At 38.2% G+C, this 60,948-nt stretch overlaps 3 protein-coding genes, 1 long non-coding RNA gene and 3 pseudogenes across 4 annotated transcripts; 5 read left to right on the plus strand and 2 right to left on the minus strand.

Annotated features, from left to right (window-relative positions):
• Window positions 1–3,202: 3,202 nt before the first annotated feature.
• On the plus strand, window positions 3,203–4,532 carry LOC135096865 (cytochrome c oxidase subunit 1-like; annotated as a pseudogene).
• A 60-nt stretch (window positions 4,533–4,592) lies between these two features.
• Window positions 4,593–6,085, plus strand: LOC135096866 (cytochrome c oxidase subunit 1-like; annotated as a pseudogene).
• A 1,710-nt stretch (window positions 6,086–7,795) lies between these two features.
• On the plus strand, window positions 7,796–8,585 carry LOC135096897 (cytochrome c oxidase subunit 3-like; annotated as a pseudogene).
• An 18,008-nt stretch (window positions 8,586–26,593) lies between these two features.
• Window positions 26,594–31,460, minus strand: LOC135096874 (von Willebrand factor A domain-containing protein 5A-like). Its single transcript, XM_063998640.1, has 3 exons — window positions 30,623–31,460; window positions 27,995–28,208; window positions 26,594–27,627 (listed from the first exon to the last, which is right to left on the minus strand). Exons 2-3 carry the CDS (start codon window positions 28,089–28,091, stop codon window positions 27,497–27,499), a joined length of 228 nt encoding a protein of 75 aa, XP_063854710.1. The 5' UTR covers window positions 28,092–28,208; window positions 30,623–31,460; the 3' UTR covers window positions 26,594–27,496.
• Window positions 31,461–41,018: 9,558 nt separating this feature from the next.
• LOC135096899 (uncharacterized) lies at window positions 41,019–43,590 on the plus strand. Its single transcript, XM_063998687.1, has 2 exons — window positions 41,019–41,741; window positions 42,677–43,590. The coding sequence occupies exons 1-2, from the start codon at window positions 41,208–41,210 to the stop codon at window positions 43,442–43,444; spliced, it is 1,302 nt and encodes a 433-aa protein (XP_063854757.1). The 5' UTR covers window positions 41,019–41,207; the 3' UTR covers window positions 43,445–43,590.
• LOC135096900 (uncharacterized) lies at window positions 42,025–44,358 on the minus strand. Its single transcript, XM_063998688.1, has 2 exons — window positions 43,664–44,358; window positions 42,025–42,492 (listed from the first exon to the last, which is right to left on the minus strand). The coding sequence occupies exons 1-2, from the start codon at window positions 44,267–44,269 to the stop codon at window positions 42,097–42,099; spliced, it is 1,002 nt and encodes a 333-aa protein (XP_063854758.1). The 5' UTR covers window positions 44,270–44,358; the 3' UTR covers window positions 42,025–42,096.
• Window positions 44,359–53,425: 9,067 nt separating this feature from the next.
• Window positions 53,426–58,884, plus strand: LOC135096861 (uncharacterized). Its single transcript, XR_010265123.1, has 6 exons — window positions 53,426–53,552; window positions 54,142–54,248; window positions 54,762–54,980; window positions 55,557–55,622; window positions 56,053–56,274; window positions 57,857–58,884. It is a non-coding gene; the product is annotated as an uncharacterized LOC135096861 (long non-coding RNA).
• Window positions 58,885–60,948: the final 2,064 nt, after the last annotated feature.

Below are 60,948 nucleotides of genomic sequence, written 5' to 3' on the forward strand. Positions count from 1 at the left end.
ACCCATCTGCTCTTCTAAACCTCATTTTCTTTTCCTCACTCAAACTCAAGTGTCTGAGGCAACTGACAGTAGCCCCTTTTCTGTTCCCTCCTACTTTATCCTCATTTTCGATCCAAAGCCGGATGTTGCGTTTATGTGCGCAATGACTTAACTTGCTCTCGTGCCCACGCTCTTGAATCTTCCGAGTTTTCCACCATCCGGCTACAACTACAGAGTCACTCTCAAACTGAATTTATCTGTGCTGTATACCTCTAACCTAACTTCTCTGACTATAAGAAATTCTTTGACTACTTAACTTCCAAAGTGGAGCACATTCTGACCCTCTTCCCTTTTGCAGAGATCTCCATTCTTGGAGACTTCAATATTCACCACCAGCTTTGGCTTTCCTCCCTCTTCACTGACTATCCTGGTGAACTAGCCTTCAACTTTGCTATCCTCCATGACCTAGAGCAACTGGTGCAACACCCTACTCGTATTCCTGACCATCTTGGAGATACGCCCAACATTCTTGACCTTTTCCTGACCTCTAATCCTTCTGCTTATGCTGTCACCCTCTCTTCTCCGTTGGGCTCCTCCAATCACAATCTCATATCTGTATCTTGTCCTATCGCTCCAATCCCTCCTCAGGATACCCCTAAGCGAAGGTGCCTCTGGCGTTTTGCCTCTGCTAGTTGGAGGACCTGAGGAGGTATTTTGCTGATTTTCCTTGGAATGACTACTGCTTCTGTGTCAGAGACCCGTCTTTGTGTGCTGAGCGCATAACAGAGGTGATAGTGTCTGGCATGGAGGCGTACATTCCTCACTCTTTTTCTCGACCTAAACCTTCCAAACCTTGGTTTAACACAGTCTGTTCTCGTGTTATACATGATAGAGAGGTGGCCCACCAAAGGTATTTAGACCTTCCATCACCAGAATCTCATGCACTTTATATTTCTGCCCGGAACCAAACCAAGTCTGTTCTCCAACTAGCCAAAAACTCCTTCATTAACAGAATATGTCAAAACCTTTCAAGATTTAACTCCCCTCATGACATCTGGCATCTATCCAAAAATATCTCCAATAACTATGCTTCTTCTTCTTTCCCTTCTTTATTTCAACCAGATGGCACCACTGCTATCACATCTATTTCTAAAGCTGAACTCTTTGCTCAAACCTTTGCTAAAAACTCTACCTTGGACGATTCAAGGCTTGTTCCTCCCTCTCCTCCACCCTCTGACTACTTCATGCCACCTATTAAAATTCTTCGCAATGATGTTTTCCATGCCCCTGCTGGCCTAAACCCTCAGAAGGCTTATGGACCTGAGACCGCGGAGATTACTTTTTATTAGAGTGAGAAGAAGATAAATATTATATACGAATCTTTAATTATATCAGTTTTCTTAACTAATATATTTTTTAATAAATAAATTTAATTAAAATAAATGCATATATATATATATATATATATATATATATATATATATATATATATATATATATATATATATATATATATATATATATATATATATATCCCTAAACACTCAGAGAAATACACATTCTATTCATATAAACTTGAAATGTCACTTTAATATTTTGTCCTCTTATATTAATTAGTCTTTCCTATGTATCACTTTCTTTCATTTATTTTTTCTTTCATTTTCTTATTTGTACTACTTTATTTCTAAAGTACTTTTTATTTGATTTTTTTAAATATCTTTTTTATATTAATATAGTGCCTGACTTAAAAGGGTAGCTTTGATAGAGCTAATAATGCATTTCTTATACCTATATTATTTATAGCGAATTTACACTGCTTCTTTAAAGATCAAAACTTTATGTGCGCTATACACCAACAAATAATATTTTCAAAGATAAGCTAACTAAGCTAATGGGCTCATACCCCGTAAATGAAAGCTTCAACCTTTCTCTTTTTAATGACATTTCCAGTTTCCTACCTATTATTTTTCTGTACTTTACTAACAGGTATCTTTTATCATCTATTTCTTCTCCTTCTTGGTTTGGGGCTTGACTCGGGCTAGAACTAAATCTTTTATCATTTATTTCTCTCATTGCAACTAAATTATGCCCGTATCTAACTGAAGCTGCAATTAAATATTTTCTAATTCAAGCTCTAGCATCTACTATCTTAATTCTCTCTCTCTCTCTCTCTCTCTCTCTCTCTCTCTCTCTCTCTCTCTCTCTCTCTCTCTCTCTCTCTCTCTCTCTCTCTCTCTCTCTATATATATATATATATATATATACTCGAATGACTTTTCTTATTCTTTATTTAGTATATCTTTACTTTTAAAATTATGAGCAGGTCCGTTACATTTTTGGCTTCAGCTCCGTTACATTTTTGGCTTCCGCAAGTTATTGACCTCAAGCTTTTATTCTCTTAACAATCCAAAAAATAACTCCTTTGTTTTTAATTCCCTATTTAACCTACTCTTCAAACTTAGTAACCTTAATTACTTTAGCAGCACATAATTCTTCTTTAATTGGAGCCTTAGGTGGCTTAAATGTTACAAAACTACGTAAACTTATCGCCTTCTCTTCAGTTAACCATATATCTTAATACTTATTGTTATATCAATCAGTGATATAATATGACTCATTTACTTAATCTTCTACTCCTTTATTTCAGGCTCTGTGATTATTTTACTCTTTATTACTCAGTCTTCATCAATTTCCGTTATAATAATTGAAAACAAAAGGAAGATTGCCCTAAAACTTCTTTTTTTTTACCAATAAATTTCTTATCTTTAGGTCTTCCACCCTTTTCAGGATTTACACCTAAATGAATTATAATTCAACTACTCTCTTCTAAAATAATAATTTTCTCTCTTTTAATTCTTCTTTTTCTTAAGTCTTATTACTCTTTATTTCTATCTACGTCTCTTTGTTCCAATATTGCCATTATCATTTCCTTCATTTACCACTTCCCTTAAAATTAAACCACTGGTAACATTTTCTCTTATCTTAATCATTGTTACTTTCATTAATATGTTTGGAATATGTTTTCCTATTCCATATTTAACCTAGAATTTTAAGTTATATTAAACTAAAGGCCTTCAAAGCCAAAAAAAAAAAAAAAAAATCTTTTGAAATCCTAAATTCCAGTGTTTCCACACATCTTTAGATTTGCAATCTAATATTATTTATATTTTTCTATAGAACCTAATAAGAAAGTTTTTACCTTGTTTTTAGATTTGCAATGTAACGCCTGCACTTCTCAGCCATCTTATTATGCAACGATGATTCTTTTCTACAAATCATAAAGACATTAGTACGCTATTTCATTTTTGGAGCATGGTCTGGTATAGTAGGAACCTCGTTAACTATAATTATTCGAGCCGAATCAGGTCAGCCAGGCACATTTATCGGCAACGATCAAATTTACAGTGTTGTAGTTACCGCCCATGCCTTTGTTATAACCTTCTTCATAGTTATACCAATTATAACTGTAGGATTTGGTAATTGACTAGTCCCTCTTATATAAGGAGCCCCTGATATAGCGTTCCCTCGTATAAGTAACATAAGATTCTGACTTTTGCCTCCTTCTTTAACTCTTCTTCTAATAAGAGGTATAGTGGAAAGAGGAGCTGGTACAGGTTGAACTGTTTAGCCTCCTCTAGCAGCAGCTATTGCCCATGCAGGAGCATCAGTTGATCTTGGTATTTTTTCTCTTCACCTTGCTGGTGTGTCCTCAATTCTTGGAGCAGTTAGTTTTATAACAACTGTAATTAACATACGATCCTTTGGAATAAGAATAAATCAAATACCTTTGTTTGTATGAACTGTTTTTATTACTGCCATTCTCTTACTTTCATCCTTACCTGTATCAGCAGGAGCAATCACTATGATTTTAACTAACCGAAATCTTAATACATCTTTCTTTGACCCCGCTGGAGGTGGTGATCCTGTTTTATATCAATATCTATTTTGATTTTTTGGTCACCCTGAAGTTTATATTCTCATTTTACCAGCCTTTGGAGTAATTTCCCATATTGTAAGACAAGAAATCGGGAAAAAAGAATCATTCGGTGCATTATTATTATTATTATTATTAAACATAACGGAGAAGGCAGAGTGGGACGAGCGCAAGCGCTATAAGTTGCCAGATGACAACCCCCACCCACCTTGACCGTAGAAAGAAGAAAGGAAAAGCAATTAGCACAATAGTAGGATGAAATCAGAGCAGGAGGAGAAAATAGGTTAAACAATTATAAAGAACGCCTCAACGAACTGAGAATTATTAAAACTCACAAAAAAATTCAACAAAAAAATCAACAATTCTGACTTATTTAATATATGTCAGACAACACGAGTAAATGTAGTATAACTACTTAAAACTTGATGGTATAAAATCACAGGTATAGTTACATAATTTATCACCGGTATAGCTGCAAAAGCAACCAGAGTTTAATTGACTAGACTCTTCAAGATTTTGTTCGAAGCAGACTTGAATTTTTGCACATCACTCGCAGTGCATGTGCCCTCGTCAAGCATGTTCCAAAGTCTTACAGCACAAGGAACAAAGCTTCGCTGAAACTGACTGGTGTGACACCTAACCTGCTGTAAGCAGCGCGCATGTGAATTTGACGCAAGTCGAGTGTTTCTGGTGGGCACAAATGCATTTGGGATGGAGGCATTCAGCGGGTGAAACTGGTTGGCATGGATCTTATATAGCATGCAGACACTGCTGACATTGCGTCGGTGACCAAGATCCCAAGCTGCTTCGCCACCAAAGAGGAACCTAGCGGAGGAGACAACTCTGTCAATGAGACGGAGGTGGGACACAGCTGCGGAAGACCACACAGGAGCACAATACTCCAGCAGTGGAAGAATAAAACACCGGAAGCAGCTGGCAGAGATAGACTGGTCACCAAAAATCCGGTAAGCCTTCCTCACAACGCCAAGCTTTTGCGAGGCAGAACTGACAAGACGCCTGATGTGCCGTTCAAAAGACAGTTTTGAGTCGAATCTGACACCCAAAATATCAAGCTCATCACATACTGTCAGAGGCGCGCCATCAACAAGCAGAGGGCCGTGAAGGGGATTTAGCGTGCGAGAGCGTGAAATACACAAGCATTTTGATTTTGATGCATTCAGTTTCATGTTCCAGGTGCGACACCAGTCAGATATACGTCTGAGATCCTCATTCAGGGATGTACTAACATCAAGACGTGAATTCGGTGACTCAACAGTAGCAACAAGTGTCACATCATCTGCATATCCGTAAATAGGATTACTAGTGATTTGTAGTAGATCGGAAGTGTAGACATTAGGTATGATCTGTGCTATAATGGCTACTGGAATTTCAAGATTTATCCTCTGAGCTCACCATATATTTACAGAAAGTATAGTCGTTGATACACGAGCTTACTTCACATCAGCCACAAAAATTTCTGCTGTTCCTACAGGTATTAAAATTTTCAGATGACTTAGAACCCTACTTGCAACACAAATTAACTATAGTCCCTCGATATTGTGAGCTTTAGGCTTTATTTCTTTATTTACTGTTGGAGGTTTAACAGGTGTTGTCCTGGCAAATTCATCAATTGATATTATTGTTCATGATACTTATTACGTTGTAGCTCATTTTCATTATGTTTTATCTATAGGGGCTGTACTCGGTATTTGTGCAGGTATTGCACATTGATTCCACCTTTTTAAAGGCTTATCACTTAACCCTAAATTAATAGGAATCCACTTTACTGTCATATTCATCGGTGTAAATATCACTTTCTTCCCTCAACATTTCATAGCACTTAACGGAATACCTCCACGTTACTCTGATTACCCGCCGATATTTCATGGAAGAAACCTATGGAACAAACAATATTTCATGTTGCCTACGCAACAATATCCTATGGAAGAAACAATATTTCATGTTTCCTACGCAACATGAAATATTGTTTCTTCCAAAGGATCTATAGTATATCTTGTTGCTCTATTAATTTTTATAATTATCATTTGAGAAGCTTTAATTTCTAATCGTCCTGTTCTATTCTCCCCTTTCCTGCCTCTTCAGTTGAATGAAACCACTCACACCCACCCGCTGATCACTCATATAGAAATTCCACTTACTGCTAACTTCTAAAATGGCAGAAAGATGTATAGGATTTAAGCTCCTACTAAGAAGATTTATTTATCTTCTTTTAGAAAATACATTTATTAATGTCAACATGAAGTTTTCTAGGCCTTCAAGACGAAGCTTTCCCTTTAATGGAACAATTCATCTTTATCCATGATCACATTATAGTTGTTCTTATTATAATCATTACCTTTGTGGGATATATATTAGCATCAGTTCTCAGAAACTCTCTTTTTAATCTATTTATATTAGAACATCAAACTATTGAATTATTTTGATTTTCATTGCTCTCCCTTCTCTGCGACTTTTATACCTTCTTGATGAAGTTAATAATCCTTCCATTTCTCTTAAAACTGTCGGTCATCAAGGATATTGAAGTTATGAATACTCTGACTTTCTTAATGTAGAATTTCATTCTTATATAACTCCTACTAATGAACTAGACTTTTCTGGATTTCGTCTCTTACATGCAGATAATCGAACTGTTCTTCAAATAAATACACAAATTCGTATTGTAATCACCGCAGCGGATGTCATTCACTCTTGAACTGTCCCAGCTTTAGGTGTAAAAGCAGACGCTATTCCTGGTTGACTTAATCAAACTAGATTCATAATATCTCGTCCAGGATTATTTTATAGTCAATGATCAGAACTTTGTGGTGCTAATCATAGATTTGTACCTATTGTGATTGAAAGTGTAAACACGATTTTTTCTAAATTGAATTTCTTCATATTCTGACTCACCCGATGACTGAAAGTAAGTGTAGGTCTTTTAAACCTATTATAGTATTGCGCCTACTTCTGGTGACAAGAAATTACTTAAATTTTAATATCAATTTATCATGTTAAAGTTATCTCCTAAGATATTTCTTAATGCCTAAAATAGCTCCTTTGCTTCGACTTTATCTTTATTTCTCTTTTTCTGTTATCATTAATTATTTTCATATCCTTAAATTATTTTTTTTCTGTACCTTTTGAAAAAAAAAAAAATTCTAAGATCACTGAGCCTTATCTAATCCTACAATCTTCTTGAAAATTATAGCTAATTTATTCTCAATTTTTTAACCTTCTTCAAGAATCTTAAACTTTTCATTAAACTGAATTTCCACTTTTGTAGGGCTCCTATTTATTCCTTACCTTAACTGAGCTTCTCCTTCACGATGATCTCTATGCTGAAGTGAAATTATTTGTACTTTACACAAAGAATCTAAAGCCCTTTTAACTTCATATTCTTTAGGTTCAACTATATTTTTCGTTGCTTTGTTTTCTTTAGTTCTTTATAACATTTTTAAGGTTTATTGCCTTACATTTTTACAAGATCTAGACACACAGCAATAACCTTAGCACTTTCATTGCCCTCATGAGTAACTTTAATACTTAGAGGCTGAATTAACCACACTCAACATATATTCGCTCATCTAGTTCCTCAAGGAACTCCTGTCCTTGTACCATTTATAGTTTTAATTAAAACTATCAGAAACATTACTTTACCCGGGACTTTAGCTGTACGATTAGCAGCTAATATAATTGCAGGCCATCTTCTTTTAACCTTATTAGCTAATACTGGACCATCTATAACATCCTCATTTCTTTTATCTATTCTTATTTATTTTTTTTTTCTCAGATTTTACTATTAACCTTAGAATGAGCTGTTGCAATTATTCAGTCCCAAATTTTTGCTGTCTTACGAACTCTTTACACCAGAGAAATTAACTAATGACATCATCTCACGGTTTTTACCATTTAGAAGATATAAGACCACGGCCTTTAACTGGTTCTATTAGGGCAATAATATTAAATACAGGTTTAATGAAATGATTTCACCAGTATAACAATTTTTTTTCTTTTTTTTTTGTTATTAAGACTTGTTGCTATTCTCCTTACCATATATCAAAGATGACGTGATATTACTGGAGAGGGTACATTCCAAGGACTCCATACCTCTGTAGTAGTAAAAGGCTTACGATGGGGAATAACTATATTTATTGCCTCAGAAGTATTCTTCTTTTTTTTTTCATTTTCCTGAGCTTTTTTTTTTCATAGTAGATTAGCCCCAACGATTGAAATTGGGATAAACTGACCACCTTACGGTATTCAACCTTTCAACCCATTTCAAATTTCCTTATTAAACACTACTATTCTTTTGTCTTGAGGAACTACCGTAACTTGAGCTCATCATGCTATTATAGAATCTAGTCATAGGCAAGCCATTCAAAGACTAGGCCTTACAATTGTTTTAGGATACTCTTCTTCAAGCTTTCAAGTATTTTTGAGGCTCCTTTCACTATTGTTGACTCCGCGTTTGGCTCTACTTTTTTTTTTTTTTGTAGCTACAGGCTTCATGGTCTTCATGGAATTATTGGAACCTCATTTCTACTTTTTTTATTTTTTTGTGTCAATATTTTGTCACTTTTCATGTAATCGTCATGTTGGATTCGAAGCAGCCGCATCATACTGACACTTTGTTGAGATAGTTTGATTATTCCCTTACGTCTTTATTTACTGATGAGGAGGCTATTTTTTTTTAATATATAAAGTATATCCAATCAGAAAGTCTAGAATGCCTAGAAAAATAATTCTTGCAATACTTTATTTTGTATTTTTACTAACTTTAATTATTTGTTATATTTTTATAACCTTAGTATCCCAAATAAAAAAAAAATATCAACCGAAAAAAAAAATTCTCCTTATGAATGTGGATTTAATCCTAAAGGTTCAGCTTCGATTTTTTTTCTAATTGCTGTAATTTTTTTTTTTTTTTTTTTTAGAGATTACATTACTTTTAGCTTCAGCATCAATTTTTTTTTAACATTACTGAAGTATTTTCTTGATTGTTTACTAGAGCTCTCTTCTTATTTTTCTCTTAGGCCTTTACTACGAGTGAGTACAGGGAACTTTAGAAGGATCTGATTAATACTTTAAGACCACAGTCAAATTGTATGACATATGAGTTGCATTCATAAAGTGTTTTAGTAAACTGGTTTTATTAAATTTTATCTATTAGAAAGCGAAATTATCACATTTAGTTTCGACCTAAACTTTGGCCTTTAAGCCTCTAATAATTATGATTCAAACCAAAACAAAGGTACGTTACTGTTAAAAACAAGATTGAAGTAATTCTTCTAATCAATATGGAACATTATGACAAAAAGAAAAACTTCTAACTTTTTTTAAGCCGTTGAATTCCGTTGATGTTCCTATATTTATAGTGTAAGTAACACGTTACATTTTATTATAAAGCTGAAATATTTTTCTAAAAATACCATATTATTTTATTATTTTTTTTTTTTTTTACCTTAAACTCAAAGTAAATATTACATCATAAGCGCCACAAGCTAACAATTTGAATATACTTACAAGACTTTCCGTCTACCTTTGCAGCTTCAAAGCGATATTCTTTTAAATTATATAAATTTAAATAAAAAAAAACTGTAAAAATAATAATTACAATTACAGATACTTTTATAAACACTTTAATTGTTTAACTGTAAAGAATTAAAAATATAGAAAAATATATGAAAATAAATACTATAAACCTTGTCCCCCATAAAACTCAAATCAACCTTTATCGGCTACTTTTCCTAAACCTGACCCTGTCTTCAATCTGTTTTCCCTTAATTTTAAAGTACTCAGTAAAGATACAAGCCATATTGATCCTATTATTACAACTGAATTATAGTTATTTTCTCTTTTTAATGTGTAATTTACTCTAGTTAGATTTAGTATATAACCTACTAAACCTCCTAAAATCCTTACTGCTAATACTATTATTTTCATTATTGTCCTTAAACAAATGATCTAATATTCTGGAAACAATCTTCATCTTAATGGGGATCCTCCTAACATAGCTCCTAATCCTAAAATTCTTACTGAGTTAGTTATTAAAAAATCCTCATCCGAAAGATTAGTGATACATCTCAAATTATATTCTCCTGAAAGAGAATAAAGAATTAAACGCAAAGTGTACATTACTGTCAATCCTGATGCCATCACATATAAGAACAATGCAATAAAACTGACTCATCTTATAAAAGCAACTTCTAAAATTGTATCCTTTGAATAAAATCCTGTTATAAAAGGGAATTCGCATTGAGCTAAGTTGGCTACAGTTATGCATGATACTGTCAGAGGCATAAGTTTAACTAAATTTCCTGTAAGTCGAATATCCTGATAACCAGCCACTCTATGAATTACAACACTAGCACATATAAAAAAGTAAAGCTTTAAACAAAGCAAGACTCAGTAAATGGAAAAAAGCCAGATCCGTATAACCTAAAGATAAAGTTCTTAATATAACTCCTACTTGACTTAATGTTGATAAAGCAATAATTTTTTTGAGATCATACTCAGAATTTGCTCCTAGTCCCGCTATAAATATTGTCAAACATGAAGTAATCAACAATACTCTTTGAACGACAGATCCCTCTGAAGCAGCTCTAAATGGAATTATTAAATAAACCTCAGCAGTCACTAGTGTTGAAGAATGAACTAAAGCTGAGACAGGTGTTGGAGCCGCTACAGCAGCCGCCAGTCACGCACAAAAAGGAATTTGAGCCCTTTTATTTATTGCTGAAATAAATAAGAATAAATAAATAAAACAAAAAAAAATAATAATAATAATGATGATAATAATAATAATAATAATAATAATAATAATAATAATAATAATAATAATAATAATAATAATAATAATCTCTCGTCTATATAATACCTTTAAAACAAAAAATTTCACCCTCCTAATCTTCTCATTAATCTAGTTCTCAATAAAATTGCTACATCACCTACACGGTTTGAAGGAATAGTTAATATTCCTGCGTTTGCAGACTTTTCATTCTGATAATAAATTACTAAGGCATGAGTCACTAATCCCAATCTATCTCAACCCAATAAAAGTCTGATTGAATTAGGTCTTAATACTATAAACCTTATAGAAAGAATGAAAGCCAAAACAAGATATACGAGTATAAATCGATTAAAAGTCTTATCATCGGCTATACAACTCCCTCTATAAAAAATAACTCTGCCAGAAATTACAAACACAAATCTCATAAATAATAAAGAGATCCAATCTAAAACCAAAGTAAATACAATCACCCTTCTTATTAACCTAAAAGTTCTCTTTCAGTTACATCTATAATACCTCTTTCAGTTTTTGCCAGTGCTAAAGTCCCACAAATAGCTGAACAAAACCACTATTCTAATTTCATGTAGAGAAATTTTCCAAATCACTCTTTTAATTATTTAAAAAAAATTAAGTTATTAATAAAGCTCTATTTATAATTATTACATTTAAAGGAAATCAATATAAAAAAAATTTTCAGATACTCTCTAACTTTTCCTGAACAACATGAATATAAAGTTATAAAAAAAAAACCCCATGCTGTCTCAATCTATATATGTATAAAGTGTAACTTGCACAAAAAAAAAAAAAAAAGAGAGAGATAGTAGTCTAAGTCCTACAATAGAAATCTTTCTTCAGCTCAAAACTGTTAAGATTAATATAATCTCTGGTGCTACATTTAAGGAAGGTGGTCTGGCCATATTCCTTGCTCTTAGTAAAAATCATCATAGTCCTATTCTAGGTATAAATGCTAATAATTCTTTATTGACTATCAGTCTTCGTCTTCCAGTACGTTCATAAACTATATTAGCTAAGCAAAGTAAACCAGAGGAACATAAACCATGTCCAACTATCAATATTACACTTCCAGGTAATCCCCATCAACTAAAAATTACAATCCCACATAACACTAACCTTATGTGTACAACAGAAGAATAAGCAATTGAACACTTTATGTCTACTTGTCGTATACGCATTAAACTAATATAATCTCCTCCTACAATTCCTAAACTGACTCAAAGTCAACAAAATTCTTTATTTACTTCTTGAAACATTACAAATACTCGAATTAAACCATAACCTCCTAATTTTAGTAAAACTCCTGCTAAAATTATAGAACCTGCAACAGGTGCTTCAACGTGAGCCTCTGGCAACCATAAATGGAATATAAAGATAGGTCATTTAACCAAAAATGCCAAAACAGTTCTTACATACCAAAATCTATATAAATAATCTACTCCTTCTATAGGAACCCTTAAGCTTATAGTTAATCTCCCTGTCATTAAATAATAAACAAAGACACCAATAAAGATAAAGAAAATGCTAAAGTATAGAAAAAAGTATATAGATTCCTGCCTGTACACGCTCAGGTTGATACCCTCAACCTAGAATCAAAATTAATGTTGGAATTAAAGAAACCTCAAATCTAATATAAAATATTAAATAATCTACAGAAGGAAAAGTTAATATTAAAAAAGATAATAACATAATATTTCTAATAATAAATCTTTCACTAAAATTCCCTAAATTCTTGATTTTCTGACTAGAAATTACAATTAAAGAAACAATTTAAATCTTTTATAGAATTAAAGTATATCTAATATAATCTAATCCCAATCTAAATCCTATATTAAAAAAGAAAAAAATATGATAACTTATACTAATTAAAAATCTAAAAAAAATAAATAAATAAATCCACCTGAACTGTCTTTCATTCATTATTAAACTTTATCAATATAATTAAAGGAATTATAAATTTTATCATTCCAATAAATAAAATATCTTAAAAACATAATTTCCATGGCTTCGTACTACTAAAATCAATATAGTTAAACCTAAAGACCCCTCACACGCAGCCAACGTGAAAAAAAAATAAAGAAAAATAAATTTATCTCTCCACTAAAGTCAACTGCGTTCTTATAAGCCAAAAAAAATCCAAGCATTGTAAACTCAAGACTTAACAAAGAATTTAATATATGCTTATTGCACGTAATGAACCCTCAAACCCCACAAAAAATTATAACTATAGGAACAAAAATCATTATACTTCTAAAACTTACCATTAGTAATAGCTTAACTTAAAACCTTGGTCTTGTAAACCAATAATGAAATTTTTTTTTCTTAAAACTTCAAAGAAAAAGAGAAGATTTCTTTATCTTTAATTCCCAAAACTAATATTTTATTTAAACTTTTCTTTGATATGACCTTTCTTTTTATTCCCTTCATTTTAGTTTTATCTGTATCATTTACACGGTTAATTCATCCTTTACCTATAGGTTTAACCTTGTTAATTCAAACCATCCAATTTCTCTTTCAGCCGGATTAACAACATACACTTACTGATTCTCATATATTCTCTTTATAATTTTCTTAGGAGGTATACTTGTATTATTCATTAATATTACATCTTTAGCTTCTAATGAGTCATCCTCATTCTCATCCTCTTATTCCACCTTCCTTATTTCCATCCTTCTTCTCTTAATTTTTTTTCCACTTACTCTTTTCTGAGATCCCTTGCTAAACGAAGCTGTAACCAACTCTCCTTTATCATCTCTCAATTTAGAATCATGAAATGTTTTTATTATTAGATGAATCTGTAGTTCTAATTTGATAAATTTCACCATTTATCATCCTTTATCTACTCTTAACTTTAATTGTAGTGGTAAAAATTACTAATAAATTTAAAGGACTCTTACGACTCTCTCCTTAGTGACAACACCTCTCTGAAAATGTCACCTTTTATTTAAAATTGTCAACAACTTTCTAGCTGATATACACCTACCTTCAAATATTTCAACTTTTTGAAACTATGGATCATTGCTAGGATTGTGTCTTGTCATCCAAATTGCTGCCGGTTTATTCGTAGCTATACATTACACTGCTCACTTTGATCCAGCATTCTCTAGAGTAGCCCATGTCTGCTGAGACGTACACTGTGGCTGACTTCTCCGAACTATACATGCCAATGGAGCATCATTTTTCTGTATCTGTCTGTATATTCATATTGGACCAGGTATTTATTATGGATCCTATATAATCTTCCATGCTTGAATAGTTGCAGTAGTGATTTTGTTTATAGTTATAGCAACAGCTTTTTTTAGGTTATGTTCTCCCTTGACGGCAGATGTCATTCTGGGGAGCTACTGTTATTAATCATCTTTTTTTTTTTTTTTCAGCTATTCCCTACATTGGTACAGATTTAGAACAATAAATCTGAGGAGGATTTTCAGTAGATAATGCCACACTAACTCGATTTTTCACCTTTCATTTCGTCCTTCCTTTCATTATTGCCGCTATAACTATTATTCATATTTTTTTTCTCCATCACTCAGGTGCTAATAACCCCCTAGGTGTATCAAGACAGTTAGAAAGTACCTTTTCATCCTTATTTTACATTTAAAGACATTGTTGGATTCATTGTTATATTTACACTTTTACTTATTCTGTCCCTTCTTAATCCTTATTTGTTAGATCATGATAACTTTATTAGAGCTAATCCTCTATTTACTCCTGCCCATATTCAACCACAATGATATTTCTTGTTCGCATGTGCACTCCGATCTATTCCAAATAAGCTTGGAGGGGTAATCGCTCTAGCTGCCTCAGTAGCAATCATTATAATTTTACCTTTCACTCATACATCAAATTTTCGCAGATTAACTTTTTATCCTTTAAATTAATTTATATTTAGAATTTTGGTTTCAGTATTGATTCTACTTACTTGAATTGGACCTCGACCCGTTCAAGAACCTTATGTTCTTACAGGCAAAATTTTAACTCTCATTTTTTTTCTTTTATTATCAATCCCCTCCTACTCATAAGATGACATAATTTATTAAAATGATCGTCTAGTTTATTTAAAACAGACTTTGAAAGTAGCAGAAAAGAAAAAATATTCTTAACGATTGTGTTAACATATTATTTTAATTATATTTATAAATTAGATACAAAACAAAGATTTTACCCCAATAAAAAACAATAAATAACTGATAGAAACTGGAAGAAATCTTTTTCAAGCTAAATACATCAATTTATCGTATCGAAGCCGAAGTAAACTTCCTCGAACTCACACAAAAATGAATGCCAAAAATATAGACTTTAAATGAAATATTTTCCTGCAAGGTCTTCCTAAAAACACAATAACGAAAAGAACTCTTATAAAAAGAATTTTTTGAATATTCTGCTATAAAAATTAAAGCAAATCCCCCTCTCCTATATTCCGTGTTGAACCTCGAAACTGACCCTGATTCTCCTTCTGTAAAATCAAAAGGTGTCCGGTTAGTTTCCACTAAACAAGAAGCAAACCAAATTAACCTCAAAGGTAACGATAAAAATATGAAGCAAATATAACATTGATATTTAACAAATAACTCTTCACAAAAGCCACTCCTGCCAAAACACAAATGATTAAAACTAAGTAAATTACAATCTCCACTAATAACACAAAACAATTACATTCAGTTGTTTTACTATTTATAACATGTATTCTATTTAACTAGATCCTAAATCCAGCACATATTATCTGGCTAAATAGTATTTCAATTATACAAAAAATTTTAATTACTTAATCCTTTCGTACTACTTTTTTTTTTCTAAATTCCAGAAGATAGAAACCGACCTGACTCTCGCCGGTCTGAACTCAAATCATGTAAAAAATTAAAGGTCGCACAGACCTTCTTTTATAGCTGCTGCACTATAAACACATTTTGATTCAACATCAAGGTCGCAAACTTATTTTTTGATAAGGACTCACAAAAATAAAAATAAATAAATAAATAAAAATAAATAAATAAATAAATAAATAAATAAATAAATAAATAAATAAATAAATAAATAAATAAAATTACGCTGTTATCCCTAAAGTAACTTGATGTTGTAATCCTTAATATAAGGATCACTTACAAACTCTAATCACATATAATTGTCCAATTACAATAGCAGTTATTTTCATTTATACCCTTAGCGCCCCAACCAAATAAACCTTTTAAGTCTGTTTTTATTATTTTTAATTCATCAAACTTATTAAGTTTATAAAGCTTTATAGGGTCTTATCGCCTCTCTAGAAAATCTAAGCCTTTTCACTTAGAAGTTAAATTCAATTTTGATAAAAGAGACAGACTTTTCTTTGTCCAACCATTCATACAAGTTTCCAATTAACAAACTGATGATAATGCTACCTTTGCACGGTCAACACACCGCGGCTATTGAACATTTCATGTCAGTGAGCAGGCTGCACCAGTGCCCTTCCTACATAAAAAAAAAAAAAAAAAAAAACTCAGAAAGACATGTTTTTGATAAGCAGGCAAGAAATAATCTTTGTCGAATTCCTTTTTTATTCCATTATTTTATTATAATTAATTATCTTTATTTAATTTTTCTCAAATCATTCTACATATTCATTCCACTAATACACTCATTATTTCTTAAAAATTTACGTTAGATTCAATATTCTAGTACTTTATCAAAGACATAAATAAATTATTTTATTTCTCCTAAATCTAAATTAGAACACTTTAATTTCATAGCTACTTTTAAGCCTAAAAAAACATTATTTAAATTTTTTTGTCCTATTGATTAATTTTATTAGTGCTAAGAAGCTCGTCCCTCCTAGTCTTAAATATATAATAAACCTTTTGAACGCAACAGAAACGTTATACTAACTTTAGGTGTGCTTTGATTCTCGTATCCAGGCTCACTTTCCAGTAAGCCTGCTGTGTTACGACTTGTCTCATCTTAATAATGAAAGCGACGGGCGATATGTACATGCTTTACACCTTACATCTAGCAAGCATGTTAAACTTACTTTACAATCAAATCCTCCTTCTAATTAACCTTTAAATTCATTTTCCCTACTAAATAAAATTTATCGTAACCCATTTTAACTTAAGCATTAGCTGCACCTTGATCTAATATATTCAACATTATTGCTGATTTATTCAGTAATTAATTCTATAAAAATTACCTAATTGTATCATCAGTCTGATGATAATTTGAATATAAATTGTTTTATTTATTTGTTTATTTATAAATTAGTTCGTGTATCTGTGTACTTATGTAGACGAGGATTAAGCTCTGTACAAGGTGCGCAAGCCGCACGTCTTTGTGACGTGGTAGTGGGGAGTGGGGAGGTGAGGTGAGGTGGCAGCAGGGTGATAAGGTGGCGACGAACGGTCAGCCAGGGTTAGTTGCTGTCCGTCCCTACCTGAAGTGTGTTGTGATGGATCACTGGATGTAATATTTATTCAAGACTTGGGATTATTGTATTATGCTGGTATGTATGGCTATGTTTGGTTATAATAGTACTGTGTGGTGGTTTATCAGCTGGTGTTCACGTAAAACATTTATGATGTTCATCGACAAAATGTTTGTATTAGTGATGATCTTTTATGATGACAGTGTTAATGTGATTGTGCGGTCGGCTATTAAGATTGATAGTTACTCAGGGAATATTTCATATATTACAGTTTATGAATCCAACTACTCGTTCGGAAAGTTCATGGAGGCAATCCATATGCGGCTGGAGCTACCGTTGTGAGTTATAATTCTAATGATTATTATAAGTGAAAATCAATGTGGTTGATTGGTTATGTGATTGATTTTTAATTGTACTTAGCATATGGTGAATTCTATATACATCCATTCTCAATTTTCATATTGATCTACTTATTAATGATGCTTGGGTACTTAAGATGAAAAAAAAAAACTGAGATGTGTTTATTGTAATGATTTTGACAGGTCCAAACGCTTGTAATAAAGAAGTTATGGCAGTGTTCAAGCTGTGTTAATGGATGCCTCTATACACTAATAATGCTGGTATACATACTAATGTACAAACTTAATTAATATTCTTCGTGGTGTATCCATTCAAAAACAGGTTCCTCTGACAACACTACATCACCGATAAATTCTTCACATTTTAAGAACATAACTATTAATACTTTGGTTACAAAATTACTTTTTGGCATAATAGTGTGTCTAATCCTTGTTTAAACACAATTTCTTATTGCCTCAACTTTAATTTTATGACATAATTTTCCTGTAAAAAATAATCTGATTTCACTTCTTTATTTTTCAGGCCCACCTTAAAATTATATATATATATATATATATATATATATATATATATATATATATATATATATATATATATATATATATATATATATATATATATATATATATATATATATATATATATATATAACAATAAACCAATATATTCTCATTCAACCTTAGAGTATAACTGCAACTGCTACCACAATATTAATTAGGCTTTAACTCACTGCTAAATCTTAATTTTCTAAATTCTTTAATATTACATGCTGAGAATTAAACTTGATAAAACTAAATCTCTTAACATCAATATTCTTATTATATTAATCTTAAACTACTAAGTATTACGTGCAAAAACTCTGATGCAAATTCAGTAAGATCATGGAAACTTCAAGAAATAATCAAACTTTTAACAATTTCAAATTAATTATTAAATATATAAAATAGTAATATTTGCAATTAGCTACTTAAGATTAAAAAAAAAATTATATATATAGAAACATGCATATATAAATAAATGATTACATAAATTATATTATATATAAATACATATATAAATGAACCTTCTCAAGAAAAAAAAAATCACTTTTATATATAATTAAAGAATTATATAAAATCTTCATCTTATATAATAAATCTATAAAAAGTTCATCTATATAATTTTAAATGTTTATATATAACATCAACTATTACTTAAAGACATCAATTATTACTTAAAGACTATAATACAATAAAAAAAAAAAATTATATATATATATATATATATATATATATATATATATATATATATATATATATATATATATATATATATATATATATATATATATATATATATATATATATATATATATATATATATATATATATATATATATATAAAATAACTCTATATATTTAAAAAAATAAAATAAAATAAATACCTGATTCATTAAAAAAAAATATAACAAAATAATAATATTATTAACATAATGCCAAGCTACAAATCTATAATAATAAAAAAAGAACTGATCTCAAACTTAGCAATATCCCATTTCTTTCCAAAGATGTCTCTCTTATTGTTCTCCGGAACTGTGCCTCCGTGCTTGCACCTTGCCTAGTCAAACTCTTTCAGCTTTGTCTGTCAACATCTACCTTTCCTTCTTGCTGGAAGTTTGCCTACATTCAGCCTGCTCCTAAAAAAAGGGTGACCGCTCTAATCCCTCAAACTACCGTCCTATTGCTTTGATTCCCTGCCTATCTAAAGTTTTTTGCATCTATCCTCAACAGGAAGATTCTTAAACATCTATCACTTCACAACCTTCTATCTGATCGCCAGTATGGGTTCCGTCAATGAAAAAATAAATAAATAAATAATAATGCATAATAAAAATTAATGATGAAAAAGCAATCTCTCTCTCTCTCTCTCTCTCTCTCTCTCTCTCTCTCTCTCTCTCTCTCTCTCTCTCTCTCTCTCTCTCTCTCCTTTGCTCGAGCCGCTCAGCTCACTCGGCACTAAATAAGATCAAACAAAATATTACAAAAAATATAAACTTGACAAAAAGTGAAGTAAGGGTCCCCGCTGTGAGTGCCGCAGAGAGAGAGAGAGAGAGAGAGAGAGAGAGAGAGAGAGAGAGAGAGAGAGAGAGAGAGAGAGAGAGAGAGAGAGAGAGAATGAGGAAGAAAAGGAAACGTGGGGAAAAACGGAGAGAGGTGGAGAAAGGAGGTGCAGATGAGAAAGGAGGAGGAGGAGGAGGAGGAGGAGGAGGAGGAGGAGAAGGAAGAGAACAACAACAACAACAAGAACAACAACGACAACAACAATAACAACAACAACAACAACAACAACAAAAGCACCACCAGCACCACTGCTACCATCACTACCACCACCACCACCACCATCACCTCCACCACCACCAAGAGAAACAGCAAAAAGTCAAGTAAAGAAAGGGAGAAAGAACATGAGGTGCGAGGACTAGGTAATATATTGTCGCCGAGGGGCCTGGTACTAGCAGTGGCGGTGGTAGTGGTGGTGGTGGTGGTCGATGGCGCCGCTGCCTGCCTGGAGGAGCGGAGTGCAGGACAGAGCCATGTAACGTCCTGTCCACTTGGTTAAAAAATAGCCATCACGTGCGGGGTAAAAAAAGGTATGGAGCCGTAAGGAATCGAGGGGAAACTTGAGTGTGGTGTGGAGAACGTGGGTGTGACAAGGACGTGGTGCTGTTGCGGTCAAAAAGTCGAGTATATAATCTGCTTTACTTGTTTCCCGTGCAGTTATCGTTTTCTCTTTCTTTTTCTGAACGAGCGGTAAGGAATCGTGGGGACTTGGGTGTGGTGAGGAGTGTACGTGAGGCGTGCGCTGGTGTGACAAGGGTGTGGTGCAGTAGTGATCAGAAAACAACTATTTTCTCACACTTACTATGTGATACTTTTTTTTTTCTTCTTTTTGAGAGTGAGCGGCAAAGGATCAAGGGCAGACTTAAGTAGGAGGAGGAGGAGGGCAGGTGTGGTGTACGTGGGTGTGACAAGGGTGGTGCAGTAGTGGTCAGAAGTCATGACCAACCTTCCCTAGTACTGGCTGTTGCTGTGTTCTCTATTTCTCTTTCTTCTTCCTTACTTTTTTTTTTTTTTTTTACCATCATTCCGTCTTCATGTACTTTTTTTTTTTTTTATCTTCGTGAACCTCTCGTCTCTCTTTCAGTTGTCCAGTTTCAGCAGGAGACTCAGCAGATTAGAAGATACAAGACTGAGAATAAATACTGAACAGTGGCACTGAGTGTGTTGTGCTACTCGACTCGTGGACGTGACTACATGAGTGGGTGTCTGGACTAAGTCTGTAAAGATTTTGAACTTTTGCCAACCTCCTTCGTTCGTGATATAAGATAAATTGTTATGTACTAGTTTATAATTAAAGCCGTGGCCAATAATCTGTCTGTCTGTCTAACAATCTATTTTATCTGTTTGTCTATGTCTGTCTAGCCGTCTAACTATGTCTGTCTGTCTATCTATCTGTCTGTCTGTTTAGCCATCTATCCATCAGTCAATTTATCTATCTACCTGTCTAACCGTCCATCTATCTGTCTGTCTACTTATACGTTTGTTTAGCCATCTACCTATCAGTTAATCTATCTATCTGTCCATCTATGTATGTATGTATGTATGTACCTATCAATTCATTTATACGAGTAAGGAATAAGTATAAACACCGAGGAAGTATGGATGAGTTGGTGGTGAGAGGCGAATGCTTGGTGACAGATGTGCGAGGTGAGGGTGCAGGCTGATGGTGGGTGTACGAGTAAGTCGAGATCTGACAGGGCTGCTAAACACTGCCTAGGAAATATAAGCTAAAAATAGACAGTAATTAATGAGCTGTCAGAAAGAAATTCAATGGGAAGGGAGAAGGGTGGGAAGGATACATGGCTCAGGAAGGGCACGGCTAAATTATATTATTTTAAGGAGAGAAGGAAACACGCGCCCATAAAAAAAAAAAAAGGATAATTATGAAGACAGTGTGAGTGAATATTGAAGGATTCGGAAGTTGATCATCTATTCTAAGTTTTATTTCTTCTTCTTTTTTTTTCATTCTTTGTTACTGTTTCTATGATAATTTCTATATGCATGAGCGATTGACGGCAAAAAAAGAAAAAAAGGACAGTCAGGAAGACATAAAAACAGAAGACTAAGTAAGGAATACAAAATTAATTATTATCACTATTTGTATTGTTTTTGTTTAACTATTATTTCTAACTACAAAAGAAATTCTCTCCGTTAACTTTAGCCAGACTCGAATATTCTCTACTCCTTTACTTTCTACGTACAGATTCCAGACCATTTCTCGTTGGTTCAGTTTACTTAATTCCCAACTTCGACCACAAGGCCGTGGAAACGTGAGACAGACAGGCAGACCGACAGATATTACACACAGACGTACCGTACCGCTCTTTGTAATATACTTGAAGGAGTTTACCTGAGTTCCCTAAAGGGACCTTGCAGCCACTCACTTAAGGGTTTCTCTAACTTATGAGCTAACAAAGAGAGAGTTGGCGCCGAGACTGCACGTGGGAGAGGCTTAGGGAAGGGATGGGAAGGGAAGGAGAGGAGAGGAGAGGAGAGGAGAGGAGAGGAGAGGAGTGAAGAGGAGAGGAGAGGAGAGGAGAGAGAGAGAGAGAGAGAGAGAGAGAGAGAGAGAGAGAGAGAGAGAGAGAGAGAGAGAGAGAGAGAGAGAGAGAGAGATGGCAAAGATAGGAAAAGAGACAGGAAGGAGAAAGGGTGAGAGGAAAATAGAAATGAAGAGGACTAAGAAGAAGGAAGAACATGGAAGGAAGAAAGGGAAGGAAAACATGACATGGGCAGGAAGAAGAAGGAAAAAGGAAAAGAGGCATAGAAGAATATAGAAAGGAAGGGACGTGGATGAAGGAAAGAAAAAAAAAAGAAACGGAAGACGAATGATGAAAGGAGTAAGTGATACGTAAAAGAGAAAGGAAAAGGACACATGAAAAGCAAAACGAGAGAAAAGAGGAGAGGGAAACAATGAACAGGGAAGGAAAAGAGAATCTCGAGCAGCGTCCGTGAGTAAGAAAGATGGACGAATGAGGGGAAGGAAAGAGACAGACGAGGAAACTGGAGGCGGTGAAAGGAGTAGGAGAGGGAGACGAGAAGGCAGCAAATGTATAGGTGTGAAAGAGAGAAGCACGTAACGAAGAGGGAGAGGAAACAGACACACACCAAAAAATGAAGGAAAGAAAGAAAGTAAGAAAATGAAAGGCAGAAAGAAAAATAAAGAAAAAAGGAAGAAAGCAGAAACAAAAAAAAGTTAAAAAAAGAAAAAAAATACTGAAATAACAAATGAACGAAAAGAAAGAAAAGGAAGAAAAGTAAAGATGGAGACAGACAAAGCGCAAAGACTAACAGAAAAGAATGAGTTTTACATGAAGAGTGGAAAGGAAACAGGAAGACAAACGAATCGAGGGCAGAATATAAAAAAAGTGCAAAAGAGAGAAGAGAGGAAGTGAAGAGAAAGGGAGGAGGGAAGAGGGAGTGGGAGAAGTGAGAGAGAGAGAGTGAGGAGAGGGAGAGGGGAGAGAGGGAGGCATCCATGCAGGGCATGAAAGAATTAATGCATGATTCTCTCTTGCTTAATGAACACCAACCGACGCCAGGACACCAGGAGGAGGAGGAGGAGGAAATACAAAGGAAATACAAAGGAAAGAACAGACAGCAACAGCCCTACTGGGCCTAACGAGGCTGTCTGTGTGTCTATTCTACCACTACCACTACAGATTCTAAGAGTTAGAGGATGGAGGACACTAGAGATCAAGGAAGGAAAAACAGGAGAGTATAGGGAGGAGGAAAGGCTAAGATGTGATAGGAAAGGATGAAAGAGAAATTATACTATTCACTACACTAACTAACTAAAAAAAACATTTTATGTAGGCGCAAAGTACGTTATATGAGGGGTTGCTGCGAGGTGATTGTCCAACCTTTGTTTAAAAGTTTCTATTGTGTTACTATCGACAATATGTGCTGGGAGAGAGTTCCAGACATTTACAATTCTATTAAAGAAATAATACTTAGCCTCGTCTGATCTGAAACGCTTACCTATAATCTTGTAGCCATTATTTCGAGTGGTGTTGGAACTGTCAATGATGAGATAGTTGTTTACATTTACGTTATCAAAGCCCCGACACATCTTAAACAATTCAATTAAGTCACCTCGCATTCGCCGTTTCTCTAAACTGAACAAGTTGAGTTCCCTCAAGCGCTCCTCATAAGGCTTGTTCCGCAGTCGTGGGATCAACTTGGTAACTCTTCTTTGGACTCTCTCCAGCTTGTCTATATCTTTCCTGTAATGGGGTGACCAGAACTGGACGCAATACTCAAGTAGAGGTCGGACAAGTGTATTAAACAATGTGAGAATTACCCCTTCTGATTTGAATTCGAAAGTCCTACCAATAAACCCAACCAATTTATTTGCTGTTTTAACTACTTCCGAGCAGTGTTTACTTGACTTGAGGTCTGAGGTAATTATAACACCCAAGTCCTTTTCCTCCTTAACCTTAAGAAGCTCGGTACCGTTCATTAAGTAATCAGTGTGATCGTTGTTATTACCAATGTGCAACACTTTACATTTATCTACATTGAAGCTCATCTGCCACTTGTCTGACCAAGTGGCTAAGTGGTCAAGATCAGATTGTAATTTTCTTTTATCCTCAAACGTGACTACTTTATTCATTATTTTTGTATCATCAGCGAACTTAGATACTTTGCAGGTGAGACCCTCATCGATATCATTAACGTAAATAAGGAAAAGAACAGGGCCGAGCACTGATCCCTGTGGTACACCACTTAGAACTTCTCGCCAGTTTGAAAATTTACCATTTAAAACAACGCGCTGTTTTCTCTCAGACAGCCAGTCTTCAAGCCAATTGAGAAGTTTTCCATTTATACCATGTGACTTCAATTTAGCTAGTAGCCGCTTATGGGGAACTTTGTCAAAAGCTTTTTGAAAATCTAGATACTCGTACACTATATCTACTGCCTTTGTTTCGTCGTACATGGTGAAAACATCATAAAAGAAATCAAGCAGATTAGTTAGACAAGAACGTCTGTTTCGGAAGCCATGCTGCGAGTCATTGATTAAATCATTTTCCTCTAGAAAGTTCACTAAATTATTGCGAATTACTGTTTCCATTAGTTTACATACTACAGATGTAAGGCTGATAGGTCTGTAGTTACTTGGAAGTGAATTATCGCCTTTCTTTTCTATAGGGGTAACGTTAGCTAACTTCCAATCCTCGGGAACCTTACCGCAGTTAAATGATTTGGTGAAAAGCAACGAAAGGGGCTTACAAATTTGGAATTTAGTTTCTTTCAAGACACGTGGTGCAATACCATCTGGGCCGGGGGCTTTGTCAGTTTTCATCTTATCAATTACTTTGATTATCTCGTTTTCATGAAAAACGCAGACACTTAAGGGGGTTATGTTGTGGAGCATAAGGAGTGGTTCGGGGATTGTATGAGTATTTTCCTCTGTAAAAATTGAAGCAAAATAATCATTCAGTGTGTCCGCGATCTGAGTTTCTCCGGTGACAAAATTACCGTTATCTAGTGTAATGTGATTAATGTGAGATGTAATGACTTTTTTATTTCGAACGTAACTGTAAAATTCTTTGGGATTGGATTTAGCAATGCTTGCAATATACATTTCTAGATTTTTCTTACTCTGTCTAATGAGCTTTTTTGATTCGCGTCGGAGTCTGTCGTATTCTAGTTTATCAGCCTCATTCTGAGAGGACAAATATTTACGGTAGGCACGATTTTTCTGCAGTAGTTGTGACTCAATCTTGTTTGTCCACCATTTAGGTTTATTTCTCTTGCATGGACGTCTTTTACGCATAGGGATACATGTCTTCACAGCATCTTCTAAAATGTACTTAAATTTCGCCCATGATTCCTCAATGTTACTTTCGCCAAGTTCAGCGTTCCAATCTGCGACAGAAAGAATTGACCTGAGTCTGTCGTAGTCTCCTTTTTTATATATGAAAACTTTTTCGTTGCTAACAATGTCCTTATATGTTTGAAGGTTGATGTTAAAGGAGACAATCTTGTGGTCACTTGTACTAAATTCAGGACCAATATTAACGTTAGATATTAAGTCATCGTTGGTTGAAAGAACAAGATCTAATATGTTGTCACCTCGTGTGGGTCCTTGAACGTGTTGCTTTAGGGAACATTCTAATAAATTATTATACAAGTCGTGACCAGAGTGAGAGTTAAGTGGATTTCCCCATGAGTTAACAGGTAGATTGAAGTCTCCACAGATGACTATCAAAAGTGTTACTTATTTCAGTAATTTGATCTTGTAAATTCTTATCAGAGGAAACATTGTGAACCGGAGGCCTATAAATAAGACCTATAGCAGTTTTCTTAGAACGTACTCTTAAATGCAAGAAGACTGAATCTATATTGTTAATCTTTTCAGTTTTTAGTATGGTTGGCTGAAGACTGGCTTTCACATACAGCAATACACCGCCTCCTATCCTGTCTTTTCTTTCACTGCTGAACATTTCATAGCCTGGCAAGTTGTATTCCACAAGAAAGTCTCTGTTTGCAGAGTTCAGCCAAGATTCAGTAATACCAATAATGTGATAGTTTTCTACAGCTGCCAGGGTTTCTAAATCTGAAAATTTATTTCTAAGGCTGCGAGCGTTGATTAGGCAAGCTTTTATAGTGTTGCACATGGAGGTTGGGTTGTGCGAGGAGTCTACTAAGAGTCTGGAGCTACACGATCTTGCTGGTCTTTTTTTGGTCTGAAAATAGAAACTTTATTACTAAGGAGTCTGCCAAGTCGTGCTGCTCCAATTCCATTCAGGTGTAAACCATCCGGCTGAAACAGAGAAGGTTTATTGTAAAAGTTGTCCCAAAGATTAACAAAGTCTACATCTTCCTCTGCGCAGAGAGAACAAAGACGGCTGTTAGTGCTGAAGGCTCTGTTGTAGAAGGCAGCCGGTGCCCTGGTCCGGGGGAGGATACCTGAAACAATAATGTTATTGGATTTAGCGCTGTATCATCCTCTTGAACTTTTCCATGAGCTCTTCAGACCTAGTGTTTTCGACATCATTTGTACCTGCGTGAGTAATAAAGAGGGTATTATTATTAGATCCGCAGGCTGCCTCGTCGCATGCTGCCGTGATGTCGTCTAAGCGTCCACCAGGCATGCATAGACGCTTACGTGTCCTACGAGCCCTGCCACAGAACTCAGAGAGCTGACCTCTGACTATTGAGTCTCCGACCAGTCTCGTCTCTTGTGCATCTTCCTTTTCTTCAGCTAGGATCTGGTACCTGTTGTGTGTTGAGATGGGCAAAGATTTCTTAACATTAGTGGTGGTGGCACGATTACTGACTAAAGTGAATGGTGACTCTGCAAGCACAGCATGTGGGCGGGCAGGAGCCCCTGGAGTGGAGGAGGCAGGTCTGTCAGGGATGGCAGGAACAACATCTGTGGAGGTGCAACCTGTATTAGAGACAACGAACTCTTTTAGTGCTTCAAGCTGTTGCACGACGTCCTCATACTGCTTGCACTTCTCCTCGTATTTCTCGTTGAGTCTCTCTATCTTACTCTGGAGGTGACACAACCTGCAGGCAGAAGAATTCCGGAAATACTGAGGGGCAAACCTGCCACGACAGGCTTCGCATTGACTGAGAAGAGAAGGCATGACTCATTAATCAGAGCGCTTTTGAAGTTTCAGAAAAGATGTGACCATAAATTGAGCAAATGAAAAGTTTATGCATGGAAATCAGATACTGCTGTGTTAGATGCCTCCAACACTGGGTCTTGAAAATGCCACAAAGACCAATCGCTTGCCTAGAGTCTTGGTCACGAGTGAGACTTTTACAAACCGGCGCTTGCAGCTATGAGGAGGAGGTGGAGGAGGAGGAGGAATGGAAGTAAATTAAAAGATAGAAGATGAGAAAGATGAGACAAGATAAATATAGGAGGAAGAGGAAGAATGACCTCTCACTTATCCTAACCCAGTCTGGACCACTCACTTCTTGAAGAGCACTGAGAAGGATGAGCCGAAGCTGACAATGTTGAAGAGGCAACCCAGAGGCAGACTCTTCAGGAACAGAAGAAGTGTTGCCCGGGCACTCTCTATCTTTTCCCCATGCATGCTTCCTGTTGGTGAGGTCAGTTTAGGTTAGGTTAGCACTGCACAACTACAGTACAAACTCACTGAGTCGAACTAATTTTGGGGTTAATTTACGTTAGCTTAGTACAACATTGCTGAGTTGAACCCTTGAAAATCCCAGTAACTTCCCTCACATCCTGCTTAGGAGTCACAGTAAGGAGTTATTGTTGAACTATTACTGGAAACATGGAAACATCCTTCAAAACCCCGGTAACTCCCTCACAGCCTGTTTAAAAAGCTATGAAAGGCATCATATCTGCTTAGTCCTGCACTGACAAGCCTTCCAGCATCCCATCATATCAGTTCTTGGGTCATACTGACCTTGTCCAGCTCCCCCACCTGCCTCCACCTCACCTGAGCGGTCGATGACAAAGATAATCTCATTCCTGCTGGAGTAGGTGTTGGTGGGCACCTCTGGGAAGAGGTTCAGCATGAGCAGGTCATCCTTCATGATCCCAGTGGCAGAGCGTTCACCGGTCTCCCGCAACAGGTGGGGCCGTTAGGCACTCCTGTAGTACACCAGCATGCTCCAGCCGTGGTCGCAGCTGAACCCTCCGTCCTGGCTCACCTGCGGCATGGACAGGAGATTAGGTTGGGGCATGGGTTAGGTTAGGTTATGCTGCAATAGGTCAGGGCATCAGTTGGGTTAGGTTGCAATGCTGGATCAGCTGATGTTATTTTCATGGACAGAAGAAAGAAAACAAGACCTAAAAGGTTTATGGACGTAGAGAAGGAATTACAACACACACAAACACACACACACACACACACACACACACACACACACACACACACACACACACACACACACACACACACACTGAAAAAAATTAAGAAAGTACTTTGTTATCGTGGACTGGAAAGACTTTGAACATGCAGAAGTTGTTCAGGAAAAATAGGATGAATTTATAAGGATATATAATACTGCTGTAGAGAAATTTGTACCTAGAGGAGAAAGATGTAGAAAAGGTAAGGAATAGTTCAATACAAAATGCAAAAAGGCTAGAAATTGTAAGTTAAATGGTTGGAATAGATGGAAAAAAAGGAAAACTGAGAGCAGATGGAAGGAATATATTGATGCTAGAAACAAGTATGTTGAAATAATAAGAATGGAGAGAAAATACAATCAAAGAGATATAATAGAAAAGTGAATAAATGAACCCAAGCTGTTCTTTAGACATATTAATGGGAGGATCAAGAAGAGAGGTGTATCAAAACTGAAAGATGAAGGAAAAATCTATGAGGATGCACAGGACATGGCGGAGATTATGGGCAAAAGTTACAGATCAGTATTTACTGTGGAAGGGGAGTTTGATGCTGGAAGGGATAATTTGGTGAGGAATACGCTAAGTACAGTACCAGTCAGTTATATGAAATACTTATGATGATTGAGGACCTTGAAATAAATAAAGCATCTGGTCCAGATGGAGTATCAAACTGGATATTGAAAGAATGTAGAGATCAACTGGCTGATAAAATTCACAGTATGGTGGTGACATCATTGTTGCAGGGAAGGGTACCAAAAGATTGGAAGAGAGCAAATATTACACCAATATTCAAAGGGGGAAATAAAGAAAACCCACCAAATTATAGACCAGTGTCATTTACTAGTGGTGTAGTAAAAGAATGCGAAAGAACAATAAAGGAAAGATTGATGGAACACTTGGAAAGAGATAAAGTTTTGGTAAATTGTCAATTTGGATTTAGGCGGGGAAGATCATGCTTTATGAACTTATTGTCCTTTTAGTCAAAGGCAGTTGATATTGTGCAAGAGAGACAGACTAGTGATGGTGTCTACTTAGACTTGAAGAGGGCTTTTGACAAAGTACCACACCAAAGATTGCTATGGAAGATTAAAAAAATAAAAAAAAATATGGAAAAATTGGAGGAAGACTGCTGGAGTGGATGAAGGATTATCTGGATGATAGAGAGATGAGAACTGTAATACAAGACCAGAATTCATCCTAGCTGAAAGTAACTAGTGGTGTCCCACAGGGATCAATGTTGGGACCAATAATGTTTGTGATATATGTGAATGACATACTCGTAAATGAAGAGATAGATAGCTATATGGACTTATTTGCAGATGATGCTAAGCTGATGAGAATGGTAGAAAATGCAAATGACTGTATGGTACTGCAAGACAATTTAAATAAGATAAATAGATGGAGTAAATCTTGGCAAATGGAATTCACTTAAAGTAAATGTAAAGTAATGGAGTTTGGTAAGAGTAAAAAAAGAATACAACATCATTATGGGATGGATGGTGTGAACTTAAAGAAATTAAAAGAAATGGATTTAGGAGTAACAGTTACTGAAAATTTGACTCCGGGCAGATACATTGATAGAATTACTGGAGAGACGATGAATTTGTTAAAAAGAGTAAGAGTGGCATTCTCATATTTGGATAAAGAAGTGATAAAAAAGTTGTTGATTTCCATGATAAGACCAAGATTGGAATATGCAGCAGTGGTGTGGTCTCCTCATACAAAGAGGAATATTATAAAATTGGAAAGAGTACAAAGAGCAGTCACTAAGATGGTTCCAGAGTTAAGTCGACCTATGAAGAGAGATTAAGAATGTTGGAAATTCTTTCCCTTGAAAATATGAGAGAGAGAAGAGATTTAATAAACATCTATAGAATGATAAATGGTATGGAAAATGTGGACAAACAATGTATAGTAAATTTAGACACACAGATTACAAGGAGACACAGTAAGAAGTTGAAGAAAGTTAACTGTAGAAGAGACATCAACAAGCATAGTTTTCCTCACAGAAGTGTGAACAAATGGAATGATCTCAGTGAAGACGTTGTCAATGACGTAACTGTCCATGCTTTTAAGACTAAACTGGATAGATATAGAGACAGGATACTATGAGATTACTCTCCTCCCGTAAACCACAACTAGGTAAACACTAGGTAAATACACACACACACACACACACACACACACACACACACACACACACACACATGCAGACCTGGGCAGACATGGCATCATCAGTCAGGGTCACGTTGAGTGGGTCAGTGTGGGAGACGATCCGAGATATCTGGTGGTTACCACATACTTGTGCCTTCACCTCCATGGAGTAAGGCTGTGTCACATACACCCCTCGATCCTCCCACCTCCAGTCCCAGTCTTGGTGGTGGTTGTGGTGGTAGTGGTGAAGGAAACACTGAGTTTTCATTGCTGACTGATTTTTTTTTTTTATGCATTTTTAAATCCATTGTCAGTGTCCAAAGAATCAAAATCTAATGAATTTTTTTTTTTTTTTTTGTGCATTTTAACCATTTCACTTCAATACGAAACAATTACCAGCACCAGAAGCAATGCATGAAATCTTTATAAGCATCTACAAGAAAGAAGGGGATTAAAAGAACAGATTTTGCATTTTGTATCCAGCTTAACCCCTTCAGTATGATGACTCCAAGGTAGGCATCATGAAGCACCAGTGGAATATACCATGACACCTACATAGGCATCATGGTCGGATTCTGTTTTAGTTGTTGTTGGACAGTCCCATATCCTGTTGTGACTTCTTGTTGAGCAATCCTGTATCATGTGTTGACTTGTCTTGACAGTCTCTGTATTATATCCTTGAGGTTCTATTGCTCCTCCCACCCTCCCTGTTCCCACCAGTCACGTAAATGAGCTACCCCATGCCCCACCCTCTATCCAAATTAATGAAGTCTCATTGGCAGAGCATTACATCATAGTTCCCCTCCTTATGGTCCTTCTTTTATCTTCCATATCCCCCTATCCTTCTCTACATCCTATACCCCCTCCATCAGGAAGGGGAGACTAAAAGGTGGGGGATACAGTTCCCCTATTCCCTCGTTCATTCCTTGCCCTCATACCCTCCTCTCTCTCTCTCTCTCTCTCTCTCTCTCTCTCTCTCTCTCTCTCTCTCTCTCTCTCTCTGTGTGTGTGTGTGTGTGTGTGTGTGTGTTTATATATATATATATATATATATATATATATATATATATATATATATATATATATATATATATATATATATATATATATATATATATATATATATATATATATATATATATATATATATATATATATATATATATATATATATATATATATATATATATATATACTCTCCCTGTGTGTGTGTGTGTTATATCGTTAACTAGAGAGAATTTAGTGTTGGAGTGCTAATTCACCTGAGGTACCAATTGGACTTACTTAACAAGGTAAAGAAGAAGTAATCCATCTTCTTCAATCAGAACACAACAAAACAGGGGCCATTCTTTCCGATATCAAAGGCTGGACTGGGCAAGTTCCGAAGCTTCGTGTTTGCGGCATTAAAGTTAGACCTTTGAGAGTCTGGCGGTGCTCTGTTGAACTTCACCATCCTATGTGTGTGTGTGTGTGTGAGTGTGTGTGTGTGTGTTAATGGTAGCTGGGTGGTAAAGTGTTTGACTGTCTTAAGAGAGGCCTTGTGTTCGAGTCATTTAATACCGAAGGTTGTGTGTGTATGTGTGTGTGTGTGTGTGTGTCGTGACAGAGACATTACACAATTTCTCTATATATTTACTAACAGCTACTAAAATTAAATAAACGATACTCAGATTACTTTTTTTCCTTATTTAATGAATATTGCTAACATTAAAACATGCGTGTGTGTGTTTGTGTGTGTGTGGGGGGGGGATGGGAAGGGGGGCAGGTGTGTGGTGTTCAGGAGGCTGGAAGCACGTGCACTGTTGCCGCTGCCATAATTATCGCAGTTTGAGTCAACAAAGACACCAAGAGAGCCAATTAGAACCCGGGGGTGGAGGAGGAGGAGAAGGAGGATGAGGAGGAGGAGGAGGAGGAGGAGGAGGATGAGAAGGAGGAGGAGGATACAGTAATTAGAGATAGCTTTTGGCTCCCGCTCAGCTCCACCCGTGATGATGAAAACACTCACGAGCTCATAACTGGCCCTAATCCACTCCAGCTACAGGAGGAGTGGGGAGGTAGGGAAGTGAGGAGAAAAGAATTGGGTGTAAATAAAAGAAACGGGGAGGGAAAAGGGGAGACGAGAAGTAGTATGCTTCTTGAAAATATTATAACGTAGAGAAGGAAAATACATGTGCTACACAGCGACATCTATACAAAAATATAATAACATGGACTGCAATTGAAGCGAGGGAGAAAGAAGTGGGTGTAAATAAAAGAAAGGGAGAAGAAAAGGCAGACGAAAAGAAATATCAATCTTAAGTAAAAAGTATAAGATAGAAAACAAGTTGCAGGTATATCGTGTAATCTTTACAGAAATTTGAGGGTAAAAGATAAACTAAAAAAAGGCTTTTATTGAAGTGAGGGGTAAACCAATTTTGTGTAAATAAAAGAAATAGGGAGAGAAAAGACGAATAAAATAAATATATGGCTTAAGTAGAATAGTATAAAGTATGGAAACAGGATATAGGTGAAATATATACAAAAAAAATTATGATAGAATATAAATAAAATAAAAAAATCTGAATTCTGTGAGAGAAAAAATCGTGTTTAAATAAAAGGAATGGGGAGAGAAAAGGCAAGCGAAAAGAAACATGCGTCTTAGGTGAAAAAAAATATTAATAATAAGGTAGTGAAAAATATATATAAAGAGGAATCTAAAAAAAAAAAAAAAAAAAAAAATATATATATATATATATATATATATATATATATATATATATATATATATATATATATATATATATATATATATATATATATATATATATATATATATATATATATATATATATATATATATATATATATATATATATATATATATATATATATATATATATATATATATATATATATATATATAAAGACTGACTGAAAGAAAGAAGTTTTAAAGAAATTTCTATATTTAACAATTTTGAAAACATTTTTTTCCACTGTCTTTTTTTTTTCACGCTGATAGATAAACATTTACACCATAAGTATTCAATGCTGAGTATACATACATATATACACCAATCACCACCAAGTAGCAAATACAAGCCTTTTTTTTCAGTACTCATTTAACAGTTTAATTTTCCAACAGTCAAAGGTCCGGGATCCCTCATTACAGTCCTCAGGGGAAGTCATTACCGCCCTTCTCTCCTCCTCTTCCTCCTCTTTTTCCTCCATCCCTACATATAACTCCATCTCCTTTATTCTGTGCCATACTTTCCCTCTCACTGGTTACTTAATCATGCCGCTCCTTCTATCATGCCGCTAAGACACATCTTCATACTATCTACCGCTGTCATTCTTATACCGTTACTGTCATTCTTCTCTTTTCCCTCCTTGTTATTTTTTTTTTTTATTTTATTTTAGGGAAATCTTAAGTAAACAATATCAGTAAAAAAAAAAAAAAGGACTTATATCATTGACACATTTATTATTCATTACAAAATTACAGCTGGGGTGACATTTTTTTCATTAATGGTGAATTATCAATCTTGCATCAGCAAACACACACAGTTTTTAGTTTTTTTTACTTTCAATTTCTTCATTATTAACTTTGGTCGCTGATGACTTTTTGTTCATTTACGTTTTTTTTTTTCTTTTCCTCCTTTTTTTTGGATTTTATTGTTTTAGTTTCTTCTTTACTATCAATTTCTTCTTTCTTGATTTTGGTCGCTGATGACTTTTTTTGTTAATTTTCTGCTTTTATTTCTTCTTCTTTCTTGATTTTGGTCGCTGATGACTTTTTTTTGTTCATTTTCTGTTTTTATTTCTTCCTCATTCTTGTTTTTGGTCGCTGATGACTTTTTTGTTCATTTTCTGCTTTTATTTCTTCTTCATTCTTGTTTTTCGTCGCTGATGACTTTTTTGTTCATTTTCTGCTTTTATTTCTTCTTCATTCTTGTTTTTGGTCGCTGATGACTTTTTTTGTTCATTTTTGCTTTTTCTTTTCCTCCTCCTCCTTGGGTGTAAATAAAAGAAACAGGGAGTGAAAAGGGGTAGATGAAAAGTAGTATGCTTCTTAGAAATATTATAACTTTTTTTTTTTATTTTATTCTTTTAGTTTCTTTTTTTCAATTTCTTCATTATTAACTTTGGTCGCTGATGACTTTTTTGTTCATTTTCTGCTTTTATTTCTTCTTCATTCTTGATTTTGGTCGCTGATGACTTTTTTTGTTCATTTTCTGCTTTTATTTCTTCTTCATTCTTGTTTTTGGTCGCTGATGACTTTTTTTGTTCATTTTCTGCTTTCCTTTCTTCTTCATTCTTGTTTTTGGTCGCTGATGACTTTTTTTGTTCATTTTCTGCTTTTATTTCTTCTTCATTCTTGTTTTTGGTCGCTGATGACTTTTTTTGTTCATTTTCTGCTTTTATTTCTTTTTCATTCTTGTTTTTGGTCGCTGATGACTTTTTTTGTTCATTTTCTGCTTTTATTTCTTCTTAATTCTTGATTTTGGTCGCTGATGACTTTTTTTGTTCATTTTCTGCTTTTATTTCTTCTTCAATTTCTTCTTTCTTGATTTTGGTCGCTGATGACTTTTTTTGTTCATTTTCTGCTTTTATTTCTTCTTCATTCTTGTTTTTGGTCGCTGATGACTTTTTTTGTTCATTTTCTGCTTTCATTTCTTCTTCATTCTTGTTTTTGGTCGCTGATGACTTTTTTTGTTCATTTTCTGCTTTTATTTCTTTTTCATTCTTGTTTTTGGTCGCTGATGACTTTTTTTGTTCATTTTCTGCTTTTATTTCTTCTTAATTCTTGATTTTGGTCGCTGATGACTTTTTTTGTTCATTTTCTGCTTTTATTTCTTCTTCAATTTCTTCTTTCTTGATTTTGGTCGCTGATGACTTTTTTTGTTCATTTTCTGATTTTATTTCTTCTTCGACTTCTTCACTCTTCATTTTGGTCGCTGATGACTTTTTTTGTTCATTTTCTGATTTTATTTCTTCTTCAATTTCTTCTTTCTTGATTTTGGTCGCTGATGACTTTTTTTGTTCATTTTCTGATTTTATTTCTTCAGTTTCTTCATTCTTATTTTTGGTCGCTGATGACTTTTTTTGTTCGTTTTCTTTTATTTTCTCTTCCACACACACACACACACACACACACACACACACTTTCTCCTTTCGTCCATGTTAGAATCCACATATGCACCCGCGCACGTACTCACGCACACACAAACGCACGTAAGCAAATTAATCATGACTTTGAATATTATATAAGTTATGCCTATACATACACGCATTCATACATATGACTTCTACATGGCTATACATATATTATATACATATATTATATACATATATTATATACATATTCACACATATTTCATCATAACTTGGAACATTGTCAATATTATGATGGCCTTCTACATGGGAAAACATATAGGTACATATTCACACACATTTTATCATGACTTGGAATATTGTCATGGGTACATATTCATGCATATGTCATCATAACTTGGAATATTGTCAATGTTATGATGCCCTTCTATATGGCTATACATGTACACATTCATCAGGACACACACACACACACACACACACACACACACACACACACACATAAATACATATTAATAGACACAGAATAATAGATCATTTAATTTATTAAATGGCGCCTCACTGATGGGCGAGATTGTGGGCGTGGCGGCGGGCGTGGTGGGCGTGACGGTGGCCAGCGTGAGCGGCGTGGGCGGTGCGGCCAGCGGCCTCCAGACAGCCCCTGACAAATGCCTCCGCGCCGGCCACCTGGGTGCGCGGGCCGCGCAGCAGCACGGTGCGAGACACCTTGTCTGTTGCTGGCGGCACTCTCACCTGCACGTCAGGGAACTCCTGCAGTAGTCTCCTGACAGTCGCGCCGGCGGGACCCACCACGTGGCACCGCTGGCGTGGCGTCACCGCCACTTGCGCCTCGATCACCTCGGCCTGCCGGAGCAAGGCCTCGAGGCGCGCCAGGGCGGCGGGAACCTTCCGGGCAGGTCCGCACAACCTGATGGTGGCGGTGCGGGTGTCTGAGGGAGGCGGCACACACACTCGCACGCCAGCGAACTCTTGGCACACTTCCCGCAGTGTGGCGCCGCGTGGGCCAACGATGTAGCGCCGCATGTGGGGCGCTACGGCGAGAGTGGCCTCCTTCTCTTCCTCCTGCCAAGAGCGGCGCACGCTGTCCAGCGCACGCTGCTGCTTGGCTCTCTCAGCCCGCTGCTTTCCTTTCTTCGCCTCGAGCTGCTGGCGTCGAGGAGACTCGATGGCGGCCTTCACCTCAGGCAGGCTAGGTGCCTTCACCTTCTTGGGCCTGTTCTTGCCGCGGCCCACCACCTCCTTGCCCTCTGAGTCCCTCTTAGGGGGGTCTGGGTCCTCAGGGGTCTCCGCCACAGTCTCCTTAGGCAGGCTAGGCTGTACCCTCACCTTCCTGGGCCTTTTCTTTTTGCAGGCAACCACCGTCCAGCCCTCCGAGTCGCCTTCTGTGGCTTCAGGAGTCTCGGGGGCCTCAGAGGCCTTAGGGGCCTCTGAGGCCTCGCCGGACACCTGCTTCACGCCCATCGCCAGGTCCTCATCTGCCTTAACCGGAGGCGCCTTCTCCACCTTCACTTTTCGCTTCTTTCTCTTACGCTTCTTCTTACTAGTGTGGGTGGGTTTTTCTTTCCCATCGTCGCTTTCGTTATTTTCTGCTTTGTTTTCCGCTTCTACTAATGCTTCATCTTCGCAGGTTTTCATTTCTTGATCTGCTACAAAGTCTTTTTCTTCGTCATTTCCGTTATCTCCGTCATCTTCCATCGTTTCCTCTGCGTGTACGATGGCGCGCGTTACTGTCTCTTCTTCAATAGTTTCTTCTTCTGTGTCTTCGATGACTTTTTCCTTAACGTTGTCGGTCTTGGCTGCTTCCCGCACTGCTGCTTTCTTCTTCCTGCGGAAGAGTCGCCGCAGCAGGTACAGGAAGCCACAGCATTTGACGGCGCGTTCTTCTTTCATGTCTTCTTCGGCGGCGCGTTCCATGTCGTCGTCCGCTGGTGCGGGCAAAATTTCTTCTGCGCTCCAGGTTTCCATTTTCATCCCTTCCTTACTACCCTCTCAAACCTCGCCCCTACCCCCTCAAATTTTGCTAATTTCTTTTATTGCAAAATAAAATTTAAGGTGTCCTCTGATTGGTGGACTGGTGCGTGATCAACTCCAAGCTCACAGCCAGGAGAGAGTCAAGGCTCACCGCTCTGAGTTATGTTCACTACATGTAATGGCATCAACTGTACATAAGAAGTGGCTGCACTAAAGCTGTTATCTACACTATACATAAGTATTTAGCAGCTTATCCTAATACAGTGACAAACGACGCGAGAGAGAGAGAGAGAGAGAGAGAGAGAGAGAGAGAGAGAGAGAGAGAGAGAGAGAGAGAGAGAGAGAGAGAGAGAGAGAGAGAGAGAGAGAGGGTGTGAATGACAGAAAACAGACACAATATGATAGTCTATACACCTCGTTGGAGATTCATGATTCTATTAATATGAACCAATGAATCTTTGTTTTTTTTTCAGAATATGAATAGCAGTTTCGAGAATATTGATATCAATATTGATATCAATATTGATATCAGAGGCTCCTGAGAAAGGTTAGGGCACGTGGGATAGATGGGTGTTAGGCTGGATAAAGTCATAGCTAAGCGACAGACGACAGAGAGTAGTAATAAACGGCTCCAAATCTGGGAGTTGGGTAATGTAATTAGTGGGGTGCCACAGGGATTAGTATTTGGGCCATTGTTGTTTTTAATATATATATCAATGACTTGGATAATGGAATTAGTAGTGATGTTAGTAAATTTGTGGATGACACGAAGATAGGTAGATTAGTTAGGTCAGAATCAGATGCCATCACTTTGCAGGCAGATTTAGATAGGATGAACGAATGGACAGACAGATGGCAAATGCAATTTAACATAAAAAAATGCAATGTACTTAGCGTAGGTAGAGGAAACCTACACAGTAGTTACACAATAAACAACTCAGCTCTAGTAGGTTAAAAGTACGAAAAAGATTTAGGAGTTATAGTTAGCTCTGAACTCTGTCTAAGAAAGCAATGCATAGAGGCCAGAAACAGGGCAAATAGGGTATTAGGATTCATTTTTAGGAGTGTTAAAAGTAGAAGACCTGAAGTAATATTAAAGTTATAATTGACGCTGGTCAGACCTCATCTAGACTACGTTGTGCAGTTTTGGTCCCCATATTACAAGAAGGTTATAGATCTATTAGAATCAGTACAAAGGACATTGACTAAAAGGATACAGGGTATGAGGAGTATTCCTTACGAGGCGAGATTGAAGCTGTTAAATTTACATTCTTTAGATAGATGTAGGTTAAGAGGGGACCTGACAGAAGTCTTTAAGTGGTATAAAGGTTATAACATGGGGGACGTAAGCAAAATTCTTAGGATCAGCAACCAGGATAGAACAAGAAATAACGGGCTCAAGCTTTAAAAATTTAGGTTTAAAAAAGAGATAGGAAGAAATTGGTTCTCAAATAGAGTGGTAGATGAATGGAACGGACTCAGTAATCAAGTTGTTAGTGCTAAGACATTAGGGAGCTATAAGAGAAGATTAGGCGGATTTATGGATGGGGATGATAGGTGGAAATAGGTAGGTATATTTCATACAGGGACTGCCACGTGTAGGTCTGATGGCTTCTTGCAGCTTCCTTTATTTCTTATGTTCCTATGTTCTTATATATATATATATATATATATATATATATATATATATATATATATATATATATATATATATATAGAGAGAGAGAGAGAGAGAGAGAGAGAGAGAGAGAGAGAGAGAGAGAGAGAGAGAGAGAGAGAGAGAGAGAGAGAGAGAGAGAGAGAATTATAGTATTATAAATGAGATAAATTACCGCTCGCAGGCCTGCGCCGTATATGAACAACGTGTGTTTTTAAGCATCCAGAGCAAAGTGGTTAAAGATAAGAGATGGTTGTACAGTAAAGATGCTTCAGAATGACTGGATTATAGTCTGTTCACTTAAGTTAGATTCCTGGAGCCTCGGTGGGTTTATAAGCTCGCAGCTGATTGGCTGATGTTGCATTTCTTGCTGTCTTCTACCACTATTTTCATGTTAACTGCTCTCCTGATCTTGCTAACTGCATGCCTCTCCTCCTCCAACGGCCTCACTGCACAACACTTTCTTCTTTCTCTCACCCCTATTCTGTCCACCTCTCTAATGCAAGAGTTAACTAGTATTCCCAATTATTCATCTCTTTCTCTGGTAAACTCTGGAACTCCCTGCCTGCTTCTGTATTTCCATTTTCCTATGACTTGAATTCCTTCAAGAGGGAGGTTTCAAGACACTTATCCTGTAATTTTTGTCTTCTGCTTTCAGCTCTGGGGACGTCACTTCAGTGGCGTGGCCTTCTCTTTTTTTCAATTATTATATTTTTGTTGCTCTTTACCGGTGCCCCTCCTACATGAAAAAAAGAAAACACTTCACACCTTTTCTTTCACTCTACATTATTTTTTAATTTCTTATTTAAACTGATTTACATATGAATATGAAGAATAAAAATAAATAAATAAATAAAAACAATAAATCCCCCCCCAAAAAAAGTGGACCGGGTAAAAAAAAAAAATCCAGGCCTTGTCCTGAGCTGCTGCGACGGTGTGCGGGAACGGATTAATCCATTTTTACTTTGATTCCTGTGGGGAAAATAGTTTTGATTTCTGAACATTTCCGAGTTAGAACAGCTTTCATAGACGAATTAAGTTAAAAAACCAAGGTTCCACTGTACATGTGTTTCGAAGCTTTAGGTAATGGAAAATAACAATTACATGTGTTTTGTTGAGGTAAGTAATAGAAAAGTAACAATTACATGTTTTGAAGCTTTAGGTAATGGAAAATAACAATTACATGTGTTTTGTTGAGGTAAATCATAGAAAAATAACAATTACATGTTTTGAAGCTTTAGGTAATGGAAAATAACAATTACATGTGTTTTGCTAGTGTAGGTAATAGAAAAATAAAAAGTGAATGCATTCTAAGCGTTTCAGCGAATTCTCCTCGCCCCAAACCAATCTGGTATAATCTGGAATATAACAATCAATAATAACTACAAGTGTTTTAGTGCATTTCAAACCCACCACACACTCCCTTGAGCTGACACGACCTGTGACCTCAGCTGACCTACCTTGCCTGCGAGGGTGGTCAGCAGGGGTGTAGCGCGGGTTGAGTACTGTGGGCAAAACAAAGCTGATGATGCCGTCTGTCTCAACCCTCAACTCCATCACCAGACGAAGGGTGACCTTTGCCCTCGTTCCTGCAGCAGAAGCGGGCGGGGTGAGAGAGGGTGAGGTATGGGTGGGTCAGGGCGAGGCAGCATAAGGTAGGGTGAGGAAGCTAAGGTATGGGTGGAGCAAGGTGAGGAAGGCTGAGGTAGGTTGGCAGCAACCTTTAAGGTGCGTCCACACGATCGAACAATGCTCGACGGACAAAATCGTTACCATATCAGAGGAGAAGCAGGATGACGTCATAAGCGGTGAAACGATGGAAGTGGATCTGGCAACAATCAGTGGTACCAGATGAGGCTGTTTACCACTGTTTCAACTCTGCTCACAGGGCAAAGACCGGTGGACAATGTTCGAAGGTGATGTCCGTTGGCAACTCAGGCATTTAAGTCAGTGTGTGGCCTTGGACGAGTGGTGCAGTACATCACTACCATGGTCCACAAGAAAAAAAAGAAGGCTAAAAAAAATTGCACTATGCAGCATGATCATTGCTGTACTCTGTGAGGAGGAGGAGGAGATGACAAGAAGGGAATGGTGCAAGGACTGGTTGCACAAACGAAATGAAAGGGGAAGCCATGCAACCATTTTGCAAGAATTGAGAACTGGCTATGAATCGGACTTTACGAACTATATGCGGATGGACCCAAATACCTTCTACGATTTATTGGAAAAGTTAAAACCTTTTATAACAAAGCAGGACACCTGTATGAGGGAGAGCATTTCACCTGCAGCACGTCTGGAAGCAACGTTGAGGTACCTTTCCACCGGGTGCTCCTACAGTTCACTTCAATACAGCACAAGGATTTCAAAACAGAGTCTGTCTGCAATCATTCCTGATATGTGCCAAACCATCTATGATGTGCTTAAGGATCCATACTTAAAGGTAAGTAATGCTTGTTTGTGACGGTGCATATATTATGAATATGACTTGCGTAATGTGAAGAACATCTCTACAGTTAAGCATAGACGCGAGATTAATTACATACATTATATACATCTTGTTAGGTGTATGTAAAAAGACCCAAGTGCTTGGTGTTTGGCCACTCGTACATTACCCACGTTGAAGCGCAACCCGTCATATAAAAGTGCATCTCTACACATATGTCACATATGTAAAGTTGTTCATGAATATTGTTTCTAAACCAGGGACAAAGACATACTACCACTTAACTGTCACAGATTTATTGTTAACATATTAATGCCACTTCAATACAGACAATAATGGTCGTACTACATAATTAGCCAACAACCTTGGATGAAAAGGTGAGCTTCCCTAATTTCCCCAGATAAAGTACCTCAGAAATTAGTTTCTGTGCATGGATCCTATTTTCTACATTCATCTTTCGCAAATCATTGGTAACAACATCACCAAAAGCACTTTCTTCATCGCTATCCTTCTCCGATCGAGATAATTCTTTCAGTTGATGAAGCGCTTCTTCAAGCACCTCATGCCTCTCGTCAGTGAGTAAAGACCTTTTTCTCCCTCGGGTAGTTTGAGTCTGAATGCGTGAAGACTCAGGCGTTGCAGGTGGTACATTATCATGCGATGTACTTGGGACAGGTGTGACAGGCGTTGGTGTTGTATGGGTTACAGAACCATCTTCATTTTGTTGAAGTATAGGATCATTGAAAATCTGGAAATAGATACAAGCCATTAGTGTATGTCAACGTGTATTATCGTTTTAATTTCCTGTGAAAGAGAGAGAGAGAGAGAGAGAGAGAGAGAGAGAGAGAGAGAGAGAGAGAGAGGAGGATAATGTATTATATATATCGAGAACGCATACAAAAGACCTTTAATAACATTTTTCTCATTAACAGACACCCCAAACAGCGGAGGAGTGGAAGCGTGTAGCACAGGGATTTTCCAAGAAATGGAACTTTCCTAATTGCATCGGAGCAGTTGACGGGAAGCACATCCTGATAAGGCCACCACCTGATAGCGGCTCCTTCTACTACAACTACAAAGGAAGCCACAGCATAGTGTTAATGGCTGTCTCCAATGCAGACTCAAACTTCATATATGTTGACGTGGGCACTAATGGAAGAGTGTCGGATGGTGGAGTGTGGGGTAACTGTTCTCTCAACCAGCGTATTGAAGCAGGATCTGCCGGTATGCCAGATGATGAGGTACTCCCAAACAGCTCAAAAATATTACCATATGTGATCGTTGCTGATGATGCATTTCCTCTGAAGCGTCATATCATGAAGCCTTTCTCTCATCAAAATCAAAACCTTGAGCAACGTGTGTTTTCCTACCGACTGTCAAGAGCTCGACGCACCGTAGAAAACGCATTCGGAATACTTGCTAAAAGATTTGAAGTGTTTCATAAAGCCATTAACCTTGAACCAAAAAAAGTAGAGAAAATAGTTCTTGCTTGCACTGCACTACATAATTACCTTCGCAAAGCACCTATCACCCCAACTTTGTGTTCTGATGCAAATATAGAAAACGCTGATGAAATCCTTGGCATGCTACCGCTCGAGTATGAAGAACACACCACCATCAACGGCACAATTGTACGCAATCTGTATATGAAATATTTCAATGAGGAAGGTACTGTGATCTGGCAAAACAGACATACATGAGGCTAAGTTACAATAACTCGGGAGTAAAATTATAATAGTAATGTATCATAAAAATCACCAATGTTGCATATTGAACATATTTTACATTGCTTTGTTGACAAAATGTATTATAAAGGTAGATTGTGGCAATAAAGAATGTATGGCCATTGTTTGGTTTTTCATTTTTTTTTTCATTCAAAGACAGGTAAACAGACAGATATACGACAATTACGTACTCACCTCATGATCAGACACTTCTTCAGGCACAAGAGACACTTGGCTATCCATACTTGACACGGATTCTCTCTTGCTGTCGCCATCGTTGAGGAAGCAGAGGTCATCAAAACACCATAATATGGGGGTGTAAATGTCGTCAGCACCAGCCCCCGACTTCTTTGATTTCTCCTGTTTTCGTAGTTCTCTCCTATATTGACTACGGATGGATTCTATTTTTTTCTTCACTTCAGAAGCAGTAACAGATAATCCATTTCTATTCAGTCCTGCCGTTATTTCATTAATGGCCGCGACACGTTTGTTCCTATCCTTGTACACAGTAGACTTTACATTCCATAGGCATGGATTCTGCCGGTATAGTTCTATTAGTAGCAGGGTCTCTTTTCTGTCCCAGTGGCAACTCTTCTCATTGACTGAGGTACTGCTGGCCATGGTCACAGGACGATGAGAACTAATGAACTGACGGACTTTGAAAATCCTGTAACCAAGTGACTTTGCTCGTCGAGTGTCTGGCAGTATCGTATAATTCCACACCAGACAGTGTCTGACGTTTCGATGCTGCGAACACGGACAATGTCCGGTACACCACTTGGTGCTCGCTTCTGACGTCATCAACGAGCCTTTCCGCTTTCCACTGGTAGTTGGTAACAATTTTGTCCGTCGAGCATTGTTCGATCGTGTGGACGCACCTTTATAATGCTATTTTCCTCATACCTACAATGTTTTTAGATATTTCTGTAGACAGGGTGAGGTAAGGGTGAGGCAAGGAGAGGTACGGGTGACAGTAACCTCTCTCTTTCTCTCTCTCAAACACACACACACACACACACACACACACACACCACCACCACCACCACCACCACCACCACAACCACAACCACCACCACAACCACGAACCCGCAGGAAAGTTGCCGAGGTTAAGCGTGAGAATGTCGCTTGAGTCAGGGTCTTCTCGTGTCATGAGGGCAGTCTTCCCCTCTTTCAAAGCCTCCTTGTACACCTTCTCTGCCTGTGTGAGGAAAGGGAACCAGTGTGTAGGGCTTACAGCAGGAAAATGAGTTAGTGGTGGAAGCTGTCAGGCCTACACGTGGCAGTCTCTCCCTGTGGGCAATGTCAAGTACCTACCCAGTTTATTATTATTTTCTTGTGAGTCTACTCATATATACGCTAATGGTAAACACTTTGCCTTCGTTAGATATAAAAAAAAAAAGTCTCAATGTTAAAAAAAAATAGGAGGAAATAAGGCACACACACATTTAGCACAGGCGCCGCTGCAAAACGTTCAAAGCAGCAAAAATGGCAGGTTGATATATTGATATAAAAAAAAATGATAGCATGTTAAATATTATTAAAAAACACTAAAAATAGCATAGGGGATAAGCCTAATACCTTGTTCTTCTCCAAGCAGTGAGTCACAATGGTTCTGCCGTCCAGCTGCGCCTCACAGTGGTACACAGCTGCGCCCTCCTCCACAGGCAGCACCGCCCGCACCTATAAGAGAGAGAGAGAGGCGCCAGGCAGGGGAGGAAAGAATGAAGTAAAGAAAGAAAGGACAAAACACACGCCTCTTTTTTCTTCTTTTTTCATGTTTAACTCCTTCTCCTCCTTTTCCTTCTGCGTTAGCAAAGGAAATTATCAAATAAGGAAAGGAGGAATGAAATGTGAAGAAAGAGGGGAGGAAGCAGACTCTCCTTATTACCGAACGCCATTATTCTTCCTACTTTCATGTTTATCTGCTCCTTCTCCTTATTAGTGAAAAGAATGATTAAATAAGAAAAGAGAGGAGGAAGGAAAGTTAAGGTTCTAGCTATGAAATGCATATGATTGTTCCCCCTCCTCCTCCTCTTCATTAATGTTGTACTAGTGAAATTAATGCATATATAAGGACTGCGCCAGATAAGAAAATTACGAAGTAAAGAAATTCAAATTAAAGAAGGAAAGATGCTGGCCTTGTTTTCTTTTTTGGTTTATTGCTTCTTTGTGTTTATTTTCTTCTCTTTTTTCCTCCTCCTCGTGCGATAATCTAATACCACTTTTTTTTTCCGAGAGAGAGAGAGAGAGAGAGAGAGAGAGAGAGAGAGAGAGAGAGAGAGAGAGAGAGAGAGAGAGAGAGACAGATGGGGGAGAGGTGCGGAGTACTGTGAAACACTCCTGCTTCCCAAAGGCTCCAGAGGTAAAGGTAAAGTATTAAAAATATAAAAATAGATAGTAATAACTGCAGGATTGAGACGTAGTAAGAGATGGACTCCAGGGGTAACAATGTATTAAGGAGCGGCTACCCGCTTGCCGGCTGGAGCTGAACTGGCTCCATACAGAGAGAAGCTTCCGAAATCAACTAGTATGAACTAATACATAAACCAATACATGAAGCAGTGAATGACAAGTAGTACTTTGGTAGTAACAATTATAACACTCCTCCCTTTTTTTAAAAAAAACTCAGGTTAGAAACCATAAAATCAAGTTTACAACCAAAATGTTAAAAAAGATACAGAAGATACTAAAACTTATCAATTAGAAAGACTAGAAAAAAAAATATTCGATACAAGTTATAAGAAACGCTAAAACCCGCAAACACGAGACAAAAAACAAAATAAACATAGTAACTAAAACTAGCAAAAGTAATACAAAACTCCAACAATTAAAATAGTTAACACAAGTGAAGCAAGAGACCTAACATTTTATTTCCAAGCTATCTGCAAACGATCTGGCTTCTGGCGCAGTCTCTCAGAACGGCGCAGTGTTTCCCTCTCCAACGGCTGCTGTTGTGGCGGCAATCCAGGTTCGAACTCTTGACTTGAGGTTAACTCTCGTTCTTGAATTTGATCCGGCGCGTTGCTGTTGTGTGCTCCGGACTGCTTCGAAACTCCTGCCTTTAGGGGCGACACGCTGCCTGCCGGTGCCGAACCATGTTTCTGAATTCCTGCTCCATTTGTGAGGTCCATGGGAGGTGGTATGGCATCATCTGCGTTAACCGTCTCGCCCTCTATGCTTACTCTTCTCCTCACATAGTCGAGATGACGTCGTACAGTCCTCCCATCTAGCAACTGCACCTTGAAAGAAACAGGACCGGATTTTTGGACAATTACGCCTGATAGCCATTTTTTCCCTGGAGAAAAGTTTACTACATAAACTAATTCTCCCACTTTAAATTCCCTATGCCGCGCTTTCTGATCATGGTAGTACTTTTGCATTTCTTGCTTCTTCATAACTCTATCCTGGACATCTGGATGCAGTAAGTCTAAACAAGTTTTTAATTTTCTTCCCACTAAAAGCTCAGCAGGGGAAACTCCTGTGGTAGTCTGAGGTGTTACTCGATACCGTAACAGAAACTTGCTAATTCTGGATTCCAATGAGCCTCCTGTTAATCTTTTAAGAGAATTTTTAAAAATTTGAACTGCCTTTTCCGCCAACCCATTGGATGCTGGATGGTAGGGAGATGTCTTTATGTGAATGATACCATTTTGTTTTAAGAAAGCTTCAAACTCTTCGCTACAAAAATTGGTACCATTATCTGTTACCACCGTGTCAGGTAGTCCTTGTGACCCGAATGTAACTTGCAACTTTTCAATAGTTATAGATGAAGTGGCTGACTGTGTAGCGTGAACATCCATCCATTTGGAATGGGCATCTATGATGACGAGGAACATCTTACCCATAAACGGCCCAGCGTAATCCAAATGTAACCTGGACCAGGGTTTTAGTGGCCACTCCCATGGCTGCAAAGGAGCGTCTGGGGGAAGATTTCTCACTTGTTGGCACTGTGAACATAGTTGTACTGTTGACTCAACATCTTTATCTATATTGGGCCACCACACATGACTACGCGCAATACCTTTCATGCGCGAGACTCCTGGATGCGTTGCATGTAGCTCAGCCAACACATTTTTTCTAGCTATCTGAGGCACCACCACTCTTGATCCCCACAAAATTATTCCATCTTGGACACTTAATTCGTGCCTCCTTCTAAAAAAAGGCTGAAGTGTTTCCTCTGCTATATGTCCAGGCCAACCGTACAGAATGTGATCTCTTACCTTCGAGAGTGTTGAGTCCTTATCCGTCCATTGCCTTAACTCTCTCGACGTGACGGGTGTCTGGTCTAGTCTCTCCAACACGCATACCACATCACCGGGGACTGGAGTCACCTTGGGGAATTCAGGGAGAGGAAGGCGACTCAACCCATCAGCATGTACTATATTTTTCCCTGGTTTGTGGGTGATAGTGTATTCATACGCCGATAGTGTTAGCGCCCAGCGTTGGATACGACTTGATGCCATCACAGGCACTGGGCGAGTTTCATTAAACAGACTTTTAAGTGGCTGATGGTCTGAAATGATCTCAAAATGGCGGCCATACAAGTAATTATGAAATTTCTTAACACCAAATATTATTGCCAAACCTTCTTTCTCTACCTGAGCATACTTGCGTTCAGCTATGCTCAGGGATCGGGATGCGAAAGCAATCGGTTTCTCCTCTCCAGACTCCAAACGGTGTGCAAGGACTGCTCCCAATCCGTATGGTGACGCGTCACAGGTGAGCAGGAGGGGCTTGCTGCTGTCATAATGCACCAACACCTTGGAGCTCGCCAACAGTTGTTTCGATGTGGCAAGGGCACGCTGCTGTTCTGGTCCCCATTGCCATTCCACGTCCCGTTGCAGTAATCTGTACAAGGGAGCAAATACTGTGGAGAGATTAGGAATGTATCTGCCATAATAATTAACAAGCCCCAAATACGCCTTTAGTTCAGTGATGTTGCTTGGTGTGGGTGCCTTTATAACAGCTTGAACCTTGTCCTCGGACGGGTGCAGCCCTTCCGCATTAATTTTATGTCCTAAATATGTTACTTCTGGTGCCTGAAACACACACTTCTTTAACTTCAGTTTCACCCCCGCGTCATCCATACGCCTCAAAACTTCTGTCAGGTTACTCAGATGTTCCCTTTCCGTCTTCCCTGTCACTAATACATCATCCAAGTACACCACCACGTGAGGGATACCTTGCAGTAAGTTCTCCATAACTCTCTGGAATATTCCTGGCGCCGAGGAGACTCCGTATGGTAAGCGATTATATACGAATAACCCCTTATGTGTATTTATCGTTACATATTTTTTTGATTCCTCTTCCAGTGGTAGTTGTGAATAAGCATGTGACAGGTCTAATTTTGAAAAAGTCTTCCCTCCTGACAAATTTGCTAATAAATCCTCAACCTTCGGTATCGGGTAACTGTCCACTCTAGACACGCGGTTCACAGTCATCTTGTAGTCCCCACAAATACGTATGGATTTGTCTCCCTTAACTATCGGGACTATTGGCGCCGCCCACTCTGAGAACTGCACAGGTTCAATTACTCCATCGTTAACTAGCCGTTCCAACTCGTGCTCCACTTTGTCTTTCAAGGCGTAGGGCAACGGGCGAGCTTTGAAAAACTTGGGTTGTGCCTCCTTATCCACATGTAGGGTCGCCTTTGTGTTTCTGATGAGACCCAACTCCTCTTTGAAAACATTACTAAAACTGCGAATGACCTTATCACACTCTGACCGACAACTATAAACTGCAGCCCAGTCTAGCTTAATTTGTTTCAACCAGTTTCTCCCCATCAAACTCGGGCCGTCTCCATCCACTACCACCAACGGCAGAACTTTCGACTGGTTGTTATAATTAACCTCCACATTCACTTCCCCCATCACTTTCAATAAGTCTCCACTGTAGGTGCGTAACACTACGTCGGAATACTCGAGCACCGGCTTGCACGTATCCTTCCAGCTTTCTTCATACACTTTCTGACTTATAATGGACACCGCAGCACCAGTATCCACTTCCATGGGAATAGCCACCTTGTTAACTTCTGGGTGAACAATCACAGGTGGTTCACGAGCCCCCCGCACTGTATACAAGGTGTATTCTTCCCCAGTTGTCTCACCGTCCTCCTCTTCACCCTCAATCTTGTGCATTTTCCTTTCCATGTCTGCTTTATTTCGACACATCCTTGCCAAGTGTCCCACTTTCTTACATTTAAAACAGGTAGCACGTGCAAAATGACAGCTAGGAGCCACATGCGGACCCCCACACCTGTAGCACTGTGGTCGAGGATTCGTTCGCACCCACGGTGTCTCTTGAATTTTTCTTCCTTCCCCGCGCCTCTCCTGAATCTTGTTCACTTGACTGCTGCGGTACTCCCCAGCCTGTTGTAGGTCTTCAGTGTCTTTTGCCGCAGCCTCCATAGCCAGAGCAGTTGCCTCTGCCTTCTTGAAGTCCAAATTCCCATCTGCCAACAACCTTGCTTGTATTTTTCGGTCGTCAATTCCACACACCAGACGATCTCGTAACATGTCAGGTAGTTGGTTTCCGTACGCACAGTGCTCCGCTAATTTCCGAAGGTCAGTAATGTAAGAAGACACAGATTCAGTTGGTTGCTTGAATCGTGAGTTGAATTTGAAGCGCTTCATGATTACTGACGGTTTCGGGCACATGTGATTCTCCAACAGCACTTTGAGGTCACTGTACGACTTGTCGGCTGGCTTCTCTGGTAGGCAGAGTGACCTTATCACTTCGTAGGTTCTTGCTCCACAAACAGCCAATAAAGTAGATTTCTTTTTTTTCTCTTCAATAATGTCGTTGGCTTCAAAAAAATGCTCCAGCCGCTCCACATATTGAGTCCACACCTCGGCATCCTGGTTAAATTCTTCTACTTTGCCAATAAATCCCATCCTCGTCGCCAATGTAATAACTGCAGGATTGAGACGTAGTAAGAGATGGACTCCAGGGGTAACAATGTATTAAGGAGCGGCTACCCGCTTGCCGGCTGGAGCTGAACTGGCTCCATACAGAGAGAAGCTTCCGAAATCAACTAGTATGAACTAATACATAAACCAATACATGAAGCAGTGAATGACAAGTAGTACTTTGGTAGTAACAATTATAACAATACACTACAAAAATACAATTAAATAAATAAATACAGATATTGTACACCTTATTGTAAAAATATCCTACAGTCTGGGACCAAACGTAGGATATTCATTGAGTATTTCCCTGAGAGTGGCTGAGTCTATGAAATGGTCAATGAGGCTATACAAGTCATGTTGACCTCGCAGCCTAAATTTACCAATGAGAGGACATTCCGTGACATAATGACGCAGAGTGTGTCCCCTTGGTGCAGCACACAGCACACAGCACACGCCAGGAGAAGCACTGACTTTCCAAAAGTATTTATAGCCTAATTTGAGCCTCATTGCCACCCTGTCGTGTGATGCAGTGTGTCTCCCATAGGTGTAAGCGCAGCTCTGGGAGACACGTACATAGAGAAGACTACTGCCTATGGAAACAAAGCTCCAACTGATCACTAATGCTACTATGTACAACTGATCACTAATGCTACTATGTACAACTGATCACTAATGCTACTGTGTACAACTGATCACTAATGCTACTATGTACAAAGTCCTTAATGCTACTCTTAATATAGCCCAGAGTGTACTCAGGGCCAGGGTCCACTGTGTCGTCCTGAAAAGCACATTGAGCAAGGCGGTCTGCCTTATCATTAAGCGGGATACCCACATGAGAGGGTATCCAGGTGAAGTGAACCGTGGCACCAGCACCTTCTAGGGTGTGGATGAGATCAAGACATTTATTAACTAGATCACAGTCCATGGGGGAGGTAGACTGGAGAGCATACAGTGCAGCCTGACTGTCAACAAAGAAGAATATATCCTTACGGAGAGGCGCCACAATATGGAGCGCCTCCAGAACAGCATACAGTTCTGCCCTAGTGGAGGACATGTGTGCAGGGAGCCGCCTGGAAACCTCAGTGTCAGTGTGGTGATTGGCAGAAATGTAGTCGCGGATGAACAGCCCACATCCGGACCTGCTGCCATTGACTGAACCATCACAATAAACATGAATAGCCTGAACGTGGGGGTACTTGGACAATTTAGTCATGAACATGTCTTGCAGCACATGAGGAGGCCAGTCCCTCTTGGGCTGATGCAGTGAGTGAATATCAACACTGACACGGTGAGGGTTGGAGCGGTGACATAACAACGTTAATACAGGCCTCGGCTATACCTACACTTGTAAGAACTCCCAAGATCTTCCTGAGGTATGGAGTTGTAGGAGTCCGTGGATCACGATACAGGGGGTCAGTGATCCCTTCAGAGAGTCGGAGCCCGTGCATAGCATCCGACCAACATTACGACAAGTAATTTCCTATATCCTACACATAATACTCGGCAGGTGCAGTTCAGCTCTGAGGACCTCAGTCCTTGCAGTCCTGGGGCATCCCAAAATTATTCTCTTGGCTTCATTCTGAACAAGCTCCAGGGGGACAGAGCTGGGTGGCACTAAACTGTATTAAAATAGGAGCTGCGTAGTCAATGATGGACCGTACGACAGATATATAGAACATCCTTAGAACTGGAATGCCAGTCCCCAGGCCCCTGTTTGCTTACAGCCGAAGTGGCACTAGCCGTGGCAGACAGAGGTCTCGAACATAGTGTACAGCGTGGAGTGACTTCCTGAAACTCAGCTGTACACCCAGGTACTTGTGTGTATGAACTCCAGGGATGGGAACATTATTTACAGTGGGCGGTCGAGAGACCTTCCCTTTGGCTTGAAATTTGGTTTTACATTCATTAATTACAAGTCCCATTTGAACACACAATGCTGCTAGTTGTGACAGAGCTGACTGGAGAGTCCTGGGTGTGGCGCATTGGAGGAGCATGTCGTCAGCATAGATGAGGACCTGGGTGCCCTGTGGGAAGGAACAACGCGCAATTTTGTCCATTAAAGCATTGAAAAGCATTGGACTAAGGACTCCACCCTGTGGTGTTCCAAGCTCAAAGACTTCCTCAGAGGAGACTGCACCTTGAAACCAAACCTGTGCTGTTCTGTTGTACAAATAGTCCCTGATCCATCCTAAATATCTACCTTTGACACCTTTGAAAATGAATTCATAATAATGTTACACCAGGGGTATTGGTGCGGGTGGCAGCACTGTGGGAGGTGGTAGCACTGGGAGAGGCGGGAACAGAGAGAGAGCGTAGACGCGTGGCCGGAGAGGAAGCCAACGTGTGCCTGCCTGTTGAGTGCCTGACGTGCCCTGGGAGACTTGTGGTGCCCCTGTGAACTTGTAAAGCAGTGTACTTGCGGAGGATTTGTCAATAAACTTAGGAAATAGTGCCCGTGTTTTTCCCTTGTGGCCTGGCCTCGTGTGTGTGTGTGTGTGTGTGCACGCGCGCCTTGTCCCGGCGTTCAGAGTGTGACTCCGCTGCTCTACCTATACCCGTGTGGATAACACGCCCGCCCGGAGTGAGGGATGGGCGCAACAATAACATCTTTGTTGGCCCTGTCGAAGGCACCCTTAAGATTAACGAAAGCTCTGCAGGTAGCATCCTTATTTATAAATCACCCAACAAAACAATGACTTGTGGAATGACTTTTTAGGAAGCCATGTACATTGCCAGAGAGTATATGGCCCACCTTATATAAGCCTGTTCAATATTACCCGTTCCATCATCTTACACAGCTCTGTTATTAATATATAGTCCGAGTTGGCCACCCTCTTTCCGCTGCTGTAAAAAATATCTATGCCTAGTAAATGGAGTCATTACTAAAAGGACTGGAATTTTGTATCACTTAGATGAATATGTAAGAGAAAGAGATGATTTAGGCTCAAAGCAAAGTCATGAAATAGCTATAAACCTAATATTTCTTTACTTATTAATAGCATTCATAATTTTTAATGGCTAAAAAAGAAAATTTCTAAGTTTAAAAGAGAGATTTAATATATAGACGAAAACAGTACCCTTTGCAGGACGTTTATATGAACTGGCAGCCATTGTTGATGTTTGCATTGCTTGCTGGGGCCGGGAGAATTCCACGATTACAGCTCAAATAGAAGGTAATTACTGTCCCTGAGTAAGTGTGAAGTGAGAGATGAATTATACCTTATAGGCTAGTGGAGAATTATATAAGAAACATGCCTTGGATATGAGAAAAGTCCAATTATAGAGGTTCCTTCAGTACCTTCGTCAGTTCCGGAATGTTTAATTGTATTTTATTTATTGTATTGTTGGAGGTGACTTGAAGGGCGCGGCGTAGTAGTGGAGTGACAGGCAAGGGCATTTCAAGAACTATTGTACAGCACAGACGTATATTTCACCATCAGAGGACAGGACACAGTTATCTTAAGCCTCGGAAGTCCCCACAGAACACCCTAAGCTTGATATAGCTGTCACAACGAAAAGGAAAGAAACATAAGTCTGAATAAGAATACATAACACCATTCAGCAAGGACTCCCAGCACCACCCCACAACGCTCAGACCAACACCACCCACACGCCACCACACCCACCTCCCTGCTGCCGTGACGCATTATTTAACGCCTTGCTAAGAGTCATCTTCCCCAAGTGGTTAAGTAATTCTAGATGCAAGGAAAGAAAAGGCAGGAAGATGATTATTGTTATTTTTTATCTTTATTTTCTTTGCAGGAGTGAGTGAGGCAGGATGAGTTTGATGGGTGCTTAGGCTGAGAGTCACGCCGCAGGGTCAGTGAGGGGTACGGCCGGCAGTATGGTGACCCCTACGGCGGCGGCAGGTACGGCTAAGGTGGTCATGTAAAAAAAAATCAAATAACCAGCAAAGGAAAGTAGAATAATTACTTAAAAACTCAATAAATATGATGAAAAGTAATGAGAAATTTGGGGATATGGTGGTAATGCTTGCCTGGTAATTTCCAGACTTTTACTGCTTGTTTCTGGGCAGAGTGTGACGCCTTATCAAGTTGTTACCTACAGAATGAATTGACCGGCACTGAGACTAATGAACAGAATTAATGTTAACCTAACGCAAAGATCAAAAACACTAGTGCTATTTCAACATTATCCAAAAAAAAATCAAATAACCAGCAAGAAAAAAAAGGCTTAAAATCAACAAAATAAGACAAAAAAGTAAAGAAAATTCATAAAAGACAACAGGAGACAATTTCTTTATGTTCAATGATTCAAAACTTCCCAAACCTTTTATTTATTTATTATTATAATTATTATTATTATTATTATTATTATTATTATTATTATTATCAAGTCATTAAAAACCTCCTCCTCTTCAGGTCATCACAGGAGTACTCATGTGACAGGAGCAACAGTTGGGAGGTGGTCACAGGGGAGGGGGCTGATGACGAAGCCGTGGGAGGGGGAGATGGTGCCAGGGATTGGCAGGGTGGCCGGCCGGGCGCTGCAGGGGACGGCCGCTGCTCCGGACATCATGGCATATGGATAACCTGGAGTCCGAAGTGGCACTTAATATTCTCAACGCTGTGCTGACTAATGTAAGTCTGGAGGGGTGGGGTGGCCTAGAGTGTGTTGTGTAAGTGTGTGTTTGTGGGGGTGTCAGTGTTAGGGTGTTGACCAGTGTGGGTGTGGAGGTGGTGGTGTGTTGGGTGTTGGTGCCTTAGAGTGTGTTGCATAAAGGTTGGGGGTTAAGCTTGGTCTTTGTAGGTGATGTTATGGTAATTGTGGGTCTGTTTGATGATCTTATTTAAGTATCAAGGTATATTTTTTTAATTAATTGATATTTTGTCTATTTCTTTATTTCTTTATTTATTTTTATTTCTTTATTTCTTTATTCTTTTTTTTATTTTCACAACTTTAAAGAAGAATTAAATGTTTTCTTGGTTTTTCTCAACAAACAACAAGCCAAAATGAAAATAGCATTGCATCACGATATATCCTGTTCATTATTACTTTTCAAACCATATCTTTGTATCAGCCTAAATGTTTCTGGTTTCCTTTCCTCTTGTGCATCTGTTTCCTTCTTTCCCTCTCCTCTCAGCTAACAGAGGTCGTCTTGCATAGGCTAGGTCAGGTTCCTTGGGTGTGTGGGTTGTAACTCTGTCTCCTCACAGAAAGAAGAGGCACAGTGGTCAAGACAGAGGGACTGGGAAGGCAGACAGAAGAGGAGGATGGACTGGGTGAGTAACAGCAGTACTAGTAGAAGTAGTAGTAGTGATAGTTTGATCATAGTAGAGATAGCAGTAAAATATTTAGTTGTATTATTAGTAGTAGTAGTAATAGTAGAAGTAATACCAGTAGTAGAGGTGGCTTGGTCACAGTAGTAATGGTAATAGTAGTGATAGCAGGATGTTATTTAACTGTATAAAAGAAAGATTAAATCCATATATAAAACTTAATGGCAGGACCACTATCAGCAGTAGTAGTAGTATTAGGAACACCCTGCTCATAATAACAGAAGTAGAACCATAACAATTCACTATATAAAACAAAAAGCACCAAACTAATATAGCATCAACAACAACAGCAACAGTAGCAGTAGTAGTAGTAGTAAGAGTAGCAGCAGTAGTAGTAGCAGTAACAACACTAACTCCAACACTTTACCAACAGGACGACCAGTACTATGGGTCTGGCTGCGGCATCCTACCCACCCCCCAGATGCCCCCACGCTAACTGCCCTGGCGCGACCCTAACATTGGCCCTGCACACTCCTGGGGTGTGGTGGGGGGCTTTGTACCAGGGCGGCCGGGGCAGGGGCAGGGTAGACCAACAGGACTGGGGTACAAGATGAAGAAAACATTGCTGGCTAAGAAGAAAATAGGAGCTAAGGAGGTTAAGACAAGTGGTGGTGGTGGTGGTGGTGCTGGTGCTGGTGGTGTGAAACCGAGGATAAGACTGTATCATCAGTCTGATGATATTTTGAATATCAATTATTTAACTTCTGCAACACCTGAGGACAAGACAGGAGCCAGGTAGGATGGTCATAGGATGCCAGTTAGATGTGGTGAAGGATGTTTTGTCTGGGAAGGATAATGAGGAAATGAAATTGAGGACAAGACAGGAGCCAGGTAGGAGGGTCATAGGATGCCAGTTGGATGTGGTGAAGGATGTTTTGTCTAGGAAGGATAATGAGGAAGTGAAATTGAGTTGCTAATCTGTCGATAAAATGATAAAAGATGAATAAGTGAAATGAAAAAAAAAAAAGAAATGTGGTGTTTTGGAATATATAGAACAGTGGGGTTAGTGTGTGTGTGTGTGTGTGTGTGTGTGTGTGTGTGTGTGTGTGTGTGTGTGTGTGTGTGTGTGCTGGGGGGATGTATCTTTGTTAATTAGAAAGAATATAAGAGATGAATATAATGGTGGGATATATAGCAGTTTTTTTTAGTTCAGAAGAAATAAGTTTGGTTTGAGTTTATATATGAATGGAAAAAAGGCTAGAAGAGAGAGAGAGAGAGAGAGAGAGAGAGAGAGAGAGAGAGAGAGAGAGAGAGATTTATAATGAACTGGAAAGTAAAGCAGTACAAAGCTGTAAAAGAAAGGGATTGTTGTTTAGTTTAGATTAATTTGTGTAAAGTAGAGAAAAAAAATAATGTGTTTTGAGTTGATGTATCAGTGTAACCTAGAAAATGGAGGAGAAATTATTGTTTCTTTAAATTTTATGTCATTGTAAACTAGAAAATATAAATAGTTTTTTTTTCATTCTATAGATCATTATAAATGTGAAAAATAATATAGGAGTGGTGTTTTTATATATATATATATATATATATATATATATATATATATATATATATATATATATATATATATATATATATATATATATATATATATATATATATATATATATATATATATATATATATATATATATATATATATATATATATATATATATATATATTTTATTTTTTTTTTTTTATTTTTTTTTTTTTTTTCTTATTATACCATTGTAAACAAAAAAAAAAATATAGAAGTAATGTGTTAGATTTTTTGCTTTGGTACATTAATTTCACAGTTAATCAGTTTATACTTCCTGTTGTCATCCTTGTCCTGTTCAGGGTGTGAGTGGGCCAAGACCTGCCACAACTCTTCTGCTTGTATGGCAAAAGAAAATAGCAGTTTTTACTCTTGATTTCCACCCCAAGATATTAGTCACTGTATTTGCTGAGAATATTCACCCCAAAAGTTAAAAATATTAGTTGCTGTATTTGTTGAGGTTCGTGTGTGTGTGTGTGTGTGTGTGTGTGTGTGCGTGCGTGCGTGCGTGCGTGCGTGCGTGTGCGTGCGCGCATGCGCACACACACACACACACACACACACACACACACACACACACACACACACACACACACACACACACCTGTCACTTGTCACCTGTGTGTGTCTAATGCACCTGTGTGTTTTGTCCCAGCTCCTCCCAGAACGAGCCCACACCTGCACCTGAGGACACACCCACACCCACACCTGCACCCAAGTCTGCACCCAAGCCTTCACCCACCCCCAGCACCCACTCCAGCACCCACTCCAGCACCCAGCACAGCCCAGGGGAAGGCCCAGGGCAGGCAGCCAAGGGCCGAGGCAGGGGCAGGGGTGTGGCTTGGGGGAGGAGAGTGTGAAGTGTGTGGGTTAGGTTTGTGTGTGGTATTTTGTCTGGGCTGCTCCATATGTGGGAGAGCTCGGTTGGTGTAGAGATGGATAGATAGATGTGTGTGTGTGTGTGTGTGTGTGTGTGTGTGTGTGTGTGTGTGTGTGTGTGTGTGTGTGTGTGTGTGTGTGTGTGTGTGTGAGGGATTTGTACTTCATTCAAGCATCTTTTATTTTTACTACTGCTACTATCTTGTTCACTACTGGAAGATTAGTACTAAGATGTGATTCTTGTTATTTTTAAGGGTATTATTCCAATGTTTTTTGTATGATTGCATCTCATTCCTGTTGTACTTGAGAGAGAGAGAGAGAGAGAGAGAGAGAGAGAGAGAGAGAGAGAGAGAGAGAGAGAGAGAGAGAGAGAGAGAACAGGCCCCATTGCTCAAACTAATGATAAAAAAAAAACTCAACCATTCCAAAAAGTATAGATATATTAGTTTTGTGAGTAGAATTTGCCAGAAAGGAAATTTGAAATACATGAGTGTGTGGGAGAGGCAAAGGATATGTAGGGCGGCAGATTGGTGTGTGAAGGATGTGTAGGAGAGGCTGAGGATATCCTGTACACTGTCAGGATGGTTAAGAGTGATTTGGAAGGAAGGTAGTGTGTGAAGGATGCATTAGGTAGGTTGTGTAGTAGTGGGTACAATGTGTTAAGAATGATATGTATGTTACAGGAGATAAGGATGTGTATTTTCACCACAAGTATGTGTAGAGATTGGTGTTAAGACAGTAGGAAGGTTTGATTAAGCTGGACCATCATTCCTTGTGTTGTCTTAATAAATGTATGCAAACTGACTGTAAACTCTCTCTCCTTCAGTGTTCATTAGTGTATTTATCAGCTTTTGGGGTCAAGATGTCACTTTATTTATTTATTTATTTTTTATTGTTATTTTGTTTATCTTTTTTTTTTCTTTGTGTTGGACAGCTTACGAGTCAGTTCCAGTTTTTGTGACAGTGGATGTGGTTTCTTTCTGTGATGCTTGTCCTTGCCATGCCTTCCTTCCCAGTGAAGGAGCCTGATGGCTCCTTGCAGCTTCCCTTTTGTACATCCTTATGTTACTCCACACTCGGCATCTCCACGTGTTGACTGTTTTTCTTTTTTGTGTCTTCCTCCACATATAAATAACACTCAAACTCACACACACACACACTTCAGGTATTCTCAGATATTCAGCATTCATTCTTATCTTGCCTTCCTTCACCCACTCACAGCATCTCCAGGTCTTCACACTCAGCATTCCCCCTCATCTTTCACTCCACAGAGTATCCTTCACTCCACACAGCCTTCCCTCTCATCCTTCACTCAGCCTCTTCCCTCATCTTTCACTCAGCTTCCCTCCTCATCTCTCAGTCCACACAGCCTGCCCCCTCATCCTTCACTCCACACAGCCTGCCTCCTTATCCCTCAGTCAGCCTCTTCCCTCATCTTTCACTCAGCTTCCCTCCTCATCTCTCACTCCACACAGCCTATCCCCCCATCCTTCACTCCTCCACACAGCATCCCTCATCTCTCACACCATCCAAGCCTTACACATCCACACCTACATCTAAATCTCACACCTGCAGCATCCCTGGAATCACATCAGTGCCCCCAGGTGACAGGTGAGCTCTGTTTTGAGAGATTAAATGACTTTTCTAATTCTATCCTCCATTCTGTTTTTCGTCACCACCACTATCACCACCACCATCACCAATATTTAGGACCTAAATATGCTAATTATACTGTTTGTCATGCGTATTTTTAATTGTGGAGTAGGGAAGTGGAAGAATAATTGATTTAATATTAAGAGCTAAAGTAAGAATGTAAGAAAAATAAGGGCTGGTGCAAGAAACTAATAGGCCTATGCGCGGTGGTCCATATTTCAAACATGCCTGCGTATTTCCACCCATCACCCCTGTCCATAAATTCGTATAATCTCAAAACTACCTAATGACTCGGCGCTAACAACCTGGTTCGTTTGTCTCTACCGTGTGGATGAATATTTTCCTTAACAACCTCGTTGTATTAAACTGCTTGTAATGGTTGATGTATTCTGGTCTGCATCCTTCATTTGTATCTTGTTTGTATTCTTGTGTTCTTAAGCACTTCATCTCAAAATAAGGGCAAAGATAGTTAGTCTTTGCCATGCGGATAAAATATTTCCTCTAACTACCTCGTTAAATGAATCTGCTTGTAATTGTTGATGTATTCTGGTTTGTGTTCTCCATTTGTATCTTGTTCGTATTGTTAAGCTCTCTGTTCTTTCACCAGGACTGTTAACAAATGCCACAGAGGTGATTGGTCAGGTTCTCATGGGTGTTCTCATTAATGACGCAGGATCCTCACCAAACCATCACTGAGTCATGATAGTGCCATTATCACTTCGTTGACTTTTACTACAGGCTGTAAAACTATCACCCAAGGAAACACACTTGTAAATCCTTAACAGTTTGTACTATACCCTGCTAGAACATTCGTAAAACCACGATAACTTCCAGTAAATCAAAGGAAATTGTCACTAAACCATGAAAATACCCTTGCAAAACTCGTCACCTCACTAATTATAATTTCAATCACTAAAGCCACGAAAACATCCTTGGAAAACCAAATAACTTTAGCGCGGGTTTGTTAAAAGTAGTGGAGGTATTTTCTTTTCTTCCCTTTTGTTGCCTCAGCCCGGTGTCCCTCTGATATGAAAAAAAAACAAAAAAAAAACAAGGCATTGAAGCGTTCGAGATAGCGAGAAAGTTCCGAAGCTTCAGCAGATGTGGACTAACGCCTGACTCTAGCTGCGTCGCCTTCTCTACCTCCGTCCGCCGCCCAGGTAAGGTCAGTGTTGTTTTGTGATTATTCTGTTTGCCAGTGGATAATGGTGTGTT

This window comes from Scylla paramamosain, unplaced genomic scaffold, assembly GCF_035594125.1.
Source record: "Scylla paramamosain isolate STU-SP2022 unplaced genomic scaffold, ASM3559412v1 Contig8, whole genome shotgun sequence".
Taxonomy (NCBI): Eukaryota; Metazoa; Arthropoda; class Malacostraca; order Decapoda; family Portunidae; genus Scylla; species Scylla paramamosain.

Excerpts from the sequence above, each read along its gene's own strand:
- LOC135096874 (XM_063998640.1), bottom strand. The coding sequence starts at position 28,091 with ATGAAGGATGACCTGCTCATGCTGAACCTCTTCCCAGAGGTGCCCACC. Across the intron at positions 27,628-27,994 it reads CTTTGTCATCGACCGCTCAG|GAAGCATGCATGGGGAAAAG; the intron begins GTGAGGTGGAGG and ends CCTCACCAACAG.
- LOC135096899 (XM_063998687.1), top strand. The coding sequence starts at position 41,208 with ATGTTCGAAGGTGATGTCCGTTGGCAACTCAGGCATTTAAGTCAGTGT. Across the intron at positions 41,742-42,676 it reads TTAAGGATCCATACTTAAAG|ACACCCCAAACAGCGGAGGA; the intron begins GTAAGTAATGCT and ends TCTCATTAACAG.
- LOC135096900 (XM_063998688.1), bottom strand. The coding sequence starts at position 44,269 with ATGACGTCAGAAGCGAGCACCAAGTGGTGTACCGGACATTGTCCGTGT. Across the intron at positions 42,493-43,663 it reads AAGAAGTGTCTGATCATGAG|ATTTTCAATGATCCTATACT; the intron begins GTGAGTACGTAA and ends ATCTATTTCCAG.